Genomic DNA, 67,191 nt, shown 5'->3' with positions numbered 1-67,191 from the left:
GCCCATGGAGTGCGGAAAATCATGGTCCATTGGAAAGTTAAGAAAACCAACAATTCTCATTTATTTATGCTGTAGTACAAGAGAACATTTTTGGAAATGTAAACACTTTTTCTTAAAAAAGAATTACCTTTTTTGTAACAAGTGGCAAAATGAGTAACAGGTGTCCAAAAATGGTAAATCATGGTAAATAAAATGTCAGAAAATGGCAAATAGTGTGAAAATGTGTCAAAAAGTGGCACAAAAAGGCAATGTGAACATCAGACCCCAATCGTAGCGTCACACACTTCTCAACACCAAGAGGTTAAGGTTAGACAGGGCGCTGACGTCACTGCTTCTTTATCTTTAGCCAGATAACAAGTGCCGCAATACTAGCACAGATACAAACTTTATAAGTGTCTGCTATTAAAGAGTGATGTTATGTCAGCAGGGATAGGCTAAGACTAGAAATTAATTTAAGAAAGGTCAAAAACAGAACAGAAGCAACAGAATCAATGGACCGAATAAAATATAGGAACAATACAGATAGTCGTACCAACTCTGAACACGTCCCATTGTGGTGGTTCTGTAGGTTTTTACAGATGCCAGTTAACCACTAGCTTAAATCTGAACATTTTTCTTCAGTTTTTTTCTCTAGCAGCACATAGATAACTCTTTTATTCAAATCAAACCAGACGTACCTTCAAAGTTTGTAGAAAAGCAAACAACACAGGAACACACTGTGCAATTTGTAATGGAAAATAAGTAAAACTAAGGTGTTCTTCTTCAGACAACACTGGTAACACAATCCCCCCAAAATCAACAAAATGTGCCTTTGTTCAGTCCAGAAAAAACTGGGTCAGCCAACACGTGTGGGTTCAACACAAGTAGACAATTAAAAGAAAATAAAACATCCTGCCATGGAGGTCATAGGTCAGGTTGCTACAAGAAACTGTGACAGTAAACAGGTAAATAAAATTTAAGAAAAAAAAATAGGATAATCACCACACTGTACATTAAAGCAGGTACATTTCCATAGGTTTTATTTATTTCCTGCCACCACACACATTTTTTGATAGGAGACAGTTGGAAGTAGTTTTAACTACAAACACTATCATTTAACAGATTTCCCTCCTGAGTGGACCGCAGAGTGTCTCCTCACGCTGCTTTTTCTGGTAAATGTTTTTCCACAAACCAAACAACCAAATGGTTTCACCCCAGTGTGGACAGATGAGTGTCGTTTCAAATCTGATTGGTAGGAAAATCTTTTACCACAGTCAAGACAGCTAAATGGTTTCTCTCCTGAGTGGACAGATGAGTGTTGTTTCAAATCTGATTGTTGGGAAACTCTTCGTCCCAAGCTTGGAGCACATTCAGAGGAGTTCACTGATGTATTTTCACTTTGCAGAGGGTTTAAACTTTCATGAGGTTTATCATGAATGATTGTCATTTTGTTGATATCATCTTCTTCTTGATTCAGCTCTCTCTCCAGGCTGCCACACCGGTCCTCCTGAACCTCTTCTATGCCTGCTGGTTCTGGTGGCTCCTCCTGGTCCAGACTGGAGCTCCTCTCCTGCTGCTCAGGGAGACTCTTCTGCTTTCTCATCATCAGTTGCTCTGTGTCTGTAGAGAAAAATTAAATATTTCACTTTCTCAATATTGCAGATATTTTGGTATTAAAGCACTGATGACTGTATATTATATTCAAAATTTAACAGCAACATTAGACAGTTCCTTGTGAAGTAAAGTAATGTCTCATTTTTCCATTTGTCACAACTGCATCCAGCACCAATGAACTGCAGGTGAAAGGTTATCAGCCACTAGCTTGTTTGATTTTATAGCATTTGGTTTTCTTGAGGGACAAAAAGGTCCTTTTGTCTTCCCCTTTAAAATAAAATTGATTAAGACCAAGGGCACTTTTGATTTCAGGGGCAAAAGGGACATGTGGAAGAACATTACATCTAAGTCTTTGACATCCACCTTTTATGTTGTCATCAGCTCAGTGCATACATTATGTAGCCCCAAAGTGGAGCAACTGGTTCATTTAGTGGCTGCTGCTGGGCCATACTGACCAAATGCTAGGGGCAAACGTTAGGAGCTAAAATGCCATAGCGGAATTTTGCATAGAACTCCATGACATTGTTTGGCAGGGCTACATGGATTGTGACCACCCGCAGAGTTGGCTGGGCCCCTCTAGTGTTGAAAAGATTCACAAATGCTTTTATCTACACGGGGCCCATCTGCAGCCAATCAGATGTCTTGCTCCTTTACAGCCAATCACATGACTGTATCCCCATGAGGGGCGCTATGTGACGTCACTGCAGGACGCAATGGATCTAGAATGATCTAGATCTAGACCCATGCGCTAAAACAGCAACTGAATGCAAACGATCGCTTAATTCGCACGAATTGCACACGTGAATAGAGGGAGTTTACTCGCTTGATATTTTTTAATGATACTATGGACTGCCTTTGAATTCTTCCAAGTGCCTGCAATAATATTAAACCTGGTAACACTATATCAAGGATCTGCAGTTTTGCCTCACAACATCAGACTTCATCACAAAGTGGAAACCTCTGGAAGTAGGCATCATGGCAGGGTGCACCACCTCCCCATTGGCCTTTACGATGGCCATGGAGATCATCATCAGAGCTTCAGAATGGGTGGTGGGAGGAGCACATCCTAGAGAGTGCAGAAGCATTTCCATAGTAAAAGGCCAAGTCAAAGACCAGAGATTCTATGTGGGTGGAGTACCTGTACCAACTGTTTCTGACATGCCAGTAAAGAGCTTGGGACGATGGTACGATGCAAAGCTCAAAGACACCAAGCATTTTTTAATCACCTTTCATATGCATTGTTTAAAAAGTTTTCACTGTTTCTTTTTCCCTTTGTCAATGTATTTTAATGAACTGTGTGAAGCACTTTGAATTGCCTTGTAGCTGAAATGTGCTATACAAATAAACTTGCCTTGCCTTGCCTTTATACAACTTAAAAAGGATACCATCATCTATATGGATCGCATCAACAAGGTCTTGTTACCAGGCAAACTAAAGTTATGGTGCTTTCAGTTTGGATATCCCAAGACTCATGTGGCTGTTAACTGTACACGAGATCCCCATCAACAAGGTGGAAAAGTTGGAACGGGTGGCAAGTACACAGCTAAAACAGTGGCTTGGAATTCCACGATGCCTAAGTTCCATCGGACTGTACAGGACAGGCAAAATGGAACTACCAATTACAGGTCTCATGGAAGAATTCAAATGCACCAAAGCAAGACTCGTCATGACCCTGACTGAATCTGAAGATTCAGTCATTCAAACAGCGTTTCCCCGGGTGGCAACCATCAGAAGCTGTTCAGAGTGCAAAATCTGCTCTTCACTTCAGGGACGTGGTTGGTCAAGTACAACATGGGAGAGCAAGTCTCGGGCTTCTCTCAAAAGCTCCTCTGTGGCATAAATCAACTTCTGTGCAGAAGAAACTGCTGGTAGTAGAGGAAATCCGGAGACAGGAGGAGGCAGAGAGACACGCCAAAGCTGTCTCAATGGCCAGGCAGGGAAGATGGACCAACTGGGAGAGCCTGGAGAAGAAAAAGTTCAGCTGGCGTGACATCTGGCAGATGGAGGGAGCACGACTAAATTTCATCGTCGGAGCCACATATGACCTGCTTGCCCTTTCTGTCAATTTCTGTAACATGTTTTCATTTTATTTTATTTTACTTTGTTTTGTTTAATTTTATCCTGACTTTTGTGCACACCATGTCCTATCTATAAAGTCTGACATTTCTTTACTATTAGTTCAGTGTCCATCCACATTGTTAACATCACTAATAAAAAAGGTAACTCAGTTTTAATTAAAGGGGTTTACATTCTGAAAGAGGCTGTATTGTACTACAGCATTAATAGATGAAATTTATGTTATGCTGCTTTGATAAGAGCGGTTATGATTCAGGTTGAAAATCAAAGATGGTTATCACAGCTTAACTTTACAATAGACCCTGGTTTTGCTGACCCCCATGGGCCCCCAGTTTGGCTGTGCCCTAGAAGGCTCTGACCTCTGTGCCCTAGAAGGCTCTCACCTCTGTGCCCTAGCAGGCTCTCACCTTTGTGTCCTAGAAGGCTCTCACCTCTGTGTCCTAGAAGGCTCTCACCTTTGTGTCCTAGAAGGCTCTCACCTCTGTGTCCTAGAAGGCTCTCACCTCTGTGTCCTAGAAGGCTCTCACCTCTGTGTCCTAGAAGGCTCTCACCTTTGTGTCCTAGAAGGCTCTCACCTCTGTGTCCTAGAAAGCTCTCACCTTTGTGTCCTAGAAGGCTCTCACCTCTGTGCCCTAGAAGGCTCTCACCTTTGTGTCCTAGAAGGCTCTCACCTCTGTGTCCTAGAAGGCTCTCACCTCTGTGTCCTAGAAGGCTCTCACCTCTGTGTCCTAGAAGGCTCTCACCTCTGTGTCCTAGAAGGCTCTCACCTCTGTGTCCTAGAAGGCTCTCACCTTTGTGTCCTAGAAGGCTCTCACCTCTGTGTCCTAGAAAGCTCTCACCTTTGTGTCCTAGAAGCTCTCACCTCTGTGCCCCTAGAAGGCTCTCACCTCTGTGTCCTAGAAGGCTCTCACCTCTGTGTCCTAGAAGGCTCTCACCTCTGTGTCCTAGAAGGCTCTCACCTCTGTGTCCTAGAAGGCTCTCACCTTTGTGTCCTAGAAGGCTCTCACCTCTGTGTCCTAAAAGGCTCTCACCTCTGTGTCCTAGAAAGCTCTCACCTTTGTGTCCTAGAAGGCTCTCACCTCTGTGCCCTAGAAGGCTCTCACCTTTGTGTCCTCGAAGGCTCTCACCTCTGTGTCCTAGAAAGCTCTCACCTTTGTGTCCTAGAAGGCTCTCACCTTTGTGCCCTAGAAGGCTCTCACCTCTGTGCCCTAGATGGCTCTCACCTCTGTGTCCTAGAAAGCTCTCACCTTTGTGTCCTAGAAGGCTCTCACCTCTGTGCCCTAGAAGGCTCTCACCTTTGTGTCCTAGAAGGCTCTCACTTTTGTGTCCTAGAAGGCTCTCACCTCTGTGTCCTAGAAAGCTCTCACCTCTGTGTCCTAGAAGGTTCTCACCTTTGTGCCCTAGATGGCTCTCACCTCTGTGCCCTAGATGGCTCTCACCTCTGTGTCCTAGAAGGCTCTCACCTCTGTGCCCTAGAAGGCTCTGACCTCTGTGCCCTAGAAGGCTCTCACCTTTGTGCCCTAGAAGGCTCTCACCTCTGTGCCCTAGATGGCTCTCACCTCTGTGTCCTAGAAGGCTCTCACCTCTGTGCCCTAGAAGGCTCTGACCTCTGTGCCCTAGAAGGCTCTCACCTCTGTGCTCTAGAAGGCTCTCACCTCTGTGTCCTAGAAGGCTCTCACCTTTGTGCCCTAGAAGGCTCTCACCTCTGTGCCCTAGAAGGCTCTGACCTCTGTGCCCTAGAAGGCTCTCACCTCTGTGCCCTAGAAGGCTCTCACCTCTGTGCCCTAGAAGGCTCTGACCTCTGTGCCCTAGAAGGCTCTCACCTCTGTGCCCTAGAAGGCTCTCACCTCTGTGCCCTAGAAGGCTCTGACCTCTGTGCCCTAGAAGGCTCTCACTTTTGTGTCCTAGAAGGCTCTCACCTTTGTGCCCTAGAAGGCTCTGACCTCTGTGCCCTAGAAGGCTCTGACCTCTGTGCCCTAGAAGGCTCTGACCTCTTAAATTATTTTAGGCCAACAAGTATCCTGAAAGTGTCCAAGAGTAAATGACTTTCAACGGTGGCTTTCACTAATAGAAGGAGGTTTTATCAGATACATTTGTTAAAACAGTTCTATTGTTATCATGAGCCAGACTGAGTTCCCTGCAACATTTATAGTAAACAGGTTTCCTGGCAGGGCTTCACATTAACACCTGCCAACCCGCCAAATGTTTCAGCAGTGGTGGGTAACACCACTACTCCCACTAGCCACTTTGGCGGGTTGATTTTATATACATATATTTAATTGTAGTTTTCTCTAACGGCATCTGAAATAATAAACCAATTGCAATGTGAGACTATGACACTCCAACTCCCATGAGCACTGCCTGCACACAGTGTTTGCTCATTGGTCCATTCGTGAAGCCTTCTGCTGACGTCACTGCTGACAGGGGGTCAGACTCGTGTTCCTGTGGAGAGCAGAAGAGAAGCGGTGGAGCTATGTGGCGGCATTTTGAAGGTGTTAGAAGACCCAGACAGAAAACAAACAAGAGAAAACCTGATGAGACGAAAGAAGAGGAGACGAAAAAGAAAAGAATTTTCAATGATAAGTGGAAGACAGGTCGAGAATGGCTCTGTATTACCCAGGAGAGGAAGTCATGTACTCCACTGTATGTAGGATGTACGGCGTTGATAAGATGAAGGGGGTCTCTTTTGTGGTTGGGACAAGCAACTTAAAAGTTGAAACAATTAAGGACCATGAAATGTCCCTTGGTCATAAAGGGTGCATCGCGACTAAACGGGTGAAGATGGCGGGATCATTACAGGACAGTGTGGCGATGGAGTCTCTGGCCCTCATGAAATCGGCTGAGTTTGACAAGCTGAGAATGCTGTTCTGAAACAGGTGAGAAAGGTCGACCTTTCACAGACTACGTGTGGATGTGCAAGTAAGTATTAGGGCTGGGCAGTTAATCACAAATTAAATTAAATCACAATATGGTCTGCTGCAATTTTCAGAAGAAGGTGCAATATTTCTTTAACCTGAAATCTGTGACAAAATACCAGTTTAAAGCCTTTTTTGCAGCAGTGACGTTTTGCATTATAAATCATGCAATCATTCTATTGGCATATATTTAGAATCGTGTACAAAAAACTTTTTTGTTATTATTTTTTGTATGCTTTTCTTGGTAGTTTTGATAATCATATTAAAGTTATCATTCCCTTTAATACAACAGTTCATATCGAGTTTGCAAAATGAGTTCAAATCATCACAATTAGATATTTTTCAAAATTGTCCAGCCCTAGTTTAATCTAATATTGTGTTGGTTAAAGTATAAAATGAATGATTGCTTGATTTTGTTGGCAAATACATGAGATGAGAACCTCTAGAAATAATCGCATATTAAATCGCAATATTAGGTAAAAAAATTGCAATTAGATTATTTTCCCAAATCGTTCAGCCCTATTAAGTACTATGTTAAATGTGTATTAATAAACCAACATGGCGTTTGTTAATTAAAGGTAGAGTCTGGAGGTTTTTGCTAAAGAATAAACGCTAGTTTTGTGTTTACAAACTGCAATGAACTCACCTCCAGACTTTACCTTTTAAGTTTGAGAGAAAGCTAGGTTAGTCTTATGATTCAGTTTGTGTTTTGTCCAGGGTGGATGAGAGAAAAGGCCTAAAAGTTGGAAATACTTATAGAAACTCAAACAGGGCTAAGGAGTTTATGTTTATATTGTTGAGGCCCAAAGAAAAGAACTGAAAGAAGCTCTAGCCATCACAAAGTTCCTGTCAATAATGAGTGACAGTTGGACAGACAGCGCAGTGATGCAGAGGAGCTGGTGTATGTCAGGTGGGCAACAGCAGGGAAGATGGAGGTGCGTTTTCTGGGGATCCAAACGGTGGAATAACCAGACGCAAGCCACATCGCTGAAGCTATATCCTCAATAATGGAAGCCGTGCCAGGGAGCGAAGATGAGACAAGACAGTGGCGACAGAAACTGGTAGCGTGTGGGACGGACGGTGCTGCTGTCATGACAGGGGTCAAGAGAGGGGTAGTCAGTCAGCTGCGCGGAGACAGAGCGCTCATTCTGGGCATCCACTGCATGTCCTACCGGCTGGAGCTAGCCTACTCCGATGCCGTGTCCCAAAACAATCTGGCAAGGAAAGTTGCTGACCTGCTGAGCGGCCTGTATTCTTTCTATCACAAGAGCTGTGTGAACAGGGCAAACTGGAGGAGTAGCTTCAAGGAGACTGGCATGAAGCATCAAGGAACTTACCCACCACTTAGAGCAGGTATAGTAGGCCAGTACAGGTAATATGAAGGTAGTATTTCTCAAATGTAGTCATTTGTCAGGGCTTGACAGGTTGGAAAGAATACAGGTGTTAGTTTAGTGTAGCTGAAATGCTGATTCATTTTTATAATACCTTGATATTTTAAAATGTAATTTTAAACTAATTACATTCTATGCATCATGTCAGGCATAGTCATGTGAAGAAGCTGGGACTGAAACAATGAAGGCACAGGCCCGAGGGTTTCTCCATATCATGAAGGATGGGGCCATCATCAAATTCTCCTGCTTCCTTCATGACTTGCTAACTCAGCTCAGCAGCCTGTCCCTAACCACGCAGCGTTCCTCAGTGACCATGGCCCAAGTCCATGACAGCCTGTCCTCCACCTGGTCTTTAATGCTTGAATACAAATCCAGGTATAACCACCAAAAAGACTGTATTATCATTAAGTGTACATATTTAGTATTCTATATCAATAATAAGAAGAATATCATGAGATTAAGTCACTCAAAGTAGTCTCTCTCTCTCTCTCTCTCTCTCTCTCTCTCTCATAATTTGTAGACCTGGACCAATGCTGAAGACAGTGCTGGGAACAAACCAGTATGAGGGTGTCCACCTCACAGATCAATTTACCTCTCCTTCATTCTCATTTTCATGCAAACAAAGTTGATTTTCTCATCAGAATTACTGTTAATAAATAAACAGACACTGTCTCTTGCTAGTATTTTTAGTCAAGTTTTTATCTTTTCAATTCATCTTCTATACCCCTTCACCACTTTTATTATATGCAATAATAAACTCTCCTTTTGTGACTCTGTCTTAATAGACTGCATATTTTCATAGAAAAGAAGCACAAGCTTACTCACATGAATACTTGATAATGACCTGTAGCGTTAAACATTCATGTAGTCTTGATTTGAGTGTGCACAGGGGTCGTTTACATTTAAAACGGTTGTAGAACTAGTTCAAGTAAACTTTAGCATGCCATAGTCAGCTTTAATCATATTAAACAGAATTATACAACAACAAAATTGTGGCTAGTGAAAATGCTGAGTGGCTAGTAACTCTGGGAAACCACTAGCCACAGTGGCGTGTGAGCAAAAGTTAATGTCAAGCCCTGTTTCCTGGCTAAAAAAGCGAACATACCTGCTCTGTGCAGCTTTATCTCAGGAGTTAGAATCACTTTCAGCAGTCCTCTTTGTCGGTTGGGCTCCTCCATGCATTCACAGTCGTTACTCTGTGATGAAAGGTCTCTGAGCATCGCAGCAAGCAGCCTCCGTCTGAACAAAGCTCTAAGGTCCTCAAGGCCGGACATCTGACACGGATCCAGGAGTCAGAGAGGGAGAGAAGAGAGAACTGGACACCTTTCGATGGTTCCTCTGCTCCTGAAGTACGCTGTACCCTCCACACTTCATCTGCACTACCTGCAGTCAAGACTCCTGATCCAGTGACATGCGCAGCTCTGACTGAGAGCGAGCGGGTGCACGCGCTGTACACTCGGCGAGCACGTGCTGGATGATCAGAGCGAGAACGCGCAGCCAGAGAGGAGAGAGGGCAAAATCGGCAACTTTCCTTAAGTTTCTGTCGCCAGATGACTCACGCACAATTTAGTCTCCTCTTTGCGGGAAACTGAGCTGTGTAGGGTTTTAGTACGGACCGGGAGAAAGGACATAAAAAGGATCAAAGTTAGCAGACTCGTCGGCGTGCCCTCTTGCGCACAGAAAGCAGACCACAGGGATTCATATATACGATCACAGGTAAGACACGGTTTCATGATTTTTACAGATTAAGACTAATAAAGAAAACGAAGATTGGATGAAGTCTTAATATCTGACTAAAGGAGGGGATTTCATGTTAATACTGATCATTAAAGAGCTGTAAAGTAAATGTTTATTACATAAACTAGCTGACTGTTACTGTAATAGGGTTTATGAGGTTAAAAGCATGTCAAATAAATGAACTCTAGCCTTCTGTGTGTGTTTTCTGGCTCTAAATTCTTCTAAGATGTGAATCAGAAAGAGGAGGATGTGTTTTAAAGGAGGGTGTAGGACATCAGCAGGTTTATTTCTGACAGAGGAGGAGAAAGTACTAGACTACTGTACTCAAGTAAAAGTAAAGTTACTCTGGATAAAATATACTTCAGTAGAAGTCAAAGTAGTCATCTGTAAATCTACTCCAGTAAAAGTAAAAAGTAAGTCATTCAAAATGTACTCAAAGTACTGAGTATCTATGTTTGATACCTGGGGAGGTTTTAAATCTGATCTTTTCTTGATGTGAAATAACTACAAGAGAATATGAGTCTATAACCAGGTTGTTGTTATAAGGTGAGACTTAACCTAAAGTCAAATTCAGCAGCTGTTTGAGGATGAAATCTGAAATCATTCTCTCTCTGCTGACCATCATGTGCTGTGAAAGTCAAACTTCAGGACATTTTCTTGTTGGCTGAAAGCTAAAATCTCCTCATTTTGGCTTGAAGTGTTATTTTTACTCAGTGCTTAATGCTTTTCAAAATGTAGTGAAGTACAATACTTCCCTCAAAATGTATTTAAGTAAAAGTAAAAGTAGTGATTTTGACAAGTACTCAAAAAGTACAAGTACACAAAAATGCTACTCTATTACAATAACTAGAGTAAATGTAGTTAGTTACTTCCCACCCCTGATTTCTGTGTGTTTTGTCCATAAATGTCAGTTATTACCATTAACACATTAAAAAGATTGATTTTATTTTTTAGTTTGGATGCTGCTGATGAGGAGGGTCTCCAAAAGAATGATAAGATAAGAAAAAGAGGAAGAAGTCCTTCTCAAGTGTCCACTCCTACAGACTTCAGGACCAACACAGCCGTCTCCTAACAGACAGTCCAGAACAGAGAGGGGAGACAGGAAACTTTCTTCATCTGTGTGTAGAAAGGTAAAAACCAGAACATCCCAGCAGACAGAGGAGTGGAGGACTTCCTGATCTCCCAGAGACAATCACAGTCCTCTGCAGATCCACAACAGTCCAGCTCACAGCTCAGTTTACTGCATGCATGCCAGTGGGTCCAGAGTCTGGATCTAATAGTCAGTACCATCATGTACAGCGATGATCATCAGTGGACTAAAGAGACAGTTCATACACACTGGTCAGATACACGAGTCTAGTTTAACTCATTTAAAGAATCAACTGAGACAGATCACTTCAGGTTTAACTAAAGTAATGTACGCAACGTTAGATGTTAAATTTCTCTCAACATCTATAATGTGGTTTGGAATAAAATGAACAAAATCTAAAGTTCTGTTATCTCAATGGGCAAAATCAGAAACAAGGTGGAAAAATGGGAATGAAGTGCAAAATTTAACTGCAAAAGGCGGCTTAAATGGGTGGGAAGTGGCAGAAATAGGCACAAAAGGGAAAAAAATTGTACAAAGCAGGATAAAAGTGTCAAAAATGGTTGGAAAATGACAAAAAGAAGTGGCAAATGATGTTAAAGCATAACATAAGCAGTTAACATCCTCTAACCACCTTCAAACATCATGCCATGGTCCTATAAAGACGTCTCTATAAAGACGTCTTTATAAAGTCCCTATAAAGACGTCTCTATAAAGACGTCCCTATAAAGACGTCCCTATAAAGACGTCTTTATAGAGACGTCTCTATAGAGACGTCTTTATAAAGTCCCTATAAAGACGTCTCTATAAAGACGTCCCTATAAAGACGTCTCTATAGAGACGTCTCCATAGAGACGTCACTTTAATATGGTCATATTTTAATGACTATTATTGGGCTAAATTTGGACTAACTCAGACGTACAAAACATGGCTCAATTTCCTATGACTATCTTTTGACTAAATTAAGGCTATGACAGACCAATGGCGGTAAATTATGTCAGTGTTTGGTGGGAAAGGGAAGATTTGTATCTGATTCTCTAGATTTTATGAGCTTTTAACATGTTTTATGTTTGAAGGTGAATCACTTAGCAGGAGTGCGCCTCAAAGTCAGTGAGTGTGTCTGGGACATTGGGATTGGGCCAAACGTTCTTCTAGTTTCCCTTCTGGTTGTTTACGGCGTTGGATTTAAGAACATCTGCTGTATTCTGTTCTCAGTGGTGGTAAAGAAGCATCAGATTAGCTGATAAAGCCGTAACAAGCTCAGTAGCTCCTGCAGCACCAACACAACCCTGTAATCCTCCATATTTGTTTTGGCCGGACCAGCGCAGGCGTCTTAAGAGAGCTACGCTACATGTGACGTAATCGTTTCAAGAAAGGTGCAGTTGGCCGTCCACACGGAAACGGTTGTCGTTGAACCTGTCGGACCCAGGTTCAAAAAGTAGCGTTTACAATCATCCAAAACGCTGTTTCTTTGAAGATAACACGCCAATACAAGAAAAACGTTTTTAGAGCCCTGAATCCGTCCCTGTGTGGACGGGGCCTGAGTTTCACATTTCAGACAACATTTAGAGGGACAAGAACATCGTGTCAGAAGAGGGATTCAAACCCACACCTCCAGAGGAGGCTAGGACCTGAACGCAGCGCCTTGGACTGCTCTGACTTCATGAGCATCTCTCGCCACAGCCTGCTCCGGCAAATATAGCCTTGGAAACTGCTTTTAATGTCTAGTTCATATATCTTCTACATTTTTAACTTTATAACTTTGTCTTAGAATTCTTAAACAGCTCCTTTGCTACTGCTGAAAGACTCTAGTTAGTTACTGAGGCAGTTGTAACTGGGTGGCTCAGTGGTTTACATTGATGACTGTGGTATGGGAGATTGGGGGTTCAAATCCCAGTGACATGTTTCAGACAGCCCCATGCTTCAGCTGTCATTCTAACCATGACTTCAGTTATATCTGTGTTTCAAACAAGACCATTCAGTTGGGCAGAAGTATGCTGTCAAGAAGAAAATCATTGAATCATGTACACTGCATTGTTACTTGAAAAAAAAAGTTACCTGTCAAATAAAGTTATCTATACTCAACTTAAACTGTTTGAATGTACAGTTATATATTTTAACAGGAAGGAGATAAGTTATCCTTTAATTCCTACTGTAATTAAATACATCCAGTCTCATGTATAATGCAGGCCTCCACATTACCTATAAAGACTACTGTAAAAAAAAGTCTTTGATGCTGTGATTTAAAAATACACTTTAACATTTTAAATCTAACCTTTTTTTTCTACAACTGTTTTTAAAAATTTAGAGTTCTGAATCAGATAGGGACAGAGTGTGAGAGTGTGTTTCAGACAGCACCATGTTACAGCTGCCATTCTTAACTTGAATTATACCTGTGTTTCAAACAAGACCATACACAGACAGTTAAAGTTAAAACACACTAAATTTAATGCACACATATTTACAAGTGTTTACAACAAAACACACAAGGTGTGTTTGAAAATCAGGAGCAGGGCATCTATTAAAGCCAGGGGAGGTCTGAGCCTTCCCCACCAAATGAATTTTGTTGGACTCCATAGTTGAACAGAAGTTCTTCATTTGGAGTAATGCCCCTGCAAGCAGGGAAAGAATATCTTTTCCCTCCACAGTGTATAACCTGGGCCTCAGGTTAGCTGCTGAGAAGGAGTGGTTTATCAGCCTGCCAACTGTCTGCTGCTGTGGGTGGCATTCACATGTAGCAGAGCGTGCATCGATGCACATAGGCTGTCCTTCAGTGTTATTATAAAAGAACATGTAGCCGGTCTCCTCCTCACTTGTGTTTCTTTGTATTTCCCAGCCCTCCTTGGCTGAGACCATCCTCCCATGGTAGTCACAGACCACCTCACCATTTAGAAAAATGCAGGTCGTGATGACCCCCTGGCCCTTGCCTGGTATTTCTTTAACTGCGAGGCCCATCCGCTTCTGTGATTTTGTCAACCTGCAGATGTGCATGAGGTCCGTTATTGTTTCCTCTGACCCAGAAGGCCTCCAGGCTCTTACAATATTGGCAGGGATGGGGAGGTCACTCTTCCATCCCTGCTTCTGGATCCAGGCACTGACGCGACTTTCCGACAGGCATCGTCAGCAGAAGTTTGCTGTCAAGAAGAAAGGTTTTTGTTAGTCAAGAAAGCCATAATTGACAACTTTGAATCCTGTACATAGCATTAACAAATATTATCAAATATTGAAAAAGAATACTTACAGAGAACATGCTGAACACGCAGTTTCATTTGCACCTTCAGCCACCTCTCATATAGTTGGCGCTGAAACCCTGCGGCGACCACCTGATGCTCACTCTTGCTGGGACCTCCCCGTCTAGAGACTGGATGGCTCTGGATCACCTGGTCATATGCCACTTAAAGGTCCATCTTTGCGTGTGTCTGAGAGGCAGATTCGGCAGAGGCACCCCTCCTCGATCCCTCTCCCACAGACTCAGCACTACATAAAAACAGACGTGTGTTTTCAGATTGTTGCCTGTATTAATTGTGTTGACAAATATAGAAAATATGCTTACCCAGAATCCCCAGCCAGGGTAGCCAGGAGCTTACTAGCCCTCACCACCGCATCTGTCTGCTTCATGCAGTACTGCTTGTGTGTGTGAGGTAGTCAGCGATGAGATTTTTCGGCCTCGTTCATATTTTTGGTGGCCGTCTCGAAAAACCCTTCAGGCCAACTGGCTGGTGATGGGCTGGAGTTTGTATCTAAAATGAAAGTTCAACAGTATATCAGTGACTTTTATGAACACATCCCTGAGACAGCTGTTGGCAGAAGTACATGTTGGAGGGGAAATGAGTCATGATGGTTAGCTTACTTTGAGTGCAGGCGGTTTAGATCATTGGAGGCGTTGTAGATGGGTCTCCCAGTGGTAACAATGAAAAATCTCTCCTCCTCCTCTGCCTCCTCTCTTTCGCTTCCTTATGGAAGTGAGGAGTTTTGGCTGCACCCTTGTGAAGTACATGTCAAACCACTGTTGGCAGAGGAAAAATGGGAATAAAGATTAATTTCTGCTTTTGAACAGGTTCTGACAGATTCTCACAGGAAATCTGATGAACTTACAAACTCCTCCTCCTGAGATAGTGCAAACATGCCACCTGTTGTGTGGAGGTTTCATGCTCAGGGGAAACTTTAACTTTATGAACACAAAAAGAGCACAACAGTCCTCACAGTCATGTGCTCCACTACACCAGGTCTTTGCAGGTGTTTGAGGACAACAACTGCCAGGAGGTACTACAGCACGGTGCTGCACTCTGTCACCTTACCTTTTACTGCCAAGAAATCCTTCTGGATCTTCTCCCTGTCTCTGATAAAGAGGAGGGATGGCTGACTGGGGTCCACATAGAACAGAAACCCGGCTACGTTTTCAACCTGAGAAGGAAAGAAATCATGCTAATTAACCTTCTGATCATGACTATTCTGCTGAATCATTTTTTCACTGTTATAAATTTTTTTTATAAATACAGAATATTTTATGGTACACTGAAAAAAACAGATTTTGACCCTTAGTATTTGTAACATTTAATTATGAAGTTTGTTTCACTGATTTAAATCTGTAATTCAATCCTTCTTATATTTTTGACTGATTTCTAAATGTGCTGTCTCCATTTCAAATGAGTTGATTTTAATTGTGCAAAAGTAACAAAATAAAACTGTTGGTTTGAAATGTGTTAAAATAACAAAAAGTTGTGTTAAACTAAAGAGATTTTAATAAAAGTAATCTTACAAATGTGTTCAGGCTAGTTGATTTTAATTGTGTACCAGGAACATAAAAAGAACTGTGTTCAAATGAGGACCACATACTGCCCTGTCTGAGCATGTGCAGGGAGAAACCGCCATTTTGTCCTTTCCTGGTTAGGATTTACACTTTTCCAAGGACATTTTCAGCGCTGCTATTACCCGTTTTTTATGAAGTATGGGATTTACTGTTACTGGTGGTGAAGCTTGTGTCAGAAAGTTCAGTGAGTGTCTGCGGCTCGACTTTTAACAGGAACTATTAACAGTTTCCTGTTAACTTTAGAACTGATGTGAAGATTTTATTGTTTGTTTTTGAAGCTTTGAATGGACGGCCCCACAGTACATCTCAGACCTCATCCAAATTTATACACCAGCGCGCTTTGAGGTCTGAGGGCCAGCTCCAGCTCCTGGTGCCTAGGACCAGACTTAAAACCAGGGGGATTGGGCGTTTTCTGTGGTCGGCCCTAAACGCTGGAACGCTCTGCCCCCCCACGTTGAACAGCCCCACAGTGGAGTGTTTGAAGTCTTGTCTTAAGACCCCCTCTTATTCTGTAGCTTTTAACACCGCGTGAGTTGTGTGGTCCCCTGTGTCTATTATTATTGTATTTATTTCTATTGTTTTTATCTTTGTTTGTATTTATATTTATTGTTTTTAGCCACTATCTATTGTTTTAGTATATTCTCTTGGTTTTATTGGTTTTATCTTGAGCTGAACAACTGTAGAACAACTGTTTTGTTTTTAAATGTTTTGTGCAGCACTTTGGAAACGTTCAGTTTATAAAATTTGCTATAGAAATAAAGTGGATTGGATTCTGTTCTAAGTATTTTTTAATCACATATTGTTTGTTTTTATAAAGTTATAGCCATAGATATCAAGACGTAGCCAACACTTGGGTATTACTCAGATTATCTGAGTTATGACAAATCTGCAGTTTTCCCAGAATGCCTTTGGGCACTAAACCTTTATGCACTCAGTTTGCTGCTGCTGTCTTGGCCAGGACAGCCTTGAAAAAGATTTTTAATCTCAAAGAGGTTTTCTCCTGGTTAAATAAAATAATTAAATAAAATGCACCATGAGTGAAGCTGCTGTCTCAAAGACATCCCACCTATAGGGGGCAGTGTTACTGTTGTTAATGTTAATGAATGTTGAGTGGCACATTAACGTTGGTGAAACTTCACTTACTGGTGCAGTGGATGACTAACAGTCTTTGCTACAACTGACTGCACAGGTTAGTCCACCTTAGGTGAAATGATAACATAAAAACATTATCAGTGAGTTCTATTTGACCTTTAAGGTAAGCAGTTACCTATGATATACTCATCCTGTTTTACAGTGTACTAAATTTGAGCAAATATACCTCTCATTTGGAATTAATTCAAAATAATAAGTTGAGTTAACCTAAAAACATATGTGGAATCTAGGCAAATTTCTTTAGTGCATCTGCTAAAATTGATAACAGTTAATTCAACTCCATTCCAGTCTGTTTAACCTGAAAATGATTAAGTTAAACTTACCTGTATTATTCATCTGAGATTACTTAAAAACATTAAGTCCAGTCAAAAAAAATTAAATCTAGATCTAGATAAACTTTTTGCATGCAGCTGCTAAAATTGATAAAATGAAGTAGGATCAACAAAACATTTTTTTCAGTGTAGTCCTCACCTCCTGCTTAAAGTTCTCATTTCTCCAGGTACACACCAAAGTTCTTCAGCAGGGCATGGTCCAGGGAGTGCTCATGCTAGAGGTCCTTCTCTGCCATCAGCTTCCTGCCTGGTTCTTCCACAGCACATCCAGGTCACTACAATGTGGGAAAAATGTTTAGTTATAATGGTGCATATTTGTGATTCATGACACTCACAATCAGAAACAGACTGTTACGTCCCCGCTCTAGGGGAACCTAGACATGACATGATACTGCTCAAGACTCCGTCCACTCCCAAGAAAGCCAGCAGGAATTCCTCAAATGTTAAACACAAGTTTATTTGCTAGCGCAGAGCAAAAATATACAACCAAAGATTTCCCCAAGTAACACAGAATTTCTAATTACCAAACCTAAATACCAAACTGGGCTTTTCAAATCTCAGTTACCACAAAAGGCAAAGTAGTGGTAATCACACTCTAAGTAGCACAGTTTAATTTAACTAAGGTTGACTGCTACAACATTTTCAAACAATGAAACACTGAGTCTTAACTCTGCACCTTTAACAGTTCAGGCAGGTTTCTCTAAGGCTGAATGAAGCTCAAACAGTAACACAGGAAAGTTTTAGATACTAACACTTATTTCTTAGCATCTCACTTAAAGGTCAGGATTCTACACAACACACAAGGCTACAACACACAGGCTGCTTTGTTGGGGGTGGCTGGAGCTGAAGAGGAAGAGCATCTTCTTCTTCTTCAGTTTTAATGGCGGGCTACAAACCAAGAGGAAGAGCAGGCTGCAGCGGCAGGTATTTGTAGGCTTTCTGGAGTCACTCAGGTGGCAGTAATCTCTGCAGCAGCCAATCAGCTTCAGCACCAGGACCTGCAGCAATCTCTGCAGCAGCCAATCAGCTTCAGCACCAGGACCTGCAGCAATCTCTGCAGCAGCCAATCAGCTTCAGCACCAGGACCTGCAGCAATCTCTGCAGCAGCCAATCAGCTTCAGCACCAAGACCTGCAGCAATCTCTGCAGCAGCCAATCAGCTTCAGCACCAGGAATAATCACACTCACCCACTCAGATGCAACACAGACAATCAATGACACAGCCACACACTCTGACAGCCACACACTCTGACAGCCACACACTCTGACAGCCACACACTCTGACAGCCACACTCTCTGACAGCCACACACTCTGACAGCCACACACTCTGACAGCCACACACTCTGACAGCCACACACTCTGACAGCCACACACGCTGACAGCCACACACTCTGACAGCCACACTCTCTGACAGCCACACACTCTGACAGCCACACACTCTGACAGCCACACACTCTGACAGCCACACACGCTGACAGCCACACACTCTGACAGCCACACACTCTGACAGCCACACACTCTCCGACAGCCACACTCTCTGACAGCCACACACTCTCTGACAGCCACACACTCTGACAGCCACACTCTCTGACAGCCACACACTCTGACAGCCACACACTCTGACAGCCACACTCTCTGACAGCCACACACTCTGACAGCCACACACTCTCCGACAGCCACACTCTCCGACAGCCACACACTCCGACAGCCACACTCTCTGACAGCCACACACTCTGACAGCCACACTCTCCGACAGCCACACTCTCCGACAGCCACACACTCTGACAGCCACACTCTTGACAGCCACACACTCTGACAGCCACACTCTCCGACAGCCACACTCTCCGACAGCCACACACTCTGACAGCCACACACTCTGACAGCCACACACTCTGACAGCCACACACTCTGACAGCCACACTCTCTGACAGCCACACACTCTGACAGCCACACACTCTGACAGCCACACACTCTGACAGCCACACACTCTGACAGCCACACACTCTGACAGCCACACTCTCTGACAGCCACACACTCTGACAGCCACACACTCTGACAGCCACACACTCTGACAGCCACACACTCTGACAGCCACACACGCTGACAGCCACACACTCTGACAGCCAAACTCTCTGACAGCCACACACTCTGACAGCCACACACTCTGACAGCCACACACTCTGACAGCCACACACGCTGACAGCCACACACTCTGACAGCCACACACTCTGACAGCCACACACTCTCCGACAGCCACACTCTCCGACAGCCACACTCTCCGACAGCCACACTCTCCGACAGCCACACACTCTCTGACAGCCACACACTCTGACAGCCACACTCTCTGACAGCCACACTCTCTGACAGCCACACACTCTGACAGCCACACTCTCTGACAGCCACACACTCTGACAGCCACACACTCTGACAGCCACACACTCTCCGACAGCCACACTCTCCGACAGCCACACACTCCGACAGCCACACTCTCTGACAGCCACACACTCTGACAGCCACACTCTCCGACAGCCACACTCTCCGACAGCCACACACTCTGACAGCCACACTCTTGACAGCCACACACTCTGACAGCCACACTCTCCGACAGCCACACTCTCCGACAGCCACACACTCTGACAGCCACACTCTTGACAGCCACACACTCTTGACAGCCACACACTCTGACAGCCACACACTCTCCGACAGCCACACTCTCCGACAGCCACACACTCCGACAGCCACACTCTCTGACAGCCACACACTCTGACAGCCACACTCTCCGACAGCCACACTCTCCGACAGCCACACACTCTGACAGCCACACTCTTGACAGCCACACACTCTGACAGCCACACTCTCCGACAGCCACACTCTCCGACAGCCACACACTCTGACAGCCACACTCTTGACAGCCACACACTCTGACAGCCACACTCTTGACAGCCACACACTCTTGACAGCCACACTCTCCGACAGCCACACACTCTGACAGCCACACTCTCCGACAGCCACACACTCCGACAGCCACACTCTCCGACAGCCACACTCTCTGACAGCCACACTCTCTGACAGCCACACACTCTGACAGCCACACTCTCTGACAGCCACACACTCTGACAGCCACACCCACCACTCACACTCTGCAGAAGAGGAGGCACAGCTGCATTTACAAACACACTATAAACATATGACCCAGGGTCATTACACCTCCCCACCCAAATAAGATCAAACATTTTTCCCTAAAAATGTTTGATATACTCACATTTTCAAGAGAGCATCAGCCCTGACATTCTCTCCTTTTCACATTACAAATACTCTAAACTGTAGCTATTTGGACTGAGGCCCAGTGCACAAAGTAGTTGTTGCCAACCTGCATCTACAACCAAAGAACAATATAGTAATGAAACAGATCAATAGGAATGCACTGGATTTCCCTTTACAAAGTTACAAAGAGACTCTTCACAACTTAGGTTTTAGAAGAAGTCCAGAGAAAGACAAAGTGTCCATTTATCTCTACGTTTTACATTTAGGGCATGGAAAAAACTGTTCATCTGGCTGACACTCTAACAAAGTGAATGTTTTTTTGTTTTTGAATTGCGCTGGAGCACAGGAAACAGCACACACAGGGGACAGAACGGATGCATCAGGCACTGGAGGGCCACTCAGAATACAAGAACACTCAGGCAACGGGAAAACTTTAACGCCAGCCGAATCATTACCGAGGATAACGTCAATACCAGCTATCAGCAGCTGGGGGCGCACAGCCAAATCAAACTTACCGGACTCAAACAGCACTCATTTTCACACCTCTCACTAGAAGTGAGACAGCTTCGAAAAGGCCAAAACATCACAATGAATCAACGACTGTTTAGTGCCAGTATCCCTCAGGATGGTGACAGGGACTAACCTTACACGCCAGATGGATTTGTTTTCACACATCCATGTGGGAAAGCTTCAACAGGAAACATTTGAGAAAAGGCAGAGGATTTGAAAAAAACTCAGTGTGATTGGATCAATGTTCTGTCTATCACATTTCTATGGGCCAATCAGAGCAACAAAGCACGTGACGTAGCAGCTATGGAGCTGCGTGTGCACAGCTACTGAGGAATAACATGAAACATGGCGACTGTTGACATGTTAGTACTCGACTTTTGTGGTTTTTGAAAAGAAAACAACTCACTGCTGTTCTTTGTTCTTCTTTTAACCAAGAAATGTCGTCAAGTTCTGATCAAACTGGCGCTTTAGCAGCATCCACGCTAATCTCTTCCTCCATAACTGCACCAGCTCTTGCTGCTGCTTGTTTACGTCACGACTCTGCTGCACCTGAAAGTACCGCCCTTCATCACTGATTGGTCCCACCACTGTCTAACCATGCCCAAACGGTTCAGACGGGAGCTTTGCAAGATGGATTCGCCAGATGGATACGGGCGCATCCATCTGCTTTGCAATACATGATATATATCGTGATATTTTAAAATGGCGTCTCAGCAGCTGTATTTAATTCAGCCCCAAATGACACTAGTTTAGTGATAAAAATAGACTTCTATTGCATTTTTAACAAACTTGTATTCAGAAATATAAAGTCAAATTTAGCAGTTTTATTCTGAAAAGGACTTTACTCAGTCTTTCACTAATAAATCAAAAATACATAAATCATGAAATACTCGGTCTTTTACAGTGGATGGAAAGTCCTGAAATGTTTTCTGTGTTATGTTTACTATTGATGATTATAAAAGGATTATTTTCCTCATCAAGGGTGAAGAAAACCTACAAAACTCACCAATCCTGCGTGAAGACCAAAACCTGCAGTCTAGTCCACCATTCAGACCAAAACCCTGCAGTCTAGTCCTCCATTCAGACCAAAACCCTGCAGTCTAGTCCACCATTCAGACCAAAACCCTGCAGTCTAGCCCTCCATTCAGACCAAAACCCTGCAGTCTAGCCCTCCATTCAGACCAAAACCCTGCAGTCTAGCCCTCCATTCAGACCAAAACCCTGCTCTGATCCATTAAACAATCAAACTCACCTCTCACGAGCTGTCCTTCTCCTCCTCTGCCTCCTGGCCCTCCTCCTCCACGCCCTGGCTTTGCACTGCCTGGGCACCTGCTACAACATGCGCCCTGGCCCTGCTTGGCCTGGCAGCCCTCCTCCTCCTGGCCCTGGCCCTGCTCGACCTGGCCCTGGACCTCCTCTTCCTCCTGCCCCTGGCCCTGCTCGACCTGGCCCTGGACCTCCTCTTCCTCCTGGCCCTGGCCCTGCTCGACCTGGCCCTGGACCTCCTCTTCCTCCTGCCCCTGGCCCTGCTCGACCTGGCCCTGGACCTCCTCTTCCTCCTGGCCCTGGCCCTGCTCGACCTGGCCCTGGACCTCCTCTTCCTCCTGCCCCTGGCCCTGCTCGACCTGGCCCTGGACCTCCTCTTCCTCCTGGCCCTGGCCCTGCTCGACCTGGCCCTGGACCTCCTCTTCCTCCTGGCCCTGGCCCTGCTCGACCTGGCCCTGGACCTCCTCTTCCTCCTGGCCCTGTTCGGCCTGCTCTCCTGGGGTTTGGCAAGTTAGGGCAGGTGCCCTGTTTTTTGGGCTACGTCATCTAAAAAAAAAAATGAGGCAAGAAAGACTTTTAGTTATTATTACCATCATAGTCTTATATTACTATTATTGTTTTAAATATTATTTTTAAAATGTATTTTATTTACTATTACTATTATTATTTATGAATATACTTCTTTTTATTCAATATTATTTGTTTTTAATTTACTTAATGTAATTCACTTTTACTCATTTATTATTATTTTATTTGTTTATTTTAGTATTTTCTGAATTATTTGTATTAAATTTATTATTAGTCATTTATTTTTATATTATTCTATCTAATTTAATATTTCTTTTATGTATTTTAATTTAATTTATTATGATTTATTTTCATTTTATTGTATTTATTATGTATTTTGTTTATTTGTAGTTGATTTAAATAATTATCCTTTAATTATTTTAATTTTATTTTATCTATTATTCATTTAGTTTATTTTCATATGGTTAAATTATCATTTATATTTGACTAAAGCTGCTGTCTAATAACAAGTGTAAAGGCTAATTGCTAATGAGCAACACTTTGTTAACACTTGAGTTGTTCCTGTCTGATATGCACTGTGATGAGTTGCTCTCATCTTTGCTTGATTGCTCTTATTTGTTTTGTATTTCAGTGTCTTGTTAGCCCATCTCACCTCTTTTGGTGTATGGCACGATGAAATAATGAATGAAATTTCATTTCATTTATTATTTATGTATTTCATTTTGATTTAATTTATTGTATTCATTATTTTTTAAGTTTTTTCATTAGTTTCTTTAATTCAACAGGTGATTGGCTGGTTGATAATGAGGACCTGACAGCGGCCTGCTGCGTGTGCACCGATTCAGCAGAAACACAAACTAAAATGCACCTAAACAATGTCTGACATAAAAAGCCTTTATACATTATTTACTCATTGATGAATAAAAGGCATCGAGTTCATGCAGATAAATCCACATTTTTCACTGGTAAAGCCATAGAAAACGTCCCACGGATAAAAGGATTTAATAAAAAAACATATAAAAATCAAAACAATGATTTAGTAAAATAAACTCACCGTTCTGAAGACACGCTGGAGACAAACACAAGCTATCACAAGCTCCTCTCTTAGCCCTCTCCACTCTCCAGGCTCTGTCCACTGACGCAAATGAGTTGCGTAAGTCACTTCCCCTTTCAAAATAAGACTTCCGGTTTAAAAAAAAAAAAGGTCCATGCGTGAATTATTTTAGCGACACTCTTTAAAGAGGAAAAGTGTCCCATTTGTCTTCAGGTAGAGGAATAAACATTTATTATGTTCACCCTGGGATTATGTGGAATCATAGGGAAATCTTTGTTATTACAATTACTATTATTACTTTTATTATTATTATTGTTGTCATCATTATTTGCATTATTATTATTGTAATTTTTATTATTATTATAGTTTTTATTATTATTATGTTAGTGTAAATTATTATTATTATTGTGATTATTATTATTATTAATTTCATCATTATTTTCATTATTATTATTGTAATTTTTTATTATTATTATAGTTATTATTATTATATTAGTGTAAATTATTATTATTATTATTATTATTATTATTATTATTATCATTATTATTATTATTATTATTATTGTTATTGTAAATTGTTATTATTATTGTTATTATTTTAATTATTATTAGTGTAAATTATAATTATATTATCATTATAATTGTGATTATTATTATCATTATTATTATTATTATCATTATTAGTGTAAATTATTATTATTATTATTATTATTGTGATTATTTTGATTATGATTATTATTATTATCAGTGTAAATTATTATTATTATTATTATTGTGATTATTTTGATTATCATTATTATTATTATCAGTGTAAATTATTATTATTATTATTATCATTATTAGTGTAAATTATTATTATTATTATTATTATTGTGATTATTTTGATTATTATTATTAGTGTAAATTATTATTATTATTGTGATTATTTTGATTATTATTATTAGTGTAAATTATTATTATTATTATTATTATTGTGATTATTTTGATTATGATTATTTTTATTATCAGTGTAAATTGTTATTATTATTATTATCATTATTAGTGTAAATTATTATTATTATTATTATTGTGATTATTTTGATTATGATTATTATTATTATCAGTGTAAATTATTATTATTATCATTATTAGTGTAAATTATTATTATTATTGTGATTATTTAAAATTATTATTATTAGTGTAAATTATTATTATTATTATTGTGATTATTTTGATTATGATTTTTATCATTTTCAGTGTAAATTATTATTATTATTATCATTATTATTATTGTAATTATTTTGATTATTATTATTAGTGTAAATTATAATTATTATTATTGTGATTATTTTGATTATCATTATTAGTGTAAAATATTATTATTATTATTATTGTGATTATTTTGATTATTATTATTATTATTGTAAATTATTATTATTATTGTGATAATTTTGATTATTATTATTAGTGTAAATTATTATTATTATTATTATTATTATTATTATTGTGATTATTTTGATTATTATTATTAGTGTAAATTATTATTATTATTGTGATAATTTTGATTATTATTATTAGTGTAAATTATTATTATTATTATTGTGATTATTTTGATTATCATTATTAGTGTAAATTATTATTATATTATCATTATAATTGTGATTATTATTATCATTATTATTATTATTATTATTAGTGTAATTTATTAATATTACATATTGTGATTATTTTGATTATGATTATTTTTATTATCAGTGGAAAATTTTATTATTATTGTTATCATTATTAGTGTAAATTATTATTATTATTATTATTGTGATTATTTTGATTATGATTATTATTATTATCAGTGTAAATTATTATTATTATCATTATTAGTGTAAATTATTATTATTATTATTATTGTTATTATTTTAAATTATTATTATTAGTGTAAATTATTATTATTATAATTGTAATTATTATGATTATGATTATGATTATTTTCAGTGTAAATTATTATTATTATTATTATTATTGTAATTATTTTGATTATTATTATTAGTTTAAATTATAATTATTATTATTGTGATTATTTTGATTATCATTATTAGTGTAAAATATTATTATTATTATTATTATTATTGTGATTATTTTGATTATTATTATTATTGTAAATTATTATTATTATTGTGATAATTTTGATTATTATTATTAGTGTAAATTATTATTATCATTGTGATTATTTTGATTATCATTATTAGTGTAAATTATTATTATTATTATTGTGATAATTTTGATTATTATTATTAGTGTAAATTATTATTATTATTATTAGTGTAAATTATTATTACACCGTCTGGATCCAGGAATTTTTTAAAAGATTCTTCACTATTGGGAGATAGGGCTGATGGCGGAGGTCTGCGCTCTCTGAGTGCTTTTCTAGTTATTTTTGTGATTATTATCATTATCATTATTATTGTTGTTATTATTATTAATGTTATTATAATTATTTTAAATGCATTTTTAGAACTAACAAATCTTTTTTATATTTTGAAGTGACAAAACAAAATGCATGACGAGTTGTCAGCACACCTGATGGAGAGTCTGCAGTCACTTTCCCCCCAACAAGTCAGCAGAGGTGAACCAGTCCAGGACTAGAACAGTCTTGGACTGGTTCCAGCTCAACCTGCACTCCACTGAAACAGGTGGCAGTTTCAGTTCAGTGTTTTTATTTTTTAAATTCAGGATCAAACCATAAACTTTCAGTTTCAAAATACTTTTGTTTTTTTCAAATGAAAAACATTTTGGCATGGATTTAGCTCCACAGAAGTCCTGGTACACCGAGGGCCAAACTGTAGAAGTGCCCGTGTTTAACCACTGTAGTATAAGCTGCAGGTCTTTCTTCCTTCTCTATAACTATGTTCACACTGCAGGCCTTAATGCTCAATTCTGATCTTTTCTCAGATCTGATTTTTTTGTTTGCCTGTTCACACCGCAGTCAACTTCCAGAAGATCAGATACTATCTGATTTAGAACCACATACCAAAGTGGCCTGGATCTGATTCAAAAAGGTCAGACTCAGCGCAACTGTGCTGTTCACTCTGTCAGAAAAAAATCATATACCAGTCACATGTGAGCAAAAATATCAGATTCAGGTCACTTTTAACTGCAGTGTGAATGTTAGATGCACTGTCTCAGCTCTGGCTGCGTGTTCCCGCTCTGATTCTCCACCCGTTCGCTCTCACTCACAGCTGAGCTGGACCATAGGGAGTCTCTGCTGCCTTTACTACAGAAGTTCTGGGAAATCAAACAGATTCCTGTGATTTTACTAAACTTCAGATTTCTATCCGTGACTTTGGCTGCGAATGTGTCAAACACACTCTGCATGTAGACCTGAGGACGAGTTTTTATCACAAATCTTTATTCAAAAGTCTGAACACAACTGTACACCTGTATGTCAGTGTGGGCAGGATACAGCAGAGTAAGGGTTTAGTTTTGGGAAAAGATCCTTGAACATACAAATCTGTAAAAATGTGTTTTTCTTTTCTCACCTGCACTCAGCCTCAAACATCTTTGACAGCCATCCAAGAGATCTAGCTCATATCTAAGACATTAAACCCTGGCATAATGGAAATCTAAGGATCAGAACAGGATCACACAATTCTCCATAACTTAATCACAAAACAACTCAGTGACAAATCAATTACAATATCTTAACCTAAACTAGCCTACTTTACAGTCACCTCCAGTCAATATTCATGGCTGAGAAAAAAAAAAAAAAAAAAGTTAGAATTAAAAAGAAATCTTTCGTTTTATTCAGTCTTACAGTTTTGGTATTTCAAGCTAAAAAAATGAACAACAAATTCCAAAAATGTCTTAATTTCACAATCAAGCTGTCTTTTTTGGTTCCTTTAATGGTGTTCACAGCTCATGTGCACACTCAACAGCTCAATCACAAAGGCTGGTTTACAGAACCGCAAAAACCATTTACATTTCAAATATAGACAAGAGTGATAAAAAAACATCTGCTCCTGTAAGCATAAAAAAGGACAAAACCTAATAAATCATACTGGAAAGGATTGTTTAAACCAGTGTTACTCAACCCTGCCCAACCAAAGAGCCAAAAATACCTTAACAAGAGCCGCAATCTAAGAGGTGGAAAGTGGCAAAAAAGGCCTGAAGTAGCAATAAAAATAAGTTAAAGATGGCAAAAATGGTCAAAAAGCAGCAAAAATGGGAGAAAATGGGCAAAAAGGGGGATAAAAAGTGTCAAAAGATGGTCGAGAAGTTACAAAAAAATGAGTTACAGGTGGCAAAAAAATGGTCCAAAAATGGCAAAAACAAGACAAAAAAAAAAGAGTAAAAAAATGACTAAAATGGGTAAAAAGCAGTCAAGGATAGCAAAAATGAGTAAAAAATAGGAAACAAGTGTGTGTAATGGCAAAGGTAGCTTAAATGGCAAAAATGGTGAAAGAGGGCAAAAATGGGGACAAAAAGGAAACAAGTGGTATTAACTGACAAAAGGTAGCTTAAATGGGCGAAAAGTGGCAAAAAATGGGTATAAAGGGGCAAAAAAGTTCCAATTTTTAAGGTTTTTGGAGGAATAATATTTAAAATGAAGACATGAAAGAGCCACATGTTGAGTATCACTGGTTTAAAACAAAATTTTGTGTTCAGTAGAAAAATATATACAACGAATTCTTACCAAAATATATTTATTGTTGTATTTCTGCTCTCATGGTCTGATAGTATCAGTGAGTTGTCTGAGACAAAGCTGCTTATTTACAAAAGATTTCTTTCTATAAACTTTGTTGTTTTTTATCATGTAGTTGTAAACTATTTCACAGTAAATATGCAGTCCTGCTTCAGGTGTGTAGACACTGAAAACAACAGTAGTGGGTGGTCCTGCAGTCTGAAGGTCGTGGGTTTGATCTCCAGGTCCGGCGGTCACATGTCGATGTGTCCTTGGGCAAGACTCGTAACTTCAGGGTTCTCCCACGGCTCCGTGTAAATGGGTATAGATGGGTTTGAACACTGATGGCTAATCACCATAGCAACCTCTGCCAACAGCGTGTGAATGGATAAGTGTGGTGTAAAAGCGCTTTGAGTCATCTAGAAAAGTGCTATACAAGCTCAAATCTGTTTTTTTAAAGTCTCGTTGTTCACCACATGAAGCGCTGAGTGGCTGTGCTGTCTGGCCACTGGAAAGTCTTACTGATGAAGATGTAAAGTGTGGCAGAATTTACTGCAGTGTACAGAAGAAACTCCCCCACAAGTCTGAGGAGAGAGGGCAGAGGCATGTGTAGGCGGTACATCAGGTAAGGGATGATGAAGTACCTGAACTCCAGCAGCTTCTGGGGCACTGTGGCGGCCAGCAGGCACGCCAGGAATGCCAAGTTCCAAAACAATGAGCGCGACTTGAAGGAGTCGAGAAAATTCCAGCCGGCAAACACATAGGCAGGGACGAGGAGGAAGCGCACAAGCTCATGTCTCTGGAAAAGCCTTTTCCACACATAGAAGGGGAAATGGCGGTTGTCTGCTAGCAGATACTTGTGGACAAAAGTGAACTTCCAAACCAAGAACAAGGAGACACCAGTGATGAAGAGGAAGAATAAAGGCTGCTTTTTCAAAGCCTGGAAAAAGCGAAGAACACGATAGTAACACAGCGAGACAGGGTGGGAGAAGAAGAGGGCAAATGAGAAGAAATAGAAGAGTTGGGGAAAGTTCAGGCAGGCTTCATGGCTCGTCCTGTCACCAACCACTATCCCATCATTCAGCACCACAAACCCAAGGAAACCCAAGCCAACCGCCACATAAGGCCACGCCACCAGCAGCACCGCCTTCATGTGGCCCGGTGTGGTGAAGAACTCCAGCGTGAACAGAACCACTTTCTTAACTCCACTGAAGGACAGGGGAACCTGGGAGGGAGGACATTTCTCATCCCTCTTCTTTGTGTGCTCCACTCTCCAAACTTCATCCATCTTGGCTGCCACCAATGTGCCTGCGCAGAACGCAACCCAGATGATGTTGGTCTGGCGAAAGAGCACCGAGCAGACCCCGAGGAGCGCCGAAGCCTTGTGGCAGTTGTAGAGTGTCATGAGGTAGGTGAAGAGGATGAAAAAGGTGGATCCGGCATCCGTGTAGTAAAGGAAGTTGAAGAAATAGAGCACAGGGAAGGTGGACAGAGACAGGGCAGAGAGAACTCTGCGTGAGGTTGTCCGTGCCTGTGAAGAATAAATAAAAACCAATCAGCAAACAGAAGACAAACAGGATCATCAGCGCACGAGTATCATCACAGCTCTACCTTCTCCCTCAGGTGGAGTTTGCAGATGAGCAGGTAAAGCAGGTAAAGGTTGCCGCAGTTGAACAGCAAGTTGACGAAGCGCAGCATGGCAGTGGAGCACACCACCTCACCTGTCAGGTCAGCCAGCCACACCACAGGCTTGATGACCCCCACAGAGACCAGGTACAGGCCTGGGAGCGTGGTGATCATGGGGTCCCACTGCAAAGAAGTGAACATCAGGTTAAATGAAATTCAGGAGCAAATATGTACAGTCTGGAGCTGAATCTGTTACTGGTAAAAGGTAAATGGACTTGGACTTGTAGAGGTCCTTCAGGTCATCTGACAGCTCAAAGCAGGTCACACGATCCATTCACCTCCATCCTCAGCTAAAACCGTGAGGGAAAGTAGACCTCTGACAGCTGCAGGATGTTTTTTCTTTTCTAAACTAACCTGTTTTCATTAAAAGTGTTGATGTCTAGATGTAAAGAAGACTAAAATAATCTAACTAGAATATAACTGCCTGTTAAAGAGTGAAAACCTATACGTCCTGTCATTTTCTGGGTCATATCATGACTTGTGAATAAAGTATTTGCCCCCTTTCTGAATCCTGAGTTTCTTGCATATTTTTTACACTTAAAGGTTTCAGATCATCAAACCAATTTTAATATCTCACAAAGACAACCCAAGTAAATAGAAAACACAGTTTCTAAAAGATTATTTTATTTATTAAAGGAATAAAAAATCCAAACCTATCTGTCCCTGTGTGAAACAGTAATCTCCCCCTGATCCTAATAACTGGTTGTTCCATCCTTGGCAGCAATAACTGAAATCAAGCGTTTGTGATAACTGCTGATGAGTCTTTCTCATCTCTGTGGAGGAATGTTGTCCCACTCTTCTTCACAGACTTGTTCTTACTCAGCCATATTGGAGGGTTTTCCAGCATGAACTGCTGTTTAAGGTCACACCACAGCATCTCAGTTGGATTTAAAGGAGACATATTAGGCAAAAATCACTTTTTCAGGCTTTTCTAACACAAATACGTGTCTCTGGTCTGTCCACAATCCCCTGAAGTACCAGAAAAATCCATTCCCTCCCTCCTCTCTTTCTCCATCTTTCAGAAAATGTGTGCTTAAACAAGCCGTTCTCAATTTTTACATCTAGTGACCTCACCAGGGGCCCTTAGCACCCGCCCCCAGATTTGGTTGGCCCTCCTCTACTGATCCTCTCAGCTACCAGCCTAGATGCTGGATAGCTCAGTGGGTTACCCTGCTGGCTATAGTCTAGGAGACTGATGGTTTGAATCCCAGTCTAAAGTTTGGGGAAAAAAAAGTGTCTGTAATATCACGAGTGCTGCATCCATTTCCTGAGAGAGGAGCGGTCAGGGGTGGAGTCAGACAGCTCATTAACATTTAAAGCCACAGACGCAGAAACAGCTGGTTCTGAGAAGGGCTGAAACAGAGGGTTTTAGACATGCAGAAATCCTAATCTGAAGTGTTTTTCAGCAATAAACTTCACGGGCATGTTTTGAAGACCTCTGAGACCGATATAAACCTGTCTTAAAGGGGTAAAATATGTCACCTTTAAGTCCAGACTTTGACTTGGCCACTCCAGAACCTTCATTTAGTTTATTCTGATCCAGTCAGAGGTGGACTTGCTGGTGTGTTTCAGGTCGTTGTCCTGCTGCGTAACCCAAGAGCTCTTGATCTTGAGGTCATGAACTGATGTCCGGACGATGACCTTCAGGATTTTCTGGTAGACAGCAGAATTCATGGTTCCATCAATCACAGCAAGTGGTCCAGGTCCTGAAGCAGCAAAGCAGCCCCAGACCATCACACTACCACCACCATGTCTGACTGTTGGCATGATGTTCTTTTATCAAATGCTGTTATTTTTACTCCAGATGTAACGGGCCGCACTTTGGTTGGCCGACCACTCCTGGGAAGGTTCACCACTGTTCCCAGTTTTCTCCATTTGTGGATAATGGCTCTGACCGTGGTTCTCTGGAGTCCCAAAGCCTTGGAAATGTCTCTGTAACCTTTTCCAGACTGATAGATTTCAGTCTCTTTGTTTCTCATTTGTTCTTGAGTTTCTTTGGATGGTGGTATGATGTGTTTCTTTCTGAGGTCTTGTAGCCTACTTCACTTTGTCTGACAGCTTCTATTTAAGGGATTTCTACATTCAGCTAATCTGGAGGTAATCAGGCCTGGGTGTGGCCAGAGAAACTGAACTCAGCTTTACAAGAACTGTGGTTAATCACAGTTAACTCATGATTTAACAAGGGGGGAAATCACTTTTTCACACAGGGACCGATAGGTTTGGATTTTTTTTTTACCTTTAATAAATAAAATCTTCATTTAGAAACTGTGTTTTCTATTCACTTGGGTCGTCTTTGTGAGATATTAAAATTGGTTTGATGATCCGAAACTTTCAAGTGTGATAAATAGGCAACAAAAAAAAAGAATCTGATGGTGTTTTATATAAAGTATTTCCACATGATCTTGGTTAGGACTGGGCAGTTAATCGAACATTAGATTAAATAATATTATAGCTTGCTGAGGTTTTTAAATCACAGAAGTTGTAACATTTCTTAACTTGAAATTTGTGTCAAAATGCTGGTTTGTATTTTTTAGCAGCAGCAGAGATGTTTTGCATTATTATATATCATACAATAAGTCCAGTACCTTTCTTTCAGAATAGTCAACAAAAATCGTGCTTTCTTCATTTTTGTTCATTTTTCTGATCAGATATGAGGATGACTTAAAATGATCATTCCCTTCAATACAACAATTTATACCCAATTTGCAAAACGAGTCAAAATCATCACAATTAGATATTTTTTCTAAATTGTTCAGCCCTAGTTTAATCTGGTATTGTGTTGGTTATAGTACAGAATGAAGAATGTGTTTGTTGCATATCAAATCGCAGTGGCAATATTGGGGGAAAAACTGAGCTTCGATTATTTTCCCGAGTCGTTCAGCCCAAACTTGGCTCTTATGTCAGGAATGTATTGAAAGGTGAACTAATTTTATGTTAGGCTGGGAATGAATGCCTAAAATAAAATTCAACCATACTATCCCTGTCCATCAGTAGCTTTAGCCCCTCTACTGCCTCTACCTTTGACCTTAGAGAAGGTGCGCTCTGTTTGCTTACCCAGCAGTTCAGGAATGATATCAATATTATTATTGATTAGTATTTGGTGTGCACTTTAAACTTATTTCATGGCCACAAATTAGTATTTTGAGGCCATGAATCAGTATTTAGTGCACGTTATGGCTATACTGTGGCCACAGTTCAATTTTTTTGACATGTCCCGTCTGGGCTCTGTACATCACATATCGTGCACTCATTCTACTGCCCCAATTCAGAATAGCGTTTAAAAAAATGCTATTTTCTTCAATTTTGTATTTTTTGCTTATGAAATATGAGAATTATATACAACTGATCATTCCCTTTGATATAACCGTTCATATCAAATGTGCAAAATGAGTAAGAAGATCGTCACAATTTTAAATATATTTTTGCCCTAGTTTAATCTGATATTGTGTTGGTTATAGTACAGAATGAGTTATTGCTTTTTTTGTTGTAAAATGAGGAATTTAAGAAATAATTGCTTACTAAATCTCAATCATAATACTAGGAAGAATAAAATCTTAATTATGTTATTTTCCTAAAGTTTGGTTTACTGTGCTCAGTCTGGAAAATGATCCATCGTTTCTATTTTGCTTTAATCTGATAAAAAAGAGAGAGACCGTCCAGCAGGCTGAATAAATCTGAAGGGTTACATTATTTTAGTTTTAAACACAATAGTAGACCAAAGCTGAGAGACAGATGTGATGTATCTTGATCTGTGTTGTAAGTCTAGCCTGTGTTTCAGCTGCACAGACTGACAGAAAGGGAAAAGCACACAGAGCCCCACTAAAGCCCTTCTATATGTTGACATGGAGATTAAAAGTCTCCAGCTGTCACATCATTGACATGACTGGAGCTGGCAGCTAACCCTAATCCTCCAAACAACAGAGACCCCATGGTCATCCAGGAGAAAGGCCACTTTACCTCGTTGAATCTTCCATGGCAGTACTTCTGAGCCTGTGGGACATGGAAAACCTCATCCATGTACGGCTCCCTCTGCTCCCGAGTGACTTTAGAGAACAGGAGGCAGGAAATGAGAAAGTTGGTGCTGCAGAGAGCCGTGAAGACGTAGCCTTCAAATTTCTCCATGTTCTCAGTGAGCGGATAAAGCTAATGCGGTTTAACTGTCACTATAGGGGAGTTACCATAACAACAGTGCTGCCGGTAATAACCCGCTATGGAGCTAACGTTCATGCAGACAGAGGTTTCACCGCCATAGCCTTCACACAGCAGCAGCCTGCTCCTGTTGTTGTTAGCGGAAGACTTCAGAGTACGCCTGGAAACATGCTCGGGTAGAAAACATGTACAAGTATATGGTTCCACCATTTTCTTACTCTCCCCAGACTCTGGTGACGGTGCCTGTCAGTATGGTTGTGTCAAAGACTAAAACTAAGGATTTTATGTCTCAATTTTTATTTTATTTTAGTTAGTTTTGTAAGCGCACTAGCGTGTTTTAATTCGTTTTCGGTTTTTTTTTTCGTAAAGCTTAGTTTTTATTTAGTTCAGGTTAACTAAAATGACTTTGGAATTTAAGTTTAAGTTTTTTAGTTAGGTCTAGCTAACTAAAATTACTGTGAAATCTTAGTTTTAGTTATTTAGTTAGTTTTAGTTAACTAAAATTACTGTGAAATCTCAGTGTTAGTTATTTAGTTAGTTTTAGTTAACTAAAATTACTGTGAAATCTTAGTTTTAGTTATTTAGTTAGTTTTAGTTAACTAAAATTACTGTGAAATCTCAGTGTTAGTTATTTAGTTAGTTTTAGTTAACTAAAATTACTGTGAAATCTTAGTTTTAGTTATTTAGTTAGTTTTAGTTAACTAAAATTACTGTGAAATCTTAGTTTTAGTTATTTAGTTAGTTTTAGTTAACTAAAATTACTGTGAAATCTTAGTTTTAGTTATTTAGTTAGTTTTAGTTAACTAAAATTACTGTGAAATCTCAGTGTTAGTTATTTAGTTAGTTTTAGTTAACTAAAATTATTGTGGAATCTCAGTGTTAGTTATTTAGTTAGTTTTAGTTAACTAAAATTATTGTGGAATCTCAGTGTTAGTTATTTAGTTAGTTTTAGTTAACTAAAATTATTGTGGAATCCCAGTGTTAGTTATTTAGTTAGTTTTAGTTAACTAAAATTATTGTGGAATCTCAGTGTTAGTTATTTAGTTAGTTTTAGTTAACTAAAATTATTGTGGAATCTCAGTGTTAGTTATTTAGTTAGTTTTAGTTAACTAAAATTATTGTGGAATCCCAGTGTTAGTTATTTAGTTAGTTTTAGTTAACTAAAATTATTGTGGAATCTCAGTGTTAGTTATTTAGTTAGTTTTAGTTAACTAAAATTATTGTGGAATCTCAGTGTTAGTTATTTAGTTAGTTTTAGTTAACTAAAATTATTGTGGAATCTCAGTGTTAGTTATTTAGTTAGTTTTAGTTAACTAAAATTATTGTGGAATCTCAGTGTTAGTTATTTAGTTAGTTTTAGTTAACTAAAATCATTGTGGAATCTCAGTGTTAGTTATTTAGTTAGTTTTAGTTAACTAAAATTATTGTGGAATCTCAGTGTTAGTTATTTAGTTAGTTTTAGTTAACTAAAATTATTGTGGAATCTCAGTGTTAGTTATTTAGTTAGTTTTAGTTAACTAAAATTATTGTGGAATCTCAGTGTTAGTTATTTAGTTAGTTTTAGTTAACTAAAATTATTGTGGAATCTCAGTGTTAGTTATTTAGTTAGTTTTAGTTAACTAAAATTATTGTGGAATCCCAGTGTTAGTTATTTAGTTAGTTTTAGTTAACTAAAATTATTGTGGAATCTCAGTGTTAGTTATTTAGTTAGTTTTAGTTAACTAAAATTATTGTGGAATCTCAGTGTTAGTTATTTAGTTAGTTTTAGTTAACTAAAATCATTGTGGAATCTCAGTGTTAGTTATTTAGTTAGTTTTAGTTAACTAAAATCATTGTGGAATCTCAGTGTTAGTTATTTAGTTAGTTTTAGTTAACTAAAATTATTGTGGAATCTCAGTGTTAGTTATTTAGTTAGTTTTAGTTAACTAAAATTATTGTGGAATCTCAGTGTTAGTTATTTAGTTAGTTTTAGTTAACTAAAATTATTGTGGAATCTCAGTGTTAGTTATTTAGTTAGTTTTAGTTAACTAAAATTATTGTGGAATCTCAGTGTTAGTTATTTAGTTAGTTTTAGTTAACTAAAATTATTGTGGAATCTCAGTGTTAGTTATTTAGTTAGTTTTAGTTAACTAAAATTATTGTGGAATCTCAGTGTTAGTTATTTAGTTAGTTTTAGTTAACTAAAATTATTGTGGAATCTCAGTGTTAGTTATTTAGTTAGTTTTAGTTAACTAAAATCATTGTGGAATCCCAGTGTTAGTTATTTAGTTAGTTTTAGTTAACTAAAATTATTGTGGAATCTCAGTGTTAGTTATTTAGTTAGTTTTAGTTAACTAAAATTATTGTGGAATCTCAGTGTTAGTTATTTAGTTAGTTTTAGTTAACTAAAATTATTGTGGAATCTCAGTGTTAGTTATTTAGTTAGTTTTAGTTAACTAAAATCATTGTGGAATCCCAGTGTTAGTTATTTAGTTAGTTTTAGTTAATTAAAATTGTTGTGAAATCTTAGTTTTAGTTATTTAGTTAGTTTCAGTGAATTCTAACAACTTTGCTGTGTCTCCTTTAAGTTGAACAGTGTGGTAAGCGGAACATTCCTCACCTACTCTATCCGGTGTCACATTGTTTTGATTCCCCCTCGAACATGTGTTGACGTGAAGCTCGATCGTTGTCGTCTTAGTGTAGACGGTATTTTAATCTCTACCATGCATTTAAGCCATGAACTAGAGGTCTTCCCGGACCACAGTGTGACCCAGCTGCTCTTTCAGGATGTGAAGAATGCCACAGAACTGAGACAGAGCGCGATGGAGGGCAAAGTTCACGCTGCCTTAATCAACCCAACGATGGTGAGGGAGTTTCATTCATGCTACCACCATGCTACCCATTATTGTAGTACATCCTGCTTTTTTTCTATTGCTGTCTTTTCTCTTGAAGAACAGTTTCTGGTAAATGTTCCTATAAAAGACAGTAAGACCAGAAGAGCACCGGGACTTCATTCACCATGTTCCTCTGTCCTGTTTGCAGCTGGTCAATCCTTTCCAGGTGTTAGTGGCAGCCAACAAAGCTGTTCACTCACAGAGAGCTGGGAAAATGAAAACAAGAAGTTTATACTCAGAAATTATATTCAACTTATCACCGACTAATAATGTAAGTAACCACATCCATTACTTCAGTGTCTTTGCCATGCTCCATGCCTCTGTGACCACCAGGGGCGCAGCACGGGGGAAGGGTACTGATTACCTGGGAGGGGCCCTCAAAGTAGGGAGGGGCCCTTCAAAGTAGGGAGGGGCCCTTCAAAGTAGGGAGGGGCCCTTTAAAGTAGGGAGGGGCCCTTTAAAGTAGGGAGAGGCCCTTCAAAGTAGGGAGAGGCCCTTCAAAGTAGGGAGGGGCCCTTCAAAGTAGGGAGGGGCCCTTTAAAGTAGGGAGGGGCCCTTCAAAGTAGGGAGGGGCCCTTCAAAGTAGGGAGGGGCCCTTTAAAGTAGGGAGGGGCCCTTTAAAGTAGGGAGAGGCCCTTCAAAGTAGGGAGAGGCCCTTCAAAGTAGGGAGGGGCCCTTCAAAGTAGGGAGGGGCCCTTTAAAGTAGGGAGGGGCCCTTCAAAGTAGGGAGAGGCCCTTCAAAGTAGGGAGAGGCCCTTCAAAGTAGGGAGGGGCCCTTCAAAGTAGGGGGAGGCCCTTCAAAGTAGGGAGGGGCCCTTTAAAGTAGGGGGAGGCCCTTCAAAGTAGGGAGAGGCCCTTCAAAGTAGGGAGAGGCCCTTCAAAGTAGGGAGGGGCCCTTCAAAGTAGGGAGGGGCCCTTCAAAGTAGGGAGAGGCCCTTCAAAGTAGGGGGAGGCCCTTCAAAGTAGGGAGAGGCCCTTCAAAGTAGGGAGAGGCCCTTTAAAGTAGGGAGGGGCCCTTCAAAGTAGGGAGAGGCCCTTCAAAGTAGGGGGAGGCCCTTCAAAGTAGGGAGGGGCCCTTCAAAGTAGGGGGAGGCCCTTCAAAGTGGGGAGGGGCCCTTCAAAGAAGTGAGAAGCCCTTCAAAGTAGGGGGAGGCCCTTCAAAGTAGTGAGAGGCCCTTCAAAGTGGGGAGGGGCCCTTCAAAGTAGGGAGAGGCCTTTCAAAGTAGGGAGGGGCCTTTCAAAGTAGGGAGGGGCCCTTCAAAGTAGGGAGGGGCCCTTCAAAGTAGTGAGAGGCCCTTCAAAGTGGGGAGGGGCCCTTCAAAGTAGGGGGAGGCCCTTCAAAGTAGGGAGGGGCCTTTCAAAGTAGGGAGGGGCCTTTCAAAGTAGGGAGGGGCCCTTTAAACTAGGGGGAGGCCCTTCAAAGTAGGGAGGGGCCTTTCAAAGTAGGAAGGGGCCCTTCAAAGTAGTGAGAGGCCCTTCAAAGTGGGGAGGGGCCCTTCAAAGTAGGGAGAGCCCCTTCAAAGTAGGGAGGGGCCTTTCAAAGTAGGGAGGGGCCCTTCAAAGTAGGTAGGGGCCCTTTAAAGTAGGGAGGGGACCTTCAAAGTAGGGAGAGGCCCTTCAAAGTAGGGGGAGGCCCTTCAAAGTAGGGAGGGGCCCTTCAAAGTAGGGGGAGGCCCTTCAAAGTAGGGAGGGGCCCTTCAAAGTAGGGAGAGTCCCTTCAAAGTAGGGAGGGGCCTTTCAAAGTAGGGAGGGGCCCTTCAAAGTAGGGGGAGGCCCTTCAAAGTAGGGGGAGGCCCTTCAAAGTAGGGAGGGGCCCTTCAAAGTAGGGAGGGGCCCTTAAAACTAGGGAGAGGCCCTTCAAAGTAGGGGGAGGCCCTTCAAAGTAGGGAGGGGCCTTTCAAAGTAGGGAGGGGCCTTTCAAAGTAGTGAGAGGCCCTTCAAAGTAGTGAGAGGGCCTTCAAAGTAGGGAGGGGCCTTTCAAAGTAGGGAGGGGCCCTTCAAAGTAGGGGGAGGCCCTTCAAAGTGGGGAGGGGCCCTTCAAAGAAGTGAGAAGCCCTTCAAAGTAGGGGGAGGCCCTTCAAAGTAGTGAGAGGCCCTTCAAAGTGGGGAGGGGCCCTTCAAAGTAGGGAGAGGCCTTTCAAAGTAGGGAGGGGCCTTTCAAAGTAGGGAGGGGCCCTTCAAAGTAGGGAGGGGCCCTTCAAAGTAGTGAGAGGCCCTTCAAAGTGGGGAGGGGCCCTTCAAAGTAGGGGGAGGCCCTTCAAAGTAGGGAGGGGCCTTTCAAAGTAGGGAGGGGCCTTTCAAAGTAGGGAGGGGCCCTTTAAACTAGGGGGAGGCCCTTCAAAGTAGGGAGGGGCCTTTCAAAGTAGGAAGGGGCCCTTCAAAGTAGTGAGAGGCCCTTCAAAGTGGGGAGGGGCCCTTCAAAGTAGGGAGAGCCCCTTCAAAGTAGGGAGGGGCCTTTCAAAGTAGGGAGGGGCCCTTCAAAGTAGGGAGGGGCCCTTTAAAGTAGGGAGGGGACCTTCAAAGTAGGGAGAGGCCCTTCAAAGTAGGGGGAGGCCCTTCAAAGTAGGGAGGGGCCCTTCAAAGTAGGGGGAGGCCCTTCAAAGTAGGGAGGGGCCCTTCAAAGTAGGGAGAGTCCCTTCAAAGTAGGGAGGGGCCTTTCAAAGTAGGGAGGGGCCCTTCAAAGTAGGGGGAGGCCCTTCAAAGTAGGGAGGGGCCTTTCAAAGTAGGGAGGGGCCTTTCAAAGTAGGGAGGGGCCCTTTAAACTAGGGAGAGGCCCTTCAAAGTAGGGGGAGGCCCTTCAAAGTAGGGAGGGGCCTTTCAAAGTAGGGAGGGGCCTTTCAAAGTAGTGAGAGGCCCTTCAAAGTAGTGAGAGGGCCTTCAAAGTAGGGAGGGGCCTTTCAAAGTAGGGAGGGGCCCTTCAAAGTAGGGAGGGGCCCTTCAAAGTAGTGAGAGGCCCTTCAAAGTGGGGAGGGGCCCTTCAAAGTAGGGGGAGGCCCTTCAAAGTAGGGAGGGGCCTTTCAAAGTAGGGAGGGGCCTTTCAAAGTAGGGAGGGGCCCTTTAAACTAGGGGGAGGCCCTTCAAAGTAGGGAGGGGCCTTTCAAAGTAGGAAGGGGCCCTTCAAAGTAGTGAGAGGCCCTTCAAAGTGGGGAGGGGCCCTTCAAAGTAGGGAGAGCCCCTTCAAAGTAGGGAGGGGCCTTTCAAAGTAGGGAGGGGCCCTTCAAAGTAGGGAGGGGCCCTTTAAAGTAGGGAGGGGACCTTCAAAGTAGGGAGAGGCCCTTCAAAGTAGGGGGAGGCCCTTCAAAGTAGGGAGGGGCCCTTCAAAGTAGGGGGAGGCCCTTCAAAGTAGGGAGGGGCCCTTCAAAGTAGGGAGAGTCCCTTCAAAGTAGGGAGGGGCCTTTCAAAGTAGGGAGGGGCCCTTCAAAGTAGGGGGAGGCCCTTCAAAGTAGGGAGGGGCCTTTCAAAGTAGGGAGGGGCCTTTCAAAGTAGGGAGGGGCCCTTTAAACTAGGGAGAGGCCCTTCAAAGTAGGGGGAGGCCCTTCAAAGTAGGGAGGGGCCTTTCAAAGTAGGGAGGGGCCTTTCAAAGTAGTGAGAGGCCCTTCAAAGTAGTGAGAGGGCCTTCAAAGTGGGGAGGGGCCCTTCAAAGTAGGGAGAGGCCCTTCAAAGTGGGGAGGGGCCCTTAAAAGTAGGGGGAGGCCCTTCAAAGTAGCGAGGGGCCTTTCAAAGTAGGAAGGGGCCCTTCAAAGTAGTGAGAGGCCCTTCAAAGTGGGGAGGGGCCCTTCAAAGTGGGGAGAGCCCCTTCAAAGTAGGGAGGGGCCCTTCAAAGTAGGGAGGGGCCCTTCAAAGTAGGGGGAGGCCCTTCAAAGTAGGGAGGGGCCCTTCAAAGTAGGGAGGGGCCCTTCAAAGTAGGGAGAGTCCCTTCAAAGTAGGGAGGGGCCCTTCAAAGTAGGGAGGGGCCCTTTAAAGTAGGGAGAGGCCCTTCAAAGTAGTGAGAGGCCCTTCAAAGTAGGGAGGGGCCCTTTAAAGTAGGGAGGGGCCCTTCAAAGTAGGGAGGGGCCCTTCAAAGTAGGGAGGGGCCCTTCAAAGTAGGGAGGGGCCCTTTAAAGTAGGGAGGGGCCCTTTAAAGTAGGGAGGGGCCCCTTCAAAGTAGGGAGGGGCCCTTTAAAGTAGGGAGAGGCCCTTCAAAGTAGGCATGAATGTTTCCATGTTTTCTCCATGTGTACATGTATGTTGTTTCCATGCTTTCTCCATGTGTACATGTATGTTGTTTCAATGCTTTCTCCATGTGTACATGAATGTTGTAGCCATGCTTTCTCCATGTGTACATGAATGTTGTTTTCATGTTTTCTCCATGTGTACATGTATGTTGTTTCCATGCTTTCTCCGTGTGTACATGAATGTTGCTCCATGCTTTCTCCATGTGTACATGTATGTTGTTTTCATGTTTTCTCCATGTGTACATGAATGTTGTTTTCATGTTTTCTCCATGTGTACATGAATGTTGTTTTCATGTTTTCTCCATGTGTACATGAATGTTGTTTCCATGCTTTCTCCGTGTGTACATGAATGTTGTTTCCATGCTTTCTCCGTGTGTACATGTATGTTTGTTTCCATGCTTTCTCCGTGTGTACATGAATGTTGTTTCCATGCTTTCTCCGTGTGTACATGTATGTTTGTTTCCATGCTTTCTCCGTGTGTACATGTATGTTGTTCCCATGCTTTCTCCATGTGTACATGTATGTTGTTTCAATGCTTTCTCCATGTGTACATGAATGTTGTAGCCATGCTTTCTCCATGTGTACATGTATGTTGTTTCAATGCTTTCTCCATGTGTACATGAATGTTGTAGCCATGCTTTCTCCATGTGTACATGAATGTTGTTTCCATGCTTTCTCCGTGTGTACACGTATGTTGTTCCCATGCTTTCTCCATGTGTACATGAATGTTGTTTCAATGCTTTCCCCTGCACAGATCTCAGAGGCTTTTAAAAGGTTTGGGATCTCTGACGACAGTGAGTCAGTCATGGTGGTCCTGGTCCACAGCAAAGATGAGACCCAGCCTCTGTCAGACATCATGTCCAGGGTAAAAGGGCGGCAGGTTCCAGTGGAAGATGTTTCCTCTCTGTCCAACCACGACAAAATCCAGAAGGTTCTCTCTCTACTTTTCCCTTTTAACTGAACTTTTCTGTAGACGTCTGTACGCTTTTAGACATAAATACTCGTCCATCATTTACCTCTTAATATCCAATAAGTCTATTTTAGAAAGTGCTGATGCACAGAGGAGTGTTAAAGGTGTGGATATATTATTTTTTGCTATCAGCTAAAGTGACTTTGGTAAGAATGGGACATCATGCATCCCTCATAGTTGTCAGCAGTTTGATTTTCTCCTTGTCTAACCTCTGTCCTGTTTGCTTTTAGCTGTATAAAGTCACCCCCCAGGAGGAGAAGACTGGGACTCTGCTGGATGCCGTTGTGTGCAGGATGGCCACCAAGGATGTCATGTAGCTTCAGTAGAAGGACCAGAAGAGCTCTTAAATACTTTTTTATTTGAACATTTTCAGTTTTCCAGCACATTCTGAGTTACAAAACTGCAGAAATGAAAAGACATGGTCAGACTTATGGCACCACTGTTCATGTTCACTGCTGACAAACAAAGTTTGAATTGAAGCTTCTCTTTTGCATACGTGTGTAGTTTTCTGGTATTAAAAGGAGATGGGGATGCACGACTTTCTATTTTGCTTCATCCTTAATTTTTATTGTTAAAAAAAACTTTCCTTTAAACCAGTGATACTCAACTCTGCTCAACCAAAGAGCCAAATAGTTGAAAAATACCTTTGCAACAGCCACATTTTAAGTGGTGAAAAGTGGCAAAAATGGCTTGAAGTAGCAAAAACGATAAGTTAAAGATGGCAAAAATGGTAAAAAAGCAGCAAAAATGGGTCAAAATGGGCAAAAATGGGGATAAAAAGTGGATAAAGATGGGTGAGACGTTACAAAAAATGAGTTACATGTGGCAAAAAATGGTCCGAAAGTGGCAAAAAATGAGTGAAAAGTTACTAAAATGAGTAAAAAGCAGTCAAGGGTGGCAAAAATGGGCAAAAAAAAAAGGAAACAAGTGGCATTTCATGGCACACGGCAGCTTAAATGGGCGAGAAGTGGTGAAAGGGCAAACATGGGATAAAAGTGGCAAAAAGACGTGGCATTAATGGGCAAACAAATAGGAAACTAGTAGTATTTAATGACAAAAAGTAGATTAAATGGGCGAAAAGTGGTGAAAAAAGGAACAAAAATGGGGAAAAAGTTATTAGGGCAAAAATGGGCAAAAAGTAAGAAAAAATTAGTATTTAATGACAAAAAGTACCTTAAATTGGTGAAAAGTGGCAAAAAATTGTAAAAAGTGGCAAAAATTGGAAAAAAGTGGCAAAAATGGTCAAAAAGTAGGAAAAAAGTGGTATTTAATGACAAAAGGTAGCTTAAAGAGGTGAAAAGTGGCAAAAAAAGGTATAATGGGACAAAAAAGTTTCCCTTTTGAAGGTTTTCTCAGGGAATAATATTTAAAATTAAGACATAAAAGAGCCACATGTGGCTCCAGAGCCACACGTTGAGTATCACTGCTTTAAATGCTCTGGATTAAAATAGTTCTCTCACTTAAAGTTGAAGTAGAGGTGTTTATTTTTCCCAAAGGAGAACTGGTTTCAGTCTACAAAGAGTGTAGATGCAGAGCTGGTCTCCTGCCAGCAGGGGGCGTAGTTATGACACATGCTCAACAGTGAGGCCGAGCTTCAGTTAGTATAAGAAGATAGGGGTGTCTAATAGACGTGCTTAGAATAAACATTGATCTTTTAAATCTGTTAACTCGTTTATCTGTGGTGTTTGGATTCTAACATTCTACCACACAAACAGGTTTAAAACGTCACAGCTTCAGCCTGGATGAAGGCTTTACCAGCGCTGAAATGTAATGGGATGGTCCAAACATAAACCTGTTTGACCATGGTTCACCTACAGTATCGTGTTATAATTTTAACTTTGTTTAGAAGAACAGATTTAATTATTCTATAATGTTTTTATCTCTTTTAGAAACATTAATCGTGCAGAGGCTCTCACATTTGTCAATCTAGGAAGTCTGCCAGCTCATCCTTTCCAATATTTCCCCCACTAATGATGCACACAACGTTCCTCCCCTCGAGCTCTGGTATCTTGTTGTTAAAGATGGCAGCAAAAGCAGCAGAGCCTGAAGGCTCAACGACAAGTCCAGAACTGTAGAGGATGGAAACGGCTTTCTTTATTTCCTCATCGCTTACCAGGACAATCCCCTCCACGTAACGCTGACACAGCGTGAAGGGCAGCGTGCCTGGGATGGAAACAAAATAAGAAGTGCAGATTACAATGGCAACAGTAACAGAAGGTAAACAGACAGTAAAACGGATGTAGACAGTTTCCTCACCCAGCAACAATGTTAAAAAGTTATTTTGTTATTCAGTGCCATGTCAGCGGATAAAATCAAGCCAAGGTTTACACTGCTGGCACACTCTGGCTGCACTAAACTCATTAGGGAGGTCTGAATTATTGCTCTACGTCACAGGTGTTAAACTTAAGGCCCGGGGGCCAAATCCGGCCCGTGGAACAGTTAAATCCGGTCCACAAGATGACCTCCTATTTCTGTTCTAACTGTCCCATCAGTCTGAGGTCTGCAGATTTACTCAAGTATAAAAATGTGAACTTATCCTGATGATTTAAGATTTCCTTGTTAAGTCATCAAATCTGAAAAAGTAAGGAGTAAAAATATTTAGATAAGAATTCAGGAATGTGGGAAAAGAATTAATTTGTGTTTTAATTCCACATTTTCAATTTAGCATCTCACAATGATGACTCAAACTTAGGATTCTGACCTTTATTTCGTACTTTGAGCGTTTCAACTCATTCTTTTGATTTCTCATATAATATTTTGAGCTTTAAGATTCATAATTCTAAATTTTTTTCATATTTTGACCTTTTTAACCAGTTATTTTGTATTTTATCTCATATTTTCAACTCCAAACTTTGACTTCATAATCCCATAGTTTGACCTTTTAGACTCACAATTTAACACTTTGAATCAAATTTTGACAAATTTATTTCATATTTTGACCTTTTAAACTCATGATTTTGACTTTCTTTCTAATTTATTTGCCATTAAAAACATTATTTTTAATTTCAGTTTCATGTTTTGACCTTTTTGAACTAATACATTTACTTTTCTCAGATTGTGAGAATTTATCTTTTTAACTTTCTAAATGTAAAAATCATTTATCATCAGTGCTAAGTGTTTTTTCATATTTAATTTCTGGTGAAATGAGGTTGACAGTTTATGGTTGACCCTGTTAGGCCCTCAGATTAGACCTGAATCCAGAATCTGGCCCCAGCTGTGAGTTAGTTTAACACCCCTGCTCTAAGTGTAATAAAGGACTGTTTGCAAATGGAGAGGTGAAAAATTCTTGATTTTGAGCGCCCGTTTAGATGCAGTCAAAGATCAGCAGAAACATCCTGTAACATACCTGCAAAAGGTGGTGCAAGTCCGGAGGCAATGCTCCTGGTGTCCATGCCCACTGGCCTCTTCTCAATGTAGCTTTTATACATGGTGCATGCTGTATGTGACGAGAAATACATGTTTACAACCCTAAATCACTGCCTCTCTAAGCATCACCAGGAGCCACGTCTCTATTTTTGTGTACCTCCTTCTGGTTCCACACCATAAATTCTGGTCTTATCACAGCCTGACAATTTTATGGCAGCAGCTACACCCGCTAGCAGACCTCCTCCTCCACAGCACACCACCACCACATCAGGCTCAGGCATCCCCTCCAGCAGCTCCATCCCTAGACTGGACAAACAAATGTTTAGACTGTATTTGAGGTACACTTGAATTTGAACTGAATTCAGTGCCATGAAAACGTATTCGCCCCCTTTCTGATTCTTGATTTTTTTTTTGTTGCATATTTATCACACTTAAATGTTTGGGAACATCAAACCAATTTTATTTCACAAAGACAACCCTTATTTATTAAGGGAAAAAATCCAAACCTATCTGTTCCTGTGAAAAAGTAATTGCCCCCCTTGTTAAACCATGAGTTAACTGTGATAAACCACAGTTCTTGTAAAGCTGAGTTCAGTTTCTCTGGCCACACCCAGGCCTGATTCCCTCCAGATTAGCTGAATGTAGAAATCCCTTAAATAGAAGCTGTCAGACAAAGTGAAGTAGGCTACAAGATCTCAGAAAGAAACGCATCATACCACCATCCAAAGAAACTCAAGAACAAATGAGAAACAAAGTGATTGAAATCTATCAGTCTGGAAAAGGTTACAAAGACATTTCCAAGGCTTTGGGACTCCAGAGAACCACGGTCAGAGCCATTATCCACAAATGGAGAAAACTGGGAACAGTGGTGAACCTTCCCAGGAGTGGTCGGCCAACCAAAATGACTCCAAGAGTGCAACCATGACTCATCCAGGAGGTCACAGAAGAACCCAGAACCACATCCAAAGACCTGCAGGCCTCACTGGCCTCAGTTAAGGTCAGAGGTCATGACTCAACCATCAGAAAGACACTGGGCAACAATGGCATCAGCACATGGCCTTTTTTCCATAACAAAAACTAGACTAAAACTAACAAAAATATATCTGTGATGACTACAAACATGTAATGTAGTTTTCATGGGACATTCAAAATCTGTGATATTTCTCCACTGTGGGTAAATTTGTCAAAAAACAACACATCTGTATCTATTCTGCCTCTCAGCTGTAGAAAGCAGAGACCCCAGGTTTGGCAGAGAACACACTACCATGATCTGGTACCAGATTAGGCAAGAAAATAAATGCTTGGACTAAAAGTAAAGACTAAAATGTGAGGACTTTTATGGACTAAAACTAGACTAAAACTAAAAAGGGTAGAAAGGACTAAAATGTGACTAAAACTAAAATGAAAATGAAAAATAGCTAACGAAAATAACACTGGTATGCATCCCGTTACATCTGGAGTAAAAATAACAGCATTTGATAAAAGAACATCATGCCAACAGTCAGACATGGTGGTGGCAGTGTGATGGTCTGGGGCTGCTTTGCTGCTTCAGGACCTGGACCACTTGCTGTGATTGATGGAACCATGAATTCTGCTGTCTACCAGAAAATCCTGAAGGCCAACGTCCGGACATCAGTTCATGACCTCAAGATCAAGAGCTCTTGGGTTATGCAGCAGGACAACGACCTGAAACACACCAGCAAGTCCACCTCTGACTGGATCAGAATAAACTAAATGAAGGTTCTGGAGTGGCCAAGTCAAAGTCTGGACTTAAATCCAACTGATATGCTGTGGTGTGACCTTAAACGGCAGTTCATGCTGGAAAACCCTCCAATATGGCTGAGTTAGAACAATTCTGTGAAGAAGAGTGGGACAACATTCCTCCACAGTGATGAGAAAGACTCATCAGCAGTTATCACAAACGCTTGATTTCAGTTATTGCTGCCAAGGATGGAACAACCAGTTATTAGGATCAGGGGGAGATTACTGTTTCTCTTTACTTTTATACAGCACTGTGAGTCTAGAAAAAGACATTTTATGGTAAAAATGTAGAAGAACTTGAATAGTCACAACACCCTGTTTTACCTAAAAAGTTACTTTGTTTAAATAACAGGTTAGCAATAATCCAAAGCCCCCCGTCAGCCCTAATAAAGTACCTGGCATGTCCTGCTATCAGATCCAGGTCATCATACGAGTGCAAGAAGGTCATGTTGTCTTCCTGAACACAGCGGTTCACGACATTCATCAAACAGGAAGTTGGAACTCGCTCCACCTCCACCCCAAAACTCTGAGGATAAAATATGCTGCTTTATGAAAAAGTTTAACACTAACAGAATCATTAGCCTTACCTGTATGAGGATGGACCGGGACACTGGGGCGGTCTCTGGCATCACTACCTTGCCTTTTGATTGAAAGTGTTTGGAGGCATAAGCAAAAGCCTTCCCATAGTTCCCAGCAGACATAGTGACAAAATGGCCACCCTTTGGCTGCTTGGCAAACTGATTAGCCACTCCTCTTATCTTAAAGGATCCTGAGAAAGAAAGGTTAAGTAGTGAGACGTCAGCTGTCAGGTCATGTAAGGGAAACTCACGACGACTTCTTCTCACCAGTTCTCTGCATGTTCTCCAGTTTGATCAGGATGTTGCACTGAATGTTCAGAGGCAGAGTCGTGTGGCACCAAGGGATCATGGGAGTATTGATGACACCCAGCGGGCTGCGTCTCACCGTCTCCCTGGCTTCTCTCAGCAGCTCCAGAGTGACAGCATCTGCAGACACCTCCCCCATCTGTGGGGATTAAAGCATTCATGTTAAGCTGTGTTTCCATCAGGGGTCCGGTTTGAGTCAGTATGGTTTGTTAGTCTCAGTCTAGTTGTAGTCATCACAGATCTATTTTTGTTAGTCTCAGTCTAGTTTTAGTCATCTCAGATCTATTTATGTGAGTCTCAGTCTAGTTTTAGTCATCACAGATCTATTTTTGTTAGTCTCAGTCTAGTTTTAGTCATCACAGATCTATTTTTGTTAGTCTCAGTCTAGTTTTAGTCATCACAGATCTATGTTTGTTTGTCTCAGTCTAGTTTTAGTCATCACAGATCTATTTATGTTAGTCTCAGTCTAGTTTTAGTCATCACAGATCTATTTTTGTTAGTCTCAGTCTAGTTTTAGTCATCACAGATCTATTTTTGTTAGTCTCAGTCTAGTTTTAGTCATCACAGATCTATTTTTGTTAGTCTCAGTCTAGTTTTAGTCATCACAGATCTATTTATGTTAGTCTCAGTCTAGTTTTAGTCATCACAGATCTATTTTTGTTAGTCTCAGTCTAGTTTTAGTCATCACAGATCTATTTTTGTTAGTCCTAGTCTAGTTTTAGTCATCACAGATCTATTTATGTTAGTCTAGTTTTAGTCATCACAGATCTATTTTTGTTAGTCTCAGTCTAGTTTTAGTCATCACAGATCTATTTTTGTTAGTCTCAGTCTAGTTTTAGTCATCACAGATCTATTTATGTTAGTCTCAGTCTAGTTTTAGTCATCACAGATCTATGTTTGTTAGTCTCAGTCTAGTTTTAGTCATCACAGATCTATTTATGTTAGTCTCAGTCTAGTTTTAGTCATCACAGATCTATTTATATTAGTTAGTCTCAGTCTAGTTTTAGTCATCACAGATCTATTTATGTTTGTCTCAGTCTAGTTTTAGTCATCACAGATCTATTTTTGTTAGTCTCAGTCTAGTTTTAGTCATCACAGATCTATTTATGTTAGTCTCAGTCTAGTTTTAGTCATCACAGATCTATTTATGTTAGTCTCAGTCTAGTTTTAGTCATCACAGATCTATTTATGTTAGTCTCAGTCTAGTTTTAGTCATCACAGATCTATTTATGTTAGTCTCAGTCTAGTTTTAGTCATCACAGATCTATTAATGTTAGTCTCAGTCTAGTTTTAGTCATCACAGATCTATGTTTGTTTGTCTCAGTCTAGTTTTAGTCATCACAGATCTATGTTTGTTAGTCTCAGTCTAGTTTTAGTCATCACAGATCTATTTTTGTTAGTCTCAGTCTAGTTTTAGTCATCACAGATCTATTTATGTTTGTCTCAGTCTAGTTTTAGTCATCACAGATCTATTTATGTTTGTCTCAGTCTAGTTTTAGTCATCACAGATCTATTTATGTTAGTCTCAGTCTAGTTTTAGTCATCACAGATCTATTTATGTTAGTCTCAGTCTAGTTTTAGTCATCACAGATCTATTTTTGTTAGTCTCAGTCTAGTTTTAGTCATCACAGATCTATTTATGTTAGTCTCAGTCTAGTTTTAGTCATCACAGATCTATTTATGTTAGTCTCAGTCTAGTTTTAGTCATCACAGATCTATGTTTGTTAGTCTCAGTCTAGTTTTAGTCATCACAGATCTATTTTTGTTAGTCTCAGTCTAGTTTTAGTCATCACAGATCTATTTATGTTTGTCTCAGTCTAGTTTTAGTCATCACAGATCTATTTATGTTTGTCTCAGTCTAGTTTTAGTCATCACAGATCTATTTATGTTAGTCTCAGTTTAGTTTTAGTCATCACAGATCTATGTTTGTTTGTCTCAGTCTAGTTTTAGTCATCACAGATCTATTTTTGTTAGTCTCAGTCGTTTTACTCATCACAGATCTATTTATGTTAGTCTTAGTATACTTTTAGTCATCACAGATCTATTTATGTTATTTATGTGTCTATTTATTTATGATTTGGTACCAGATTTAGACAAGAGAATAAATGCTTTGACGAAAAGTAAAGACTAAAATGTGAGGACTTTCATGGACCTAAACTAAAAAGGGTAGAATATTTCATCTAAAGATCATAAGGCTGAGCAGTTCCTCACATTTAGATTTAATGGGAACATGGTTACTATAATCTGAAGGTGCAACATTTCTTTGAATTGAAATGTGTTGAAAAATCAGTTTCGTACAACTTACAGCAGAGCTGTTTCACTCCACACATCAGGCAAACATTGAAGCAGCAGTTTCCTCAATAATCAAATCCCTAACCTTGCAAAGCAGATGGATTTGCCCGTTTCCTTGTTTCTCACTGGTGAATCCATCTTGCAAAGCTCCCATCTGAACCGTTAGGGCCCGGTTAGAAAGTGACAGGACCAATCAGCAATGAGGGGCGGTACTTTCAGGCGCGGCGGAGTCGTGACGTAAGCAAGCAGCAACAAGAGGTCGAAGCAGTTATGGAGGAAGAGATTAGCGTGGATGCTGCTAAAGCGCCAGTTTTATCAGAACTTGACGACATTTCTTGGTTAAAAGAAGAACAAAGAACAGCAGTGAGCTGTTTTCTTTTCAAAAATAACAAAGGTCGAGTACTGACACGTCTACAGTCACCATGGCTCCAATATGCAGCTCTCTGTGGAGTTTACTCCTTCGGTACGGGCGTAGCTCGGTAGCAGCAACGTCACGTGTTTTGTTGCTCTGATTGGCTCATAAAGATGTGACAGACAGAACGTTCATCCAATCACACTCCGAGTTTTTTTTCAAGCACTCTGCCCTTCTCCAAACGCTGTCTATGAGTGGTTTTCCAGATGGATGTGTGAAACAAATGCATGTACCAGGTTACTAAATCCTACTTTTCTTATTTTTGTAAATGTTTAATTATTTAAAAATGAGAATAACATAAAAATGATCATCCTTGTCAATGCTACTATTCATATCTGCAAGGAGCCAAAATAACCACAGTTAGATGTTTTTTATTTTCAGAATTGTTTGGCTGTAGTTTTCATGATGATTGCCAAAAGGCTGTTGATGTACAAACTAGGGTCGAACGATTTTGGAGAATAATCTAATTGCGATTTTTTTTCCCCCAAAATTGCAATTACAATGACTCTTCAACTTTCTTTTATTCCTAAAAAGGGCTGAACAATTCTATTAAGGTGTCTAATTCGTTTTTGTTTTTTCGTTTTTGTCATCCCTATATTTGATAAGAAAAAAAATACACAAGAAGGTAGGATTTTTTGTAGACGTCTAAAAAAATAAATAAATAGCACTTGAGTAACAGCGTATCTCATGCATAACATCTCTTCTGCAAAAAAAAGATTAAACCCGGTATTTTAACACAAATTTCAGGTTAAAGAAATACTGCACCTTCTGATTTGAAAATTGCAGCAGGCCATATTGCGATTTAATCTAATTGTTGATTGATTTCCCAGCCCTAGTACAAAGGTGAAAAAGCAGGTAAATAAAGACATCCTAACACATCTGCCCAGCCTACTGGAGATAACAGTTCATGCTTAATCTGTCTAGTATTTTGTTAGTTATAATGTTAAATGATTTACTGCTTGCGTTTGATAAAATAAAATAAAAAAGATGCTGAAGCTGAGAAACGTGGGAAATAATCACGTCTAATCGTAAATGCAGTGTTGGAAAAATGTAAATTTGCAGCCCTACTAACTGCTCAGTACTTCAGGAAACTTCAAACTAAATACTGTGACTGTACTTTTATCTGAGTTAAATAATCGTGTAGTTTTCCAGCCCTGGTCCAACTTTAGTATTTCTGCAGACGAACAAAGATAAACTCTCTCAGACCTGTTCATGAGGAGATGGAGGACAATGATGCTGGTTAACAAACGAGTTCTGACTCAGAAAAAGAAAAGCATGCTCGGTGTATCTGCTTCATTTGACTTACCTTAAGAATTACTTTAAAAAGAAAGAGTTTTCAAACGTTTTCAGCGTGACAGCTTCAGCGAATCCAACCAGCACAATAGTTCCACTTTGAAAACAGTTTCTACCCGGACGTTAATGCTGCACGGACCACAAACATGGCTGCCCAGCGCAGTGCTGATTTAAGTGACTATGAGGAGCTTCCTGATAACATCGGAACAGTAACTTTATTTTAGTATTATTAGGGCTGGAAGACGCCTGTTAACATGGGTTTGATTAGACACGTAGTGTGCGCCATGTCTGGAGGCGTTGACAGCTCAGTGGCGGCGTTATTACTGAAGAGAAGAGGTGAGACATGACATCCACTCACTCTTTATCATTATTACTGAAGAGGTGAGACATGACATTCACTCACTCTTTATCATTATTACTGAAGAGGTGAGACATGACATTCACTCACTCTTTATCATTATTACTGAAGAGAAGAGGTGAGACATGACATCCACTCACTCTTTATCATTATTACTGAAGAGAAGAGGTGAGACATGACATTCACTCACTCTTTATCATTATTACTGAAGAGGTGAGACATGACATTCACTCACTCTTTATCATTATTACTGAAGAGAAGAGGTGAGACATGACATTCACTCACTCTTTATCATTATTACTGAAGAGGTGAGACATGACATTCACTCACTCTTTATCATTATTACTGAAGAGAAGAGGTGAGACATGACATTCACTCACTCTTTATCATTATTACTGAAGAGAAGAGGTGAGACATGACATCCACTCACTCTTTATCATTATTACTGAAGAGAAGAGGTGAGACATGACATCCACTCACTCTTTATCATTATTACTGAAGAGGTGAGACATGACATTCACTCACTCTTTATCATTATTACTGAAGAGAAGAGGTGAGACATGACATTCACTCACTCTTTATCATTATTACTGAAGAGAAGAGGTGAGACATGACATTCACTCACTCTTTATCATTATTACTGAAGAGAAGAGGTGAGACATGACATTCACTCACTCTTTATCATTATTACTGAAGAGAAGAGGTGAGACATGACATCCACTCACTCTTTATCATTATTACTGAAGAGAAGAGGTGAGACATGACATTCACTCACTCTTTATCATTATTACTGAAGAGAAGAGGTGAGACATGACATTCACTCACTCTTTATCATTATTACTGAAGAGGTGAGACATGACATTCACTCACTCTTTATCATTATTACTGAAGAGGTGAGACATGACATCCACTCACTCTTTATCATTATTACTGAAGAGAAGAGGTGAGACATGACATTCACTCACTCTTTATCATTATTACTGAAGAGAAGAGGTGAGACATGACATTCACTCACTCTTTATCATTATTACTGAAGAGAAGAGGTGAGACATGACATTCACTCACTCTTTATCATTATTACTGAAGAGGTGAGACATGACATCCACTCACTCTTTATCATTATTACTGAAGAGAAGAGGTGAGACATGACATCCACTCACTCTTTATCATTATTACTGAAGAGGTGAGACATGACATTCACTCACTCTTTATCATTATTACTGAAGAGAAGAGGTGAGACATGACATTCACTCACTCTTTATCATTATTACTGAAGAGGTGAGACATGACATTCACTCACTCTTTATCATTATTACTGAAGAGGTGAGACATGACATTCACTCACTCTTTATCATTATTACTGAAGAGGTGAGACATGACATTCACTCACTCTTTATCATTATTACTGAAGAGAAGAGGTGAGACATGACATTCACTCACTCTTTATCATTATTACTGAAGAGAAGAGGTGAGACATGACATTCACTCACTCTTTATCATTATTACTGAAGAGGTGAGACATGACATTCACTCACTCTTTATCATTATTACTGAAGAGAAGAGGTGAGACATGACATTCACTCACTCTTTATCATTATTACTGAAGAGGTGAGACATGACATCCACTCACTCTTTATCATTATTACTGAAGAGGTGAGACATGACATTCACTCACTCTTTATCATTATTACTGAAGAGAGGTGAGACATGACATTCACTCACTCTTTATCATTATTACTGAAGAGGTGAGACATGACATCCACTCACTCTTTATCATTATTACTGAAGAGGTGAGACATGACATTCACTCACTCTTTATCATTATTACTGAAGAGGTGAGACATGACATTCACTCACTCTTTATCATTATTACTGAAGAGAAGAGGTGAGACATGACATTCACTCACTCTTTATCATTATTACTGAAGAGAAGAGGTGAGACATGACATTCACTCACTCTTTATCATTATTACTGAAGAGGTGAGACATGACATTCACTCACTCTTTATCATTATTACTGAAGAGGTGAGACATGACATTCACTCACTCTTTATCATTATTACTGAAGAGGTGAGACATGACATCCACTCACTCTTTATCATTATTACTGAAGAGGTGAGACATGACATTCACTCACTCTTTATCATTATTACTGAAGAGAAGAGGTGAGACATGACATTCACTCACTCTTTATCATTATTACTGAAGAGGTGAGACATGACATTCACTCACTCTTTATCATTATTACTGAAGAGAAGAGGTGAGACATGACATTCACTCACTCTTTATCATTATTACTGAAGAGGTGAGACATGACATTCACTCACTCTTTATCATTATTACTGAAGAGGTGAGACATGACATTCACTCACTCTTTATCATTATTACTGAAGAGGTGAGACATGACATTCACTCACTCTTTATCATTATTACTGAAGAGAAGAGGTGAGACATGACATTCACTCACTCTTTATCATTATTACTGAAGAGAAGAGGTGAGACATGACATTCACTCACTCTTTATCATTATTACTGAAGAGGTGAGACATGACATTCACTCACTCTTTATCATTATTACTGAAGAGGTGAGACATGACATTCACTCACTCTTTATCATTATTACTGAAGAGAAGAGGTGAGACATGACATTCACTCACTCTTTATCATTATTACTGAAGAGGTGAGACATGACATCCACTCACTCTTTATCATTATTACTGAAGAGGTGAGACATGACATCCACTCACTCTTTATCATTATTACTGAAGAGAAGAGGTGAGACATGACATTCACTCACTCTTTATCATTATTACTGAAGAGGTGAGACATGACATTCACTCACTCTTTATCATTATTACTGAAGAGGTGAGACATGACATTCACTCACTCTTTATCATTATTACTGAAGAGGTGAGACATGACATCCACTCACTCTTTATCATTATTACTGAAGAGGTGAGACATGACATTCACTCACTCTTTATCATTATTACTGAAGAGAAGAGGTGAGACATGACATTCACTCACTCTTTATCATTATTACTGAAGAGAAGAGGTGAGACATGACATTCACTCACTCTTTATCATTATTACTGAAGAGAAGAGGTGAGACATGACATTCACTCACTCTTTATCATTATTACTGAAGAGGTGAGACATGACATTCACTCACTCTTTATCATTATTACTGAAGAGGTGAGACATGACATTCACTCACTCTTTATCATTATTACTGAAGAGGTGAGACATGACATTCACTCACTCTTTATCATTATTACTGAAGAGAAGAGGTGAGACATGACATTCACTCACTCTTTATCATTATTACTGAAGAGAAGAGGTGAGACATGACATTCACTCACTCTTTATCATTATTACTGAAGAGAAGAGGTGAGACATGACATTCACTCACTCTTTATCATTATTACTGAAGAGAAGAGGTGAGACATGACATTCACTCACTCTTTATCATTATTACTGAAGAGGTGAGACATGACATTCACTCACTCTTTATCATTATTACTGAAGAGAAGAGGTGAGACATGACATCCACTCACTCTTTATCATTATTACTGAAGAGGTGAGACATGACATTCACTCACTCTTTATCATTATTACTGAAGAGGTGAGACATGACATTCACTCACTCTTTATCATTATTACTGAAGAGGTGAGACATGACATTCACTCACTCTTTATCATTATTACTGAAGAGAAGAGGTGAGACATGACATCCACTCACTCTTTATCATTATTACTGAAGAGGTGAGACATGACATTCACTCACTCTTTATCATTATTACTGAAGAGAAGAGGTGAGACATGACATTCACTCACTCTTTATCATTATTACTGAAGAGGTGAGACATGACATTCACTCACTCTTTATCATTATTACTGAAGAGGTGAGACATGACATTCACTCACTCTTTATCATTATTACTGAAGAGGTGAGACATGACATTCACTCACTCTTTATCATTATTACTGAAGAGGTGAGACATGACATTCACTCACTCTTTATCATTATTACTGAAGAGGTGAGACATGACATCCACTCACTCTTTATCATTATTACTGAAGAGGTGAGACATGACATTCACTCACTCTTTATCATTATTACTGAAGAGGTGAGACATGACATTCAGAAAAAGTAGAAAGAGATGGTCAAGAAGTTACAAAATAATGAGTTACATGTGACAACAACAAGACAAAAAAATAGTGAAATGTGACTAAAATGGGTTGAAAGCAGTCAGGGGTGGCAACAATTGGAAACATAGGAAACAAGTAGGGATGTACAATATTATTGGCCTGATATTGGTATTGGCAGATAATAGTTAATAAAGGCAAATGTCAGTATTGGCAGATATCAATATTTCTGCTGATATTTGCATCCCGTATTTTGGCCATGGATACCAGCATATATTAACTATAAAATCTGGCCATGTATGATAGTGAATAAGTGGAGTTTTAGTCTGGACCAACAGAACAATGTAAGTTCAGATCTTTTTCTGTATTTATCCTCATTCTTTAAACTTAAAAGTGTGTTTTAAGAAAAACAGTTTGTTTATTTTTTCATCCTCAAACCTTAAATTATGTTCTAAGGACTAAATTTTTGGTTATATCAAATATATTTAAATATTTAAATAGATATCAGTATTGGCTAAAATGAATCTTTAAATATCGGCTATCAGCAAAAAAGCAATATCGTGCATCCCTAGAAACAAGTGGTATTTAATGGCAGAAGGAAGCTTAAATGGGCAAAAAAGGGTGAAAAAGGGCAGAAATGAAAAAAATGGCAAAAAGAAGAGGCAAAAATGGGGGACAAAGGAAACAAGCGGTATTTAATGGCAAAAGATAGCTTAAATGGGTGAAAAGTGGCAAAAAATGGTGAAAAGGAGAACAAAGTAGCAAAAGGAGGGGGCAAAAATGGGCAAAAAAATAGGAAACAAGTGGTTTTTAATGGTGAAAGGCAGCTTAAATGGGCAAAAAATGGTGAAAGGGACAAAAATGGTATTAAAAAAGTGGCAAAAACGGGCAAAAAAATAGTAAACCTGAAGTATTTAATGAGGTAGCTTTAACGGGCGAAAAGTGGCAAAAATGGGGATAAAAGGCAACAATAAGAAAAAGTGGCAAAAACAAGAGACAAAAATGTGGGGAAAAAAAGGAAACATGGTATTTAATGGCTTAAGGTAGCTTACATGGGCAAAAAAGTGCAAAAAATTATGAAAAGGGGAAAAAAATTGAATAAAATGGCAAAAAGAAGTGGCAAAAATAGACAAAAAGTAGGAAAAAAGTGGTATTTAATGAGAAAAAATAGCTTAAATGGATGTAACTTGGCAAAAAATAGTATAAAGGGGCATAAAAATTTCCCTTTTTAAAGGTTTTTTTGAGAAATAATATTTAAAATGAAGACATCAAAGAGCCACAAATAATCACAAAAGAGCCACAAGTTGAGTTTCACTGCTGTAAATAATAAGAACAGACCCATTACTAAATGCTCACATAAATCTACACTTTTTTATCTTTAAGGTTATAATGTAACAGGAGTTTTTATGAAAAACTGGGACTCCCTGGATGAGAAAGGGGTTTGTACCACAGAGAAAGACTGTGAAGATGCCTACAGAGTGTGCCAGACCCTAGACATCCCTTTCCATCAGGTTTCCTATGTGAAAGAGTACTGGCATGACGTTTTCAGGTAATGTTCACACATAAATCCCAGACCTTTTTGAGTTGAACCTGACCACCAAAGCTTTATTGTTCCAATTTCAGCAATCTACTGAAGGAATATGAAAAGGGCAGGACACCAAATCCAGATATACTGTGTAACAAGCACATCAAGTTCAACCATTTCCACAAGTATGCGATCCACACTCTGGGTATGTAAATGTCCTCCAGTGCAGCCTAAGAGTTCTTTAACTTGTTTATTATTTTTACACAAAGAAAACAGTGGTTGTAGTTGGATAAATGAGGATTCATACATCTGATTTATGTTTAAAGTCTGGTAATCAGTGCTGTGCTGCTCTGATGAAGGTGCTGATGCCATGGCAACGGGCCACTACGCTAGGACGTCTCAGGAGGATGAAGACGTTTTCCAACAGGTGCCCTCAGATTCACCTACCACTCTCTTCAGGGATCGATTTGAGATTAGAAATCGTAAGAGTCTGTCTACATTAATGATCTTAATGTTCATGTGTTTTTTATGTGGCTCCAGCAGTATTCACTCATAGTGAAGTCAAATCAGCGGCTTTGGTGTTTTCTACTAACAATGATTTCTCTCTCTCTCCTCTGTCAAGCGGTCAAGTTGTACAAAGGAGCAGATTCCCTCAAAGACCAAACCTTTTTCCTCAGTCAGATCTCCCAGGATGCCTTGCGACATTCCTTGTTCCCATTAGCAGGACTTACCAAAGAGTTTGTGAAAAAGATTGCTGCTGAGGCAGGATTTCACCACGTGCTGAAAAGGAAGGAGGTATCCCAGTACACTCAGACATGATGAACTGGTATTTAGTTTAGGTTAACAGAACTACAGAGTGTAAGAGGATGTGCTCTTATTAGCTTTTCATGCTTTCAGTCATGTTTACATGTCGCTGACTCTGGCTGTGTCTCTTCAGAGCATGGGCATCTGTTTCATTGGAAAGAGGAACTTTGAATCCTTTATTCTGGAGGTGAGACTTTGGTGTCCACATTTATAAAGTCTGTTTTCTTCCTCTGGGACTGGGATAGGGCAGCCTGTGTTTGTTCATGAGAATTTTCAATGACATACAGTCAAGCCTGAAATTATTCATACCCCTGCCAAACTTTGACTTAAAGTTTCTTTTATTCAACCAGCAAGGTTCTTGATTGGAAATGACACAGGCATCTCCCAAAAGATAATGAGTTGATGTACAGGAGGCATCATTGTGTAAAGCAATATTTCTCAGCTTTTATTTACATTGGAACAAAAACTGTCATGTCCAAAATCATTCATACCCTTCTCAGTAATCAGTGGAAAAGCCTTTATTGGCATTTACAGCAATCGGACGCTTCCTATAATTGCTGACCAGCTTTTTGCATGTCTCCACTGCTATTTTTTCATCTTTAGCGATGAGCTCCAACTCTTTCAGGTTGGAGGGTCTCCTTGCCATCACCCTGATCTTTAGCTCCCTCCACAGATTTTCAGTTGGATTCAAGTCAGGACTCTGGCTGGGCCGCTGCAAAACGTTTACGTTTTTGTCCGTTAACCATTTCTTCACCACTTTTGCCGTGTGTTTTGGGCCGTTGTCGTGCTGAAATGTCCACTGGTGTCCACGTCCAGGTTTCTCTGCAGACTGCCTGATGTTGTTGTCAAGAATCTTGATGTAATCCCGTATTTTTTTTTCATGGTGCCGTTTACTGGGATTTAGGTTCTCTGGTCCATTGGCTGAAAAACACCCCAAAAGCATGAGGTTCCCACCACCATGTTTGACAGTGGGGACGGTGTTCTCAGGGTTGAAGGCTTCTCCTTTTTTATGAAGGATACATCACTGTGGCCAAACAATTACATTTTTGTTTCATCTGACCTTAAAACAGAAGACCAGAAGTCTTCTTCTTCGTCCAGTTGAGCATTTGCAAAACCCAAGCAGGCTTTTCTGTGCCTTATCTGGAGAAGTGGCGTTCTCCTTGGTCTGCGTCCGGGGAACCCAGCAGTGTGCAGTGTCTGTTGGACTGTCTGCCTTGAGACGTTGCCACCAGCAGAGCCCAGATTCACCAGGATGGCCTTGGTGGTGATCCTTGGATTCTTTTTCGCCTCTCTCACTATCCTCCTGGCCAGCACAGGTGTCACTTTTGGCTTCGGCCACGTCCTCTGAGTTTTTCCACAGTGCTGAACATCTTATATTTTTTAATAATACTTTGCACTGTAGCCACTGGAACTTGAAAACATGTAGATATGGCCTTGTAGCCCTTTCCACAATGCAGAGCCGCAGGTCCTCAGTGAGCTCCTTTGTCTTAGCCATGACTGTCCACAAACCAACTGCAGAGAGCTACTGCTTTTCACCTGTTGAGTTGATTAAAACAGCTGTTCCCCGTGAATCAGGGTGATTAGGGTGCTTTAGACCAGCCTGGACTATTTGAAATGGTAAAGAACTTTGGATTTTCCCATAGCCTGACAGTTTGCAAGGGTATGAATGGTTTGGACATGCCACTTTTTGTTCCAATGTAAATAAAAGCTGAGAAAGATTTTTCCACAGTGATGCCTCTTTTACATCGTCTGATTATCTTCTGGTAGAAGACTGTGTCATTTCTGGAGGGAAAGAAAACTTCCTGGTTGAATAAAAGTAACTTTACGTCAAAATCTGCCAGGGATGTGAATAATTTTGGGCTTGACTGTCCACAAGTAAAAGCTTCTTATTTTTCTTCAGTACCTTGAACCTAAACCAGGGAACCTAGTCTCCATCGAGGATGGAACAATCATGGGAAAACATAAAGGTATGTTTATGGTTGTTGAAAAGAACTAAACACATTTACCCAGATTACTGTGATTGAGATGCCTTTTTTATGAACTTGTGCTTTTGAAATCAATCATTTTACTTTTCTTCAATTAATTTTGACAGTAGTTTTGAACTTCATTCCATTTTAAAAAGCAGTAGAAAATAAACGCTAAACCAAGGATGCTCTAGCTCTCTGTCAACTTAATGAAACTGACCAATAAGAGAGTGCACATGGCTGTCAGCAGCACACAGACGGACTGATTCTACACCAAACACAGCTGCTGGACTTTAGTATAAAACAGGACTTTAGCTTTCCCCCCATTGCTTCGCTGCTGGTGTGTGAATGGGTTTAGCTCAGTGATACTCAGCGTGTGGCTCTTTTATGTCTTAATTTTAAATATTATTCCCCCAGAAAGCCTTGAAAAAGGCAAACTTTGACCTCAGAGTTTATCCATTAATCACATTAATCACATTAATCTGTTTCCCACACTTCTACAGTTGGCTTTAATTGTCAGCCTTAATTTTTGTCTGTATAACTCCTTTGCCATTATTTGCAATTTTTTCCCATTTTTGCCACTTTTAATCCATTTTCACTGCTTTAAGCCTGCTGTTGCCACTTATTTTTGCCACTTTTTCCTGTATTGTCCAATTTTTAACCATTTTTTTTGTCTCTCTAATCCTGCTTTTTGCATATTTTTCTCTTTTTTGCCATTTTTTACCCCTTTAAGCTACCTTTTGCCATGTAATGCCACTCTTGTCCCCATTTTTGCCACCCTTTGCTGCTTTTTGCCCAATTTTCCTAACCTTTTTGCACATTTTATTCACTTAAACACTTGCTTTTTGCCATGTTTTTGCTGTTTTTTGACAATTCTCCCACCTGTAACTCAATTTTTGCTAACTTATCAACCCTTTTTGCCACTTATTCTCCCCATTTTTCACCTTTTACCCATTTTTTGTTTACCTTGCCCCTTTTTCTGATTTTGGACCATTTTTGCCACCTTTTCATTTTAATGCCACTTTTCTTAGTGGCTTAGACTGTGGCTCTTGCAAAGGCATTTTTCAGGCATTTTTCGACTATTTGGCTCTTTGGTTGAGGAGGGTGGAGTAATGCTGGTTTAGCTAATACTAATGGCAGTCTCCATAGAATAACTCGGCCATCAGCGTGTGAATGTGGAGTGTAACGGTGTGAACGGGTTGGTGTGACCTGTGATGTAAAGGTCACACTGGAAAAGCCTTAAACAAGCTCAAGTCCATTTTCCCTGTACATCTCCTGAGTACTTTAAACTGAATACTTTTTTATTTGTACTTGAGTAGATCAGATCTTTTAACTAAAATAAATAATAGTCTGTGCTCTCTCCACCTCTGGTTAAAGGTTTGTAAACCCTTCTTACAAACTGAAGAACTTTTTAACACCACTACAGTATCGTACAGAACAAACAGAATGGCCTACAGTGGTTTACAAACTTAAATCGACCCTATCCTGGCTATCTGCTGAATCTCTGCTGTAAACTAATAGCACCTTAACAAGTTCTTCACATACTCATTGGTCCGTCTCCTGTCTTCCCCCGTGTTCTTCTGTCCATCCAGGCTGGTTTACTCTGACACTGGGCCAGAGAGCAAGGATAGGGGGAACAAAGGACCCCTGGTTTGTGGTAGACAAAGACGTTGCTACTGGAGACGTCTTCGTGGTGAGTTTTATTTGATTAGAATGACAGCATCCATCTTAGCGTTTCCTGCTTTAATCCTGCAGCAGAACCTAAAAGATATTTCCTTATAGAAGTCCCAGATAAAGCTTCGTACAGCATCCAGGAATTAGTCTAGAGCAGCGTTACTCAACCCTGCTCAACCAAAGAGCCAAGTTAAAAAATAGCTTTTCAGAGCCACAATCTAAGCGGTGAAAACTGGCAAAAACGGCTTGAAGTAGCAATAACAATAAGTTAAAGATGGAAAAAAATGAGAAAATACAGCCAAAATGGGCAAAACTGGGGATAAAAAGTGGAAAAAGATCGGTGAGAAGTTACAGAAAAAATGAGTTACAGGTGGCAAAAAAAGGTTTAAAAGTGGCAAAAACAGGGCAAAAAAAGAGTGAAAAGTGATTACAATAGGGAAAAAGCAGTCAAGGGTGGCAAAAATGGGCAAAAAAAAATAGGAAACATGGTAATTCATGGCAAAAAAAAAAGTTAAATGTACAAAAATTGGATAAAAGTGGCTAAAAGAAGAGGCAAAAATGGGCAAAAAATAGGAAACTAGTAGTATTTAATGGCAAAAGGCAGCGTAAATGGGCGAAAAGTGGCAAAAAAATGGTGAAAAGGGCAAAAATTGGAAAGAAGTGGCAAAGATGGGCAAAAAGTAGAAAAAAGTGGTATTTAATTGTAATAATATTTAAAATTCAGACATAGAAGAGCTAGAAATAATCACAAAAAAAACACATTTTGAGTATCACTGCTTTACACGGTTTCATATTTAGCACTCATCCTTTGTTAATAAGCTGAACCACTTCATTTATAACAGCTGGGCTCCTTAATACAGTCAATTACAGTATTAAAAACAGGCAGGCATTGGTTTAGCCCATGGTCATACACAAAAGAAAGTGTTGGCACCAAAATAACTGAAACATTGGTGTTTGTATCTGCTAAATGGTCATTTTGATCATCATATCAGCCATCATTTTACTGCATCTTTATGAATGTCTCATCAGGAGAAAGAGGTTAAAGCTGGCCTCAGATTTCTCTGTTTCCAGCTGACCTCTGATGAAAATAAAAACTAGTAATTTTATCTTTAGGTTTACAGATCAGTCCTTGTAATTCTCACCACGTTTGTCTCAGTAACAGTAGATTTGCTCTACTTTTTTATTTCAAAGATCTATTGAATAATTCATTAATGAAATAACATGAAACTTAAATATTGAATACTTAAACATCTCCAGAAAAAAAGAATTCAAGAATCCAACCCGGTGCTTTTTCATGGTTTGTGTCTCTTGTGTAAAATGCTGTTATTTATTTATTTATTCATTCATTCATTTATTCATTTTCGTCATATATTCGTATTTGTATTTATTTGTATTTATTTATGTATTTGTTGCTGTCTCTTTAAGTCATTTCTTTTTTTAATATTTCCCGGTCTAGGCTCCAAGTACTACTCACCCAGCTCTTTACCGAGACACACTGAAGACAGACCGGTTCCACTGGATCTCAGTAGACCCCCCTCCTGAACTCGCCAGAACCCAGATGATGGAGTGTCAGTTCCGCTTCATACACCAGATGCCGCTCAGTGAGTTTTATCAGAGCCTGTCCACGTCTGAGCCGGAACAAGCATGCTCCTTTTAAAGGGAGATATTCTTTCCAGCAGAATCAGATTTATAGCCAAGAGCCATTATTACAACAAAGAAATAATCTGCAGACACTAAAGTCATTGCTTTTTATCTAAGTGTATTATCTAGTTACTGAAGAGTGAAATACATCTGTGTGCTTTCTAGTCCCCTGCACGGTGACGCTGAACATGAACGGTTCTGTATGGATTTCACTCTCTCAGCCAATCAGAGCCTTGACTCCTGGACAGGTAACAGCAGCCGCTTTAACAAGAATACAGTTGAAATGTTTTGGCCTGTGTTGTTCCAACAGTACAGTTCTGAATAGTTAAAACTATAGCTAAGCATGTACACAGGCCCTCTGTATGCTTGATGCTTCTCTGTTTCTACTACTCTCCCAGTTTGCTGTGCTCTACAAGGGAGAGGAGTGCCTGGGTAGTGGGAAGATTATCCAGATGGGGCCGAGTGAATTTACCCTCCAGAGGGGCAGAGAACGGCTGGTAGTAGCTGCACAGCAGAAGGAGCAGCAGACCCCCGAACCAGCCAGCTGAAACATCTGGAGTTGGTGCTCAACAACGTCCCGTTACAGAATATGCAACCTGAGACACACCTCTGAGATACCTCTGAGACGGACCTGCCTTGGAGGATAAATGGAGATAATAAACGGTTAACTGTGTTTTTAAACACGCTTTGACTTCTAAACACAGTACCGATACCAAAAGAAGAGAATAGTTTAGTAAAGAGTGCTTCTCTTTAAAGGGGACATATTGTGCAAAAATCACTTTTTCAGGCTTTTCTAACAAAAATATTTCCCCTTGGTCTGTCCACAATCCCCTCAATCAAGTACCAGAAACCCCCCCCCCCCCACCTTTCAGAAAATGTGTGCTGAAACAAGCCGTTCTCAGAATTTCCCCTCATGATGTCATGTGGGGAGTTAGCCCCGCCCCCAGGCTCAGTTGGCCCTCCCCACTTGGAAGAAAGTTCTGCCCTCCTCTCCAATCAGCTCAGTTTGTTACCCTGCTGACTGTGGTCTGGGAGATTAATGGTTCAAATCCCAGTAAGGTCCTTAACTTTGGATCAAAGTGTCGGTAACAGTATACCATCAGGACAGCCACATCCATTTCCTTGAAGGGGTGTGGTCAGGGGCGGAGTCAGACAGCTCAGTAACATTTAAAGCCACAGCTACAGCTTGTTCTAAACAGGGCTGAAACAGAGGGGTTTTTAGACATGAAAAAGATGCTTTAAAAACTTTACTGGCATGTTTTGAGGACCTCTGAGAGCAATATAAACTTGTTTTAAAGGGTAAAATATGTGACCTTTAAGTTTTGTCTCTTCAGATGTTGTCAGGCTGTCTAGAATTCCTGTGTTTGTGTGCTTTGAGGTAAATGACCTGTGTCTGAATAACAGAAGGTTTCCCTGCACTCGAGTTTTGAAACTTACAGACATAAAAAGTTCCAGAGCGATACTCAGTGTGCCTGTTTCTGCCTGTAGTTGACATCAGACTTCTCCTGATGCTCTTACTTCAATATATCTGATGTTCTTATATGCTTTAAATTGCAGCAGTGACCGACACTCTGTATATGGTAATTCAAGACAATGTTTGACATTGATTTTTCTATAAGAAGCCCAATTTCTATTTTTATAGTAAACGTGTGTAACTCTGCACATTTGGCTAACAAGGTCCCTCCTTGAACCACAGGTGTTGATTTTATAACGCATTCTAGTTTGTGTGTTTGTGTGTGTGTGTGTGGGGGGGGGGGTGTGAGAAATAAACAGATGTTCATCTTTTTTATTAGGACTATTAAAAGCAAACATACTACACACACATACATGCATACATACATACATATGTACACACATACACACATACATACATACATACATAAATACACACATACATACATATGTACACACATACATACATACATACATACATGCATACATACATACATACATTTTAACATACATACATACATACACACACACATACATGCATACATACTACACATACATACATACACACACACACACATGCATACATTCTACACATACATACATACATACATATACATGCATACATACACACACACATTTTAACATACATACATACATACACACACACATACATGCATACATACTACACATACATACATACACACACACACACATGCATACATTCTACACATACATACATACATACATATACATGCATACATACACACACACATACATCCATACATACTACACATACATACATACATACATATACATGCATACATACACACACACATACATCCATACATACTACACACACACACACATACATACATACGTACACATACATACATACACACATACATACATACATATACATACACACACACATACATGCATACATACTACACATACATACATACATACATACATATACATGCATACATACACACACACATACATGCATACATACTACACATACATACGTATACATGCATACATACATACATACATACACACACATACATACATACATACATACATACGTACATAAATGCATACATACGTACACATACATACATACATATACATATATACATGCCTCTTTTTCAGAGCAGTGCCAGTGATGGAGAAGACCTTAAATGTGATTGGGTGATTTATCTGTGGAACGTAAGAACATTCAAACTTTCTCTTCCTTCAGGCTGTGTGGAAAAATTCCTAGACAAATCTCACACAGAAAAATAAACAATGATGTTTGATATTTGAACTCTCTTTGTTATAAAACAAAATTATGAAATTTGCCAATGTGTTGGGCT

The 67,191-nt window shown here is 40.1% G+C and overlaps 5 protein-coding genes across 5 annotated transcripts; 2 read left to right on the top strand and 3 right to left on the bottom strand.

Moving 5' to 3' along the window:
- Positions 1 to 137: 137 nt before the first annotated feature.
- On the bottom strand, positions 138 to 9,376 carry LOC121505641 (zinc finger protein 420-like). The gene is made up of 2 exons (XM_041781110.1): positions 9,081 to 9,376; positions 138 to 1,599 (listed from the first exon to the last, which is right to left on the bottom strand). The coding sequence occupies exons 1-2, from the start codon at positions 9,247 to 9,249 to the stop codon at positions 1,091 to 1,093; spliced, it is 678 nt and encodes a 225-aa protein (XP_041637044.1). The 5' UTR covers positions 9,250 to 9,376; the 3' UTR covers positions 138 to 1,090.
- An 18,854-nt stretch (positions 9,377 to 28,230) lies between these two features.
- alg10 (ALG10 alpha-1,2-mannosyltransferase) lies at positions 28,231 to 34,351 on the bottom strand. Its single transcript, XM_041780354.1, has 3 exons — positions 34,013 to 34,351; positions 29,981 to 30,178; positions 28,231 to 29,900 (listed from the first exon to the last, which is right to left on the bottom strand). Exons 1-3 carry the CDS (start codon positions 34,175 to 34,177, stop codon positions 28,839 to 28,841), a joined length of 1,425 nt encoding a protein of 474 aa, XP_041636288.1. The 5' UTR covers positions 34,178 to 34,351; the 3' UTR covers positions 28,231 to 28,838.
- A 2,465-nt stretch (positions 34,352 to 36,816) lies between these two features.
- Positions 36,817 to 42,804, top strand: tprkb (Tp53rk binding protein). The gene is made up of 4 exons (XM_041781013.1): positions 36,817 to 37,047; positions 37,226 to 37,348; positions 42,046 to 42,222; positions 42,492 to 42,804. The coding sequence occupies exons 1-4, from the start codon at positions 36,907 to 36,909 to the stop codon at positions 42,576 to 42,578; spliced, it is 528 nt and encodes a 175-aa protein (XP_041636947.1). The 5' UTR covers positions 36,817 to 36,906; the 3' UTR covers positions 42,579 to 42,804.
- Positions 42,805 to 43,575: 771 nt separating this feature from the next.
- Positions 43,576 to 52,356, bottom strand: srr (serine racemase). The gene is made up of 7 exons (XM_041781010.1): positions 52,283 to 52,356; positions 48,234 to 48,411; positions 47,976 to 48,157; positions 47,784 to 47,914; positions 45,785 to 45,933; positions 45,608 to 45,697; positions 43,576 to 44,424 (listed from the first exon to the last, which is right to left on the bottom strand). Exons 2-7 carry the CDS (start codon positions 48,409 to 48,411, stop codon positions 44,183 to 44,185), a joined length of 972 nt encoding a protein of 323 aa, XP_041636944.1. The 5' UTR covers positions 52,283 to 52,356; the 3' UTR covers positions 43,576 to 44,182.
- A 58-nt stretch (positions 52,357 to 52,414) lies between these two features.
- trmu (tRNA 5-methylaminomethyl-2-thiouridylate methyltransferase) lies at positions 52,415 to 65,244 on the top strand. The gene is made up of 11 exons (XM_041780394.1): positions 52,415 to 52,605; positions 58,160 to 58,325; positions 58,400 to 58,506; positions 58,661 to 58,783; positions 58,924 to 59,096; positions 59,239 to 59,292; positions 61,006 to 61,072; positions 62,662 to 62,762; positions 64,200 to 64,344; positions 64,550 to 64,632; positions 64,783 to 65,244. Exons 1-11 carry the CDS (start codon positions 52,524 to 52,526, stop codon positions 64,930 to 64,932), a joined length of 1,251 nt encoding a protein of 416 aa, XP_041636328.1. The 5' UTR covers positions 52,415 to 52,523; the 3' UTR covers positions 64,933 to 65,244.
- The last annotated feature ends 1,947 nt before the right edge of the window (positions 65,245 to 67,191 follow it).

The sequence above is a fragment of the Cheilinus undulatus genome, linkage group 23, assembly GCF_018320785.1.
Source record: "Cheilinus undulatus linkage group 23, ASM1832078v1, whole genome shotgun sequence".
NCBI classification, from domain to species: domain Eukaryota; kingdom Metazoa; phylum Chordata; class Actinopteri; order Labriformes; family Labridae; genus Cheilinus; species Cheilinus undulatus.
This window is presented reverse-complemented; position numbering and strand designations above follow the sequence as displayed.

Coding starts and splice junctions, on each gene's coding strand:
- LOC121505641 (XM_041781110.1), bottom strand. CDS start 9,249: ATGTCCGGCCTTGAGGACCTTAGAGCTTTGTTCAGACGGAGGCTGCTT. Junction 1,600..9,080: donor GATAAAGCTGCACAGAGCAG/GTATGTTCGCTT, acceptor TTTTCTCTACAG/ACACAGAGCAACTGATGATG.
- trmu (XM_041780394.1), top strand. CDS start 52,524: ATGGGTTTGATTAGACACGTAGTGTGCGCCATGTCTGGAGGCGTTGAC. Junction 59,293..61,005: donor TTGAATCCTTTATTCTGGAG/GTGAGACTTTGG, acceptor ATTTTTCTTCAG/TACCTTGAACCTAAACCAGG. Junction 64,633..64,782: donor GAGCCTTGACTCCTGGACAG/GTAACAGCAGCC, acceptor CTACTCTCCCAG/TTTGCTGTGCTCTACAAGGG.
- tprkb (XM_041781013.1), top strand. CDS start 36,907: ATGCATTTAAGCCATGAACTAGAGGTCTTCCCGGACCACAGTGTGACC. Junction 37,048..37,225: donor CCTTAATCAACCCAACGATG/GTGAGGGAGTTT, acceptor TCCTGTTTGCAG/CTGGTCAATCCTTTCCAGGT. Junction 37,349..42,045: donor ACTTATCACCGACTAATAAT/GTAAGTAACCAC, acceptor TCCCCTGCACAG/ATCTCAGAGGCTTTTAAAAG.
- alg10 (XM_041780354.1), bottom strand. CDS start 34,177: ATGGAGAAATTTGAAGGCTACGTCTTCACGGCTCTCTGCAGCACCAAC. Junction 30,179..34,012: donor GCCATGGAAGATTCAACGAG/GTAAAGTGGCCT, acceptor ACTTCTTTGCAG/TGGGACCCCATGATCACCAC. Junction 29,901..29,980: donor AACTCCACCTGAGGGAGAAG/GTAGAGCTGTGA, acceptor TATTCTTCACAG/GCACGGACAACCTCACGCAG.
- srr (XM_041781010.1), bottom strand. CDS start 48,411: ATGGGGGAGGTGTCTGCAGATGCTGTCACTCTGGAGCTGCTGAGAGAA. Junction 48,158..48,233: donor GGAGAACATGCAGAGAACTG/GTGAGAAGAAGT, acceptor TTTCTTTCTCAG/GATCCTTTAAGATAAGAGGA. Junction 44,425..45,607: donor ACTTGCACCACCTTTTGCAG/GTATGTTACAGG, acceptor TTTCCATCCCAG/GCACGCTGCCCTTCACGCTG.